The sequence below is a fragment of the Meriones unguiculatus genome, chromosome 9 (assembly GCF_030254825.1).
Source record: "Meriones unguiculatus strain TT.TT164.6M chromosome 9, Bangor_MerUng_6.1, whole genome shotgun sequence".
Lineage (NCBI taxonomy): Eukaryota > Metazoa > Chordata > Mammalia > Rodentia > Muridae > Meriones > Meriones unguiculatus.
The window spans coordinates 72,123,407-72,184,354 of NC_083357.1; the positions used below are offsets into that span (position 1 = coordinate 72,123,407).

Genomic DNA, 60,948 nt, shown 5'->3' on the forward strand with positions numbered 1-60,948 from the left:
GCTCGTAGTCACAGAGCTCAGCTTCCATCCCATCAAAATCTCGTGTCCAGGACAGCCTGAGGTAACCACTAGCTCGCACCGCCTTTGCTTTGCCTTGCACTGGAGGACAGCATTGTGCTTGCTCTGTTTTGCCATGGATGACGGTTGTTTAAAACTGCTCAGGGCTGGGCATGATGTAGCTCAGTGACAGGACGCTTGCCTAAACAAGTAACGACAAGGTCCTGGCTTCAACCTCAAGCACTGAAAAGACTGGAAGATTCTCAAACTGGCTCTCCTACCGAGACCGATCATGTGACGCTCACCACTCCAAATCCCTGTGTGTGTGGAGCACCAGAAGCCCTGAAATAAATAGGTACCACAGAAAGACTTTTTTTTTTTTTCCCAACAGCTCCCAGGGAGTTTTTAAAAGAATTCAGGAAAAACTGAGAAAGACTTTCCATCACCGTCACCCAGTAGTGCGGCAGCTTGGGATTATCCTCAGCAAACCTCATGTCTAGCCGGGGAGGTGACAAAGACTCTGGGAAAGCCGCCAAGCTGGCTACAGAGCAGGGACCTCCACGAGCCAGTGTCCAGAGAAAATGTTCTTAGGGTGACATTGATCTGCCCTGTTCAAGGGAAAACATCAGTTGACCCCAACGTGAGGATTTTGGCCAAGGCCCTGTCCCCATTAGCCTTAAAGTCCCTTTGCAAATAGAGATATATAACTTGTGTCATGACTACAAGGCAGTTGCTCTGCCAAAATTTTTCAGCACAAATAAAACACAGGAAGGAAAAAAAATTCATCTCATCCACCAGATGCAGCAGAATTAGATATGTTCTGTCACCAAAGAGGAAGATGTAACCCATATCTGTCTGTCCCTCTCTCCCCTCCGCTTGCTCCACAGAACATCTTCCTGGCTTCTTTTTCTATTCTTCAGTGGTTACTTTTTCCTCCACACCTTCAGATGTGCTCAAGGAGGCAAGTCAGCCCCAAACTGGCTTGATTATTCTTCTGCTCCTATAGTTCTGGGTCAGGAAAACATCTCTGGCCCCTACCACCCTACAGGACAATTCCTTATGCCAAATGAGGGTCCAGAACCCCAAGATATACAAGGAAGCCTTCCAAAGTCAAAGAAGTTCTTATACTTTTCTATTGAAGGGCCGCCAAGAGCAGAAGAAGCAGACATTCGGAATACAAGAAGGAAGAGAAAGCAGCTCAAGATGTCCCTTAACCCATCTCAGCCTTTGAAAGTCCTGAGATTCTATCATCAAAGCCAAACACCCTGGAAAGGAGAGTGGAGAAATCCAGAGGAGAATAAGAATCAAGAAGCAGTAGGGACTGGGAATATAGTGAACTCAGTGAGTGCTTATCTAGCAAGAGTGAGGACCAGGGCCAGGTCGCCAGAGCCCACATAAAAGGTACTGGAAGGGGTAGCACATGCTTGGTAATCGCAGTGCTTGGGAGGCAGAGATGGCTCCCTGGGGCTTGCTGACTAGGCAGTCTTGGTAAGCCCAAGGCCAGTGAACATTCCTCCCGAAAAATAACACCATAGGGTGTCCTCTGAACTCCTTGTGAGTATGTACACAAATACCTTTGTATGTAAATAAACATGGAGATAATAAATAAAATAGGCAGGGTACAAGGCACAAAGGCCAGTGAAAAGGAAGATGCTACTATGGGTTAAAGCCATGTCCCACACCCCCTTCCTTAAAGGAAGATGAAACTGAGGCCTGTGCAGGAAGAAAAAAAAAACACACACCTAGCAATTGCTAAGTGCTCCTTCAAAACCAGAGTCTCTGAAAGATGTTAAGACAGATTCCACGTGGGTCAATTTGCAGTCACTTGGAGCAAGATGTGGCAGAGAGGAAGTCACCAGCAAGGCTTTATGAAAGAGCGTTATCAAGTGGCAGGCAGGTGTGAGAAAACAATAGATTATATCACTACATCCTCCATTGGGCTCTGGGTTCTCCTATTGCCAACAGCAACCTAAGAAACCAGCCTTTGAATGAGAGACTTCTGTGATGGCTGGAGAAGACAGGAGGTCTGCTTTGGGAATCAAAAAAAAAAGCAGACGGGGGACAGACAACAGCAAGAGAAGTGAGGTCAAGCCCCAGGCTGTCCCAATCTGGTGGGGGTGGGAGGGTAGGAGGTGGGGGTGGGGAGTCAGCAGTGACCCAGGTTAGGTACCTGGGAATCTGAGACCATGCTTTCTGAAGTCACAGAGCGGGGCTGGGGCTGTAGCTGTGTTGGGAAAGTGCCTACCTAGAATAATTCAGTCCCCGCACTGTATGAATGGTGGAGCCCTCCTGTAGCCCTTGGGTGGTGGCATCAGGAAAATCAGGAGTTCAAGGTCATTCTGGGCTGTGCAGAGTTCAAGGGCAGCCTCTTTGGGAGACCCCGTCCAAAACAAACAGAAAACAAAAACAAAAATAACTGGGAATCCCAGAAATAACTCTCTTTGATATCTACTGCTATTCACAGCTCCTGCTCTTTGGGTTTGAAAATAGTTCCGACTGAAGCCAACGCTGAGAAGAAAACAAAATCAGTCTGCCTAACTCTTCCAGCACGGAGGCTGCCCCCAGCCCCAGCACCTCTGGAATTCATATTTCCTACAAGTGTTCTCCTGAAGCAGAAGTCTAACTGACGACTTTACAATTTCATTCTAAGTTCCTAAGTTTGATAAGATTTATTAACGGGGAAAGCTAACTATCCGTGTATTGAAGTGACTATGTTTTGTTTTGTTTTGTTCCATTTTATTTTATTTTTTTATTAATCACAGGTTATTTACTTTGTGTTTCAGCCATAGCCCCCTCTGTGACTATGTTTTTGCCCTTGGTGGTGCATGCTAGAGTGACTGTTTTTCTCAGTTTTCTGGAGAAGATACCAATGTGTGCCTGTTGTCTACAAACATTCATTTTTATCTTCCCTCTTTCTGACTCAAGGGTCCCCGTCTAGATGATGAATAGCACTTGCTCTATCTGTGGACCACACACAGAGCCTCCCCCTCCACCCAGTTTCCCCTCTCCTAATCACCTGCTGCCTTTTTTAGACCATTACACTGCCATCACACCACAGGCTATTAATAATTTATTCTTTGTGTCACACTTACTTCCAAGAGAGATTCAAGTGGTTTGGTGTGAAGCTAAGTGACAAACATTTACTGGAAGCTTAGAACTTTCCAGAAGCCAGCCAAGGTGAACAGGGCCTGAAATCCCAGCCCTCGGGAGGCTGAGGCAGGAGGATCTCAAGCTCAAGTAGCCTGAGCTATACATAAAAACCTGTCCCAAATAAATAAGTAGTTAACTTTAATATCACCTGAGCATATGCATGTGCACAAAGCCTGCCTTACAGACTTTTATTTGGAAAACTTGAATTTAATTCCCAGGACACACATGGCAGAAGGAGAGAAAACTTAGTTCCAAAAGTTGTCCCCTCACTTCCACAAGTGTGCTATAGTAGGTGAATATGAATATGAATATATTATCTCTCTCACACACATGCATACACAAATAACTAAAAAAGCCTAAAGGCAGTGAAAAATCATCAGGAAAGGATTACTGAATCTTAACACTAACTTTACCTTTGACCTTTTCGATAGTGAAACCAAAAATTATGCAATGTGTATATAACCTTTGGTCATGTTGCCTAAAGACCTGTAGCTTTGAAACAAAAGATGCCTTTTGTCTTTCTTGCGCTAGCCTCCAGAGAATTTAATTACAAACTCAGTAAATATACACTGAGTGCCTACTGAGTCCCAGGTATTATTCTACATGCCGGGATACAAAAGTGCAGACACACAAAAGTCCCTATCCTTGGACCTCGATTACTGGCTCACCAGTAAGGTGAGCCAGGCACAAATAAAATATAGACTATGTCATGCAGTGATGCACGCTATGAGCTCAGAGAGAGGCTGCAGTTTTAAGGTGGCATTTAAGGACACGTGTGAAGAGAAAGAGGGAGGAGCCATGAGGATATCTTAGAGAGAGTTTTCAGACAGAAACAAGCAGATTGGCACATAAGACCAGAGCGGTGCTGGCAGCATAGCTGTCAGTGAAGGACAAGTCAAGAATGGGCCAGAGAGGAAATCAAAGGGGCAGACAGGGGACAGACAACAGAAAGAGAAGTGACCCAACTTGGGTACCTGGGGATCCTAGGCCAAATGGAAGCCACGGAACAGGGCTGGGGTTGTGGCGGAGAAACGGGAATAGAGACCTTGAGTTTTCTATTTCCAAGAAGGAGAAGAAGAAAAGCTATGGGAAATATGACCAGACATGTTGCAAAGAACTACTCTCTTTGTTGGCTATAGATGGAGAGAACCAGAAGACCAATTAAGAGCCTTGTGCAATTTCCCAGAGGAACAGAAAGTGGTAAGAAATGGTCAGCTTCTGGATGTGTGTTTGGGTAGAGGAACTAGGAGTTAGAAGCACATTCTTCTGGGAGACGGAAGAGCAAGGTGCATCTAGGTGCTTGACCTGAGCAGTGCAACAGCTGTTTACCAAATGACAGACACTAGAGGAAGGACAGCTTGGGGAGAGGCCCCCACGGTCTGCCGCCCACACATACACCAGTCCGAGCCACATGGAATGGGATGTTCCTCTTGGACACCCAGGGAGAAAGGCCAAGTCAAGCTGATGGCCACATAAATGTGAATGACATCTCTGTGGAGGCTTATGGCAAACCCCTGAAAACCTTTGTTTCATCACCATTTTCCTATCAACCTACAATACAAGCAAAGCGTGTAGCCTTCCATGATAGCTGAGCAGAAGCAGCCATGACGGAGCTAGGGAAAAGGCTCAACGGTTAGGTGGGCTTGGCTACTTCCTAACACCTACATCAGGGAGCCGGTCACCCCAGTCCCGAAGGATTCCATACACTCTGCCCCCCCCCAAGCATCTGCAACCATGTAATATACATAAAACCATACAAAGACACACATGTACACAGAAATCTAAGAATAATAAGAATAAAAAAAAGAGCCGTGGAAACCTCAAATGACAGATGAATCCAAGCCGAATCCCCAACTGACAAGCTAGTGTTCAGCAATAACTCAGAATCACCCCAGTTAAGACTTGAGCATCAGGGACTTATCTGGGCAGATATCAGTTAATCCCTTCCTCCAGACATTAGTAAGAGTCTGACCGTGCCTACCAGTCTAGAGAATACAAGGAATAAACCATTGTCAGAAACATGGCAGAACTATCAAAAGAACATAGCAGCAACAAAAATGGGGAAGTACATTACTCTTCAGCTGTGTCCTAGGACTGAAAAAAATACAATCTTTTGAAATTACTTAAAACCCGGAATTTTTCTGTCTCACTCAATCTGCATTCCCAACACCCCCTGATACAGTATAGGCACATAGTAGGTGTTTAGAAAAATCTCCGCAGGGCCTGGGGACATGGCTCAGTAGTTAAGAGCACTGTCTGCTCTTCCAGAGGTCCTGAGTTTAGTTCCCCAGCAACCACACGGCGGCTCACAAGCATCTACACTGGAATCTGATGCCCTCTTCTGGCATGCAGGTGTACATGCAGCTAGAGCACTCATACACAGAAAATAAATAAATCTTTAGAGAGATAGAGAGAAAGAGAATCTCCGCAAAGAAATGGCCCCGTTTCTGAAAAACAAAACCTATGGGTACCGTGTTGTGGAAGACTTTGCTGTAACAATGTCCCAGATTCCAGACACCGGGCTGACAGGCAGTGAGTGAGCCCTCAGAACCCCTGAGATGAGGTAAAGGTATGGCTTGAAGAGACCAACCTGAACACTTTTCTTGGTGCACACACCAAGCACACTTTTTTCTGTTTGTTCGCAATGGGGATTACAGGGACCTGTAAGCATTCTCCCGGGCCAGCCCATGCAGCATGACTGACAAAGCAGCCCAATCAGTTCTCCACTCTCCTGCCCAGCAAAACCTGCACGAACCTAGCCTTGAGTCTTCCCGTGTGCTGCAGAGGCCCTTGAGAGACCACCCCAAGAACTCTTAGTACACAGAGTGAGTCCTCTGCCTCCTGGCTTCATCTCGGATCTCCAAACTGACATCCTGATTTATGTTTTCCTTCCGTCTTTTGCATGTCTTGGTACAAAGGGCCAGAAGGTGGTCACCTGACCACTTTCCATTTGCCGATTCTCATGTGGGTCTGTGTCCCTATTTCTCTCAGCAGAGTCTCCTTTTTCTTGTTCCCACGAATCTGGCCCAGGACACTAAGACACACTAAGAGCCAGGAACACATGATAAGCACACGGTCCTCACGATTCTTTAGCCTCCACAGAAATCTGCAGGTTATACATTGTGGTAGACTCAGAAAAGAAAGAAGAATTGCGATTACAAAGTTAGGTGAGAACACGATCGCCTTCTTAGAGGGGGGAAGCCACTGCAAATTATCACACTTCAAACATAACCAGCAATTCCTTCTTACGAAACTTCTGTGCAAACCAGAAATAAATCCCCCCCAACACACACATACCCATGCACGCACGAACGCACGCATGCACACAAATAGACCTCCTTGCTCATCCCAGCTCACCCTGCAAGGGCAGCCAGTCACAGAGTCACACCATGAATTTGGCCAGGGTCCCCTGTCCCCTGACTCCAGATCAGTCCCATGCACGTGTGCTTTGTTCCCTTGCGGCAACTCTGTCCCAGGAAACAGCACTCAGAGGGGCAGAGGGACAGAGGGGCAGAGGGGCAGAGAGGCAGAGGGGGCAGAGGTGACATCCGGGTGCTTAGAGATATTGAGATACAGATCCCTGGGAACCACCTCCTTCCAGCCAGGATGCCCTGGGAGGCACTCTTACTACCTTTTCACCTTAGCAGCCAGACTCCCCTGTCCCTTCCCTCCCCCTCCTTTGGCTGGGAATGAGAAGCTGGAGGTCCGACTTGTAGAATGCCTGAAACAACAGAGAAGAGATGCGTGTTCCGTCCCCGTGGAAACAGAGAGAAGCTTGAACTCCGAGACTGGAAGGGCGCAGCTGACTCGCGGTCAGGATCCAGACTTGGGTAAGCCTGCCTGAAGGCCCTAGAGCGCCGGAAGTAAGGGGGAGGAGAGTCTGGGGTGACTGACGAGTCCAAAGATACACCAAGTACCCCCCCCCCCCCCGCCCGACCCCTTTGTTGCTCTTTTTCTTTCTGGACCTGCTCTGCCTTGACCTTTCGGTTACCTGCCTTGACCCCACCCTCCCCTTGTGAAGGGTGATATTTACCGGTGTCATAGGAATAACGGAGGAGTGAGTCTGTCCCCTCCAGAGAACCCAGGCCCTGAAAAAAAAAAAAAAAATTCCTCAGTCTGAAACTTGTCTTGCCCAGGCCTAACCCTGCGACCCAAGGCAGGTCACTCGGTTTTCTTCCACCCCCCACTCCCACTCCAGCCCCGCCTCTCACCTCTGTCAGGTGGGAGGGAAACCTAGCCTGGGGGAGAGGGGATAAGAAGAGAGGGAGTGCCCAAACTTTGGCTTTTAACAAGTGTTCTGTGCCAATTTCAGTCTCAAAGTCACCCTCCTTGAAAGACGAAATTTCAATACATTTGAAATCCTACTTTAAAAAAAAAAAAAGCATAGAAAATATACTTTTAACAGGTTAACAGAGCACCGAGCTGTCTCTTCTAAACGTTACAGTGATTTGGTACACAAGGGTTCACTGGAACTCTGGGAATCTAGGGTTTGCCCCAGGCCGGTCTGACTGTGGATCCGGATCAGCTCCAGGTACAGATCACAAAACAAAGCCCGCCAGAGAGCTAAATAACAGGACTCATAAGCCAGAAGGGCAGCTGTAGGACTTCCTGGTTTTCTCAGAGAACGCTGTAGGACCCCCCCCCCCCAGTCCATTACAGAAGTGAGATTTCCTCCCATGCTCTGAACACCTGCTGCCAGAAGCCCAGTGATCCCCAAGGACCCTGCGGTCCCTTCATCTTGTCCTCCTCCTTTTGTCAGTGGTCTGAGTCCATCGCTTAGCTTTTTAGCTTTTCCCCACTGAGGAGGTTAAGTTGGATGAAACATCCAAACCGTTTGCAGTCGGCCCCCTGCATGCCCCTCTTCTGCAGCTCATCAGTTCAGTGCACAGACTTCTGTTGAGACCCTACAGTGAGCCAGGCGCTGTGGTGGAATAGCGTCCTGTGAGTGAGGCGGGTGTGCCAACAGACACGAGCCTTGCGGAAGGACAGTGAGGGAGCTGGGGAGTAGAGACACACTTGCTCCCGGGGAACTTGGGAGAGCAGTCCCTGATCAGGCAACCAAGCTCTTGCTCTCGTTCTAGAGTGGCAGGGTCATGTGATCCATGACCTGTCCGAATGCCTGGCCTCTTACTACTAAATAGTGGCCAGGCTGACTCTCAGTTGAATGCACTAATAACAGAGCCTGTGTTGTGGTTTCAATGATAAATGTCCCCGACAAGCTCATGTGTTTGAACACTTGGCTTTCAGCTGGTAGCACTGTTTTGGGAGCTTGGGGAACCTGTGGGACATAGAGTTACTAGAGGTTTTTGTTGCCTCTGGTCCCAGACTGGGTTCTCTGCTTCCTGCCCCAGGCTCTGTATGAAAGAGCCTGCCAAGCACTCCTAGTCCGGGGAGACTTTCTGTCATGCCTTCCTCATCATGATGGACTGATCCCTCTGAAACCAGGAGCCCAAACAAACCTTCCCTTAAGACACTCCTCTCAAGTATCTTGTCACGTCAATGAGAAAAGTGACTAAGTCATTGCCTTCTGGGCACATCAAGTCTAACAGGAAGGATGCAGGGAGAGTTTTTAATTAACTGGCTTGTTTGGTGTCCCCAGCTCGGTTGAAAGGGATCCCACAATTACCTACCCAAGCCAGAGCTGGGGCTGGCTGTCCACTGTCCCCCAGTGTCTTTTGTGGCAAACATATTACAGCTTCAATTTGTGGTAGAATTATTTTGTTCACTTGTTTTATAATTGCACTATGCTGTTTTAAATTATTATTATTATTATTATTATTATTATTATATTAATAAACACAGTAAGCCTCATAAGCAAAAGGCTTTCTTGGTAATCACCCACAAATGTGCCTGTGGTCATTATAGAGCCCCGGTACCCAACACTATGTCCAGCAGGTGAAACACCTACAAGGGAGCAGTGTTTGTAGTAAGAATGAGGAGCATGAAGGGGGAAGGGATGGGACAAAACCTGGCAGCTTAGCGTTTTCAGGAGCACATTGTGTAAGGTCTGATTAACGTACTGAGCAGAACACTCCCAACTCACAAATGTTGGAGTTGCTCAGGGCAGAGGAGACAAACCCAGCAGGCTGCCGTGTGAGACCGGTTTCTGTAAATTACCTCTGTTACAGATCAGAAGGCAAGCGTGAACGTAGGCCAGGAAAACCAAGGGAGCAGAAGAAGAAAATAAGCGCTGCTCCAAGTATCTGCGGCTGCAGTGCAGAGCGCACGTGCTGTGTGTGGCTGTGGCTTGGACCCAGGGTGGCTGACTGCAAGCCCCAGGGGACAGTTAGTGGTAGAAGGCCGTGTTGTTTGTTATTCGCTAAGTGCAGTGTCCGACACATAGATGGAGGCTGTGATCTTTTGCTGCCACTGTTATTTCCAGCATCGGGGTCATTATTGTCTCCTAGAACTACCCCATGAGGTACTGAGCCTCCTCTGGTCTCCGGAAAATGCAATGTTATCACCAGGGAGCCACCCATCCTGGGGTGTTGGTGAACTTGATTCTTGACCCCTGGCTTCTCTTCTTCTGGAACCCTGTGATCCTAGGAACAATGGCCCCGCATGTCCCTGTAGGTGAAAGGCGGGTACACAGTTGCTGGCTGAGCAAGATGCCTCTCCGCAAGCAGCTTGCACCACAGCGCGGGCTGCTGCGGGCCTCCTTCAAGCAGCCCCTTCCAAGCAGCTCTTTGATGTTGAAAAAGAAAATCGCTTTGTGTGAAAGCTCCTTTAATCTCATATAGATACAGACGCCTTGTATCTTTGGGGGTATGCCAAACCGTGCTTCATATTTTGGAATTAATCTTATTAAAGAAGGCTCTGTTTAATCCCCACTGCTGTTTCCCAGAGATGTTGAATAATTCCACACCTGTTCCTATCTCGGCTCCGCCGTGTGCCCTGCCCGGATTTGCTATTGAAAGGCGCATCAGCCAGCTGAATCTGGACAGCTGCAGTCTTGTTTTTGGTTTAATGCCATAGGTACAAAAGGTTCCGTTTTAAGTCTTTGTCTCGGTTTCTTTAAAATAAATAAGTAAGGAGTTGGGGGGGTGGAGAAAGGGCAAGAAGAGCTTGCCTGCTACAAAGACTAATAAGTAATAGAGTAAAGCTGTCTCAGTAGCAAGGCGATGTAATATAATTGCTTACGACAGAACCTCAACATCACTTAGGAACATGGGGTTCAAAATGATAACTAGTTGTTGTGGCTTTATATATATATATATATAGAGAGAGAGAGAGAGAGAGAGAGAGACCTTGTCCTTGACTAAATAACCTCCTATGTGTGTATAAGTGTGTGTGTGTTTGTGCGTGCGCACGTGCAAGCATGTGTGTGTGTGTGTGTGTGTGTGTGTATTGCTGAGTTGAAATCACTGGCTCTGAGTGAGCACATTCCTACCGTGCTCCAGGCCCTGCCGGAGTGGTGGCTAATAACAATGCCGAGCGAGAAAGCAAGGTTCTATCACTGACTGCACAGGCCCCCTAAGCGTAACACTCCCAAGGGTGATGTACGTCTCAAGGAAAATGAAACAGGATGAGATGCACAGGGACAAGGAGACGACACCGTTTCCGATCACCTGCCGACGGCAGGCCTCCTGGGAAGATGCATCTGGGTTGAAGCTTGAGGGAGAACCAAGCTTGTGTAGCTAAGCTCAGCTCAGCGGCTTTTCTAGACAGTGGAGGAAGGACAGAGACCTGAGGTGGAGACAGATTGCAGCAGGGGAGAAAGGGCTCTCAGGAGGGCAGGTTCCAAGGAGCACGGCAGACCCTGGCCAGCCTTGGAAGCGGAAGACACTGGAGAGATGTGAAGCAAGGGAATAGCTTGACCTAACTTCTGCTTGTAGAGTCCACTTGTGATTTGTGGAGCGCAGGAGCCGAAGCAGACACAGGTGTAGAAAAGTGTATTGGGATGTATGGGTGATCCTGTGCTGGTGGTAGTGGTGGTGGTGGTGAAGATGAAGGTGGTGGTGGTCATAAGAGTGGACCCTGGGTATTTTAGAGGAGGTAGGATAAGGAGGGCATACTGAGTGGTTTAGAAGAATGAAAGAGAATAATGCAAGGATTATTCGTTTTCCTGTCTGAGTCCAGGTGAATTGTAACAAAGATTCCATCTCAGTAAAATTTCCACAGCTGCCTGTCAGCAGAGGAAAGCTCTACAGGTTCTGTGTCTTATATAGTTATATCCAGCAGGCTGGCTCGGTTAGTGACGGGCTCGCAAGGCAAGTCCTAAGGCTTGAGTTCCACCCTCAGACCCACATTGAAAAACAAGAACAAAATACGGTCGTGACGGCATATGCTTATAATCCCAGGGCTGGGAGAAGCAGACACGGACAAGTTCATGGGGTTCCATGAACTTGGGAAGTTCCAGGCCAGTGAGAGACTCCAACTCAAAAACAAGGTGGACATACAGCACCCGAGTAATAGCACCTAAGATTATCCTCTGGCCTTCACATGCAGGTCACGTATGTGTACAAGCACCTGCATTTACACACACACACACACACACACACACACACACACACACACACAAATATGCATAAACACACAAGCATTTACACCCAAGGAATCTCATTTTGTGAGATCAGGCTGGGATCAAGCTCACAGAGACCCACCTGTCCCTGTCTCCCAAGTAATAGTATTAAAGTCTATAAAGTCATTCACCACTCCGGTCATCCTAGAATTTTTAAGGCTTATTTTTAGTTCTATTCATGTGTGCTTGTTGAGGGGTGCTTTCTGTGCATGTGCCCAAGAAGGCCAGCAAAAGGCACCAGATCCCCTGGAGCCAGAGTGGCAGAGAGCTCTGAGACACCAAATGTGGTACTGGGAACCAAACTTTTGTCCTCTGAAAGAGCAGTAAGTGTTCTCATCCACTGAGCCGTCCTTCCGGGCTTCCATACTGATTTTTGCATGATGCTTATTTTTTTTTTTAAATCTCAGAAACTGCCAAAACCCATTTTTGCAAAATATGTCATCACTGAAAAGAATGGCATTTATCTGACATCTCTAGTTTCCAAGATCTGACTGGCAAATGTTGAATATTCCGATTCCCTAAAACCTTAAATTATGCGGTGGCATTCTCATGAATTCTCTGTAGTGTCTGGGCATTGATTCTACCACTTGAAGCAAGAAATATTGACAACTGACGGGGATGGCTGTAAGAGCGAAATGTCTGAGTTTGCCTCGTTGGACATGCAAAGACAGCTGCTGACCAAGGGAATTGCCTTCATTACTTTTCTATTGATAAGACCCCATGGCCAAGGCGACTTACAGAAGAAAGTATCTGACTGGATTAGGGTCTCAGAGGGTGAGAGCCCATGATGGCAGAGTGAAGGCACTGTACTAGGAACAGCTGAGAGCTCCTATCTCTAACAGCGAACAGGAGGCAGAGAGAGCACGCTAGGTACGGCACAGTCTTTGAAAATCTCTAGGCCACCTCCAATGACAAACTTTCTCCAGCAAGGTCAGGCCTCCTCATCCAACCTAAACAGTTCCACCAACTGGAGACCAAGTATTAAAACATTTGAACCTATGCGGCTATTCTCATTCAAACCACCATGGAAATTTAGAGAAGTGATACGTACCATTAAAACGAACCCTGTCCAACAGCAGTACGCAAAAACCACCTACTGTCCAGTATTGCTAATGAGTACAGTGCTCTCTGCCCAGTTTCCTGGATAAGTAACCAGAAGGCTTGTTTTCTTTCAGCTGCCATTGCTACGACGTCTCCTGACTTGGATCCAGCGGTCCCCCCGGCATTGTAAGTACTGAGTGATCCTAATGCAGTGATCCTAAATGCCTTGACTGTCCCAGTGACCACAGACTGTACAGCGACAGTCCTGGATGATTCTCCCTGCCCTCTGTGTTAGCCACACTCTGTCCCAGAAACAGCAGTGTCCAAATGGTTCTCCATGAAGTGGATTTTCTTTCCCTACTGAGAAAACATTTAAAGGCATTCCCCATCAAGAACTTGGTGTCAGATACACGGTGGGTGTTGCCACCTGCGAAGCAGCCGAAGAAATTTCCTGTGGAATTAAAATCCTTCATCTACAAATTCTGACACCCACAAGGTTCTGAAAACTGGATCTTTTGGTGAACTGGCAGCAATTTGGCTCTGACCCACTGCAGCTCACCAACCTGAACCTACATGAGACCATGTAAAGTTCCTTTTTAAATCTTACCACTGTCTAAAAGGGAGATGTTTGGAACTGACTGGGCCACCTGTTGCAGCATAGTTAATAATCCCGCTTTGTTGCTGATACCATGGGATGTTAGAAAAGGTTAATTATAAGGCTCCCTCTAGGACTTTTGAAAACTAGTCTAGTAAACTAAAGGCGTGTTTTCATGTAAATGAGTCTCCTTTTCGCAAGTAGGAACTCTGTATACGTTATTTGTCTGTTCTTTTAAATAATTGCCATGAAAGCCTCTAGATATTTGAAGGAATCCCTGTTGTGTGACTTGCTGTAGTAATTTTTTAAAAGATGTTGGGAAATGTATTATTTTTTATTATTATTATTATTAGCCCGAAGATTATCGTGGTGGTATTATTTAACCCACTATCACAAATAATAAGACACAGACACCTGTTAGATTTATAATTGCTTTCTCCACCTTGGGCTGAACAGACATCTGGTCATTCCGGATAGGGCATTGAGATCAGGTCACAAAGACTACTCCACCCGAGTCTAGCTTAGTGAACCAATGAATTTATTGGGATTACTCACAGAAGCATGGATGAGGACTTATTGGCAGAAGCATGACAAATAAGTCAGCCCCGATACCAAAAGGACCACCCAGTGTGGGAGATGACTCATGAAAGCTTCATCCCACCTCATAGGTAGCCACTCCGAAGAGCCTTCTTCAGAAATTGTTCACTGCTTATATAGCCTTAGAGAGGACCCTCCCGAGTCCTGTAACTTTCTGAGCATCCTGAGACTTGAACTTTAGTGAACTTCCTGAGTCTTAAGAGCTTCCCTCCTCCCTAATCTTCAGTTCAGAGAACATAGCAACACTACTGTCCCTAAGAGCTTGAGCTGTTAGGTCTTACTCATCTACTCCTAAACTGAGTGCATTATCTATGATTAGACACAGCTAGAACAAAATCCCAAATGTGGTCGTTAGCACCTGTGACCTACGTGAGTCAGGCCAACTTCTGAAAGCCCTAGATGTTTTCTTCCTCTTTATCAGACGGATGTACATTTTTAAAAGGAAAACAACAAAGCAAATACTTTGTTCTGTTACAGGTACATAGTTTGTGTTCAATAAAAGACAGACAGTCCCCGCCTTCTCTGTTTTCACGCTCTTGCTGCGTTTTATCAAGGTGGGTGGTTCACCTTCTTGGACAGAAAACAGACAATCACAACTGAGTGAAGTCCTTAGTGAGTTATAAGATAAGATGTGCTGGGGGGGGGGGCGTTGCAGGGACCAGAACTGTGCAACAGGGCAGATAACAGTTGATAAGGAAGCTTCAATGAAAAGATGCTGTGAGGAGGTGAAAGCGTACCATGTAGATAGATATCAAGGGTACCAGCCCAGAGGACAGCAAGACTCCGGCCACAGTATTATGGTAACAAGGAACTGCCTCTTGGTGCCAAGACATCAGGGCCAAGGACCAAAAGAAATCCTCACACTGCTTCCCCAGAATACTCAGATCTGATGACCGGGAAGGCAGAGCAGAGGAGGTGTAGGAGTGGGACAGCGGCAGCGGCCAGGCCAGCATACCCTGTCCTTGTCCACCTCACTGTCCCTTTCAGCCCATGGCCATGTGAGTTGTGCAAAAGAAATCTGTTCACCCTGCTTTCTTACCCCTCTCCCGCCCGCAGGGCTTTGTTGCCACACAACTTCAAATAATTTTTGCCTTTATTTGGTTTCCAAAGCATAACGCATTTCAGTAAATAGCTTGAGCTGTGGCCCCAGTAAAAGATACAAAGGACAGCTCGGGGGCTGTGCGTCCCTCTGTTTGTGAAGAGACCACTAAGGGCCTTTAACCCACCAAAAAATAGAGCTCGAAGTCCTCTTAGATCGTTCCGCTGTGAAACAGGTTATCCTCCTCCTCAGCTCAGTATCGAACCAGTCATCCGTGGAGGGAATATTCACTTCTGTTTGTTTGCTTGTCTTAGCTACTTGGGTCTTCTTCATTTATTCCAACTAATAATGTTCACTTTAGGATAAAAAAACCGAGATCTAAAAATAAACCTTCCTGAGGAGAAATCCGTCATCCTCTCGTTTACCACACAACGTGGAACTTCTTGTGCCAGAGCAGTGACCTTGACAAAGCGTCACACAGTATTCGCACACAACCAGGAAGTTGTGTGCACATAGTACCCGACTAATACCCTCTGTTTTCATCCATTCATTCATTCAACAGATTCTGCTGAGTTCCTATTACCTATACAAAGCTGAGCTGTCATAAGTATCTGTGAAGGTTTTGCGCAGCAACATCCCCTAACACAAGACGTTCCATCTTAGATAAGGGAGCTCTTTACAGGATGTTCTAAGAGAAGGTGAGCATCCCACCCTGCGGGGAAGCTTCTTAAACTTCAGGATGTAAACAACTCAATAGCTTCGGGAAGTCTCCGAAACTGATCAGATTCACTAGGCCACTTCCTACCAAGCATGTTTTAGCGGTAAGGACCACTGCCGAGAGACGTTCTCAGGGCAGCCCAAACTTCCTGGAAGAGGCAGAGAGTGTCTGAGCTGCCTAGAGAGGCGGGTTCCGTCCTGTGGAGCTGCCTAGAAAGCAAACACTGAGCTCCAGCTTTTGGTGCACTTCGGTGATGCCGCTGTCACTGAGGCATTTTTGCTCCTTCAAGTCACCTCTCATCCGCAGTCCTGTAAGTGACCTCAGTGAAACTCATTGGTTCGCCAAGCTGGATTGTGGTGGTATCCATTCTTTGATCTGTCATTGATTCACTATTTGGGGTGAGTAGATGTTTGTTTTCATTTCTCCAGGGATAGTGTCACACAGCCTGGGGTATATGTTTATATGCACACATGCAGAGGCCGGACTAGGGTGTTCAGTGTGTAAGGCCCACTTCTCTACAGAGACCAGAACGCTAAAGCCGGTATGTGGGTATGTGAGCAGTCGGGACTCAGACCTCCTCGTACATCTTTTTTTTTTTTTTTCTTAGTGTGCAGAAATGTGAGAACAGGGGGCTGTTGCTGGGCACATGGCAGGACTCGAGAGATGCTCAGCCTTCCTGCTTACTGAATAAATGCAAGTAGCAGTAAGGACAGCGGGCTCCTACGTCCAAAATAAACCAAAACTCTCACCTTCTTGTCAGCTCTGAAACTGTAAATATTTGTTCCAACTTTCAGGAAACCACTATTTAAAATGAATGGGAACTGCCAGCTGGATTGGATGGAAGTTGGCATCTTGGGAAAGTTGGTCTAGCAATCAGTAAGCTGCAAACCACCCATTCTAAAACTGCTGGTCCTGTTGTAGCCACGGAAATCAACCTGCAGTCTGTCGGGCAAGCCGGAGTCACAAGTTGTCTCATAGAGCAAGCATCAGGCATCCGTTATGATTAAGTTCTGCTGTGGGGTTTTACTGCACATTTCTAAGATGATTAAAGTGAGGTGTTGAGAATGATTGCCTTCCTGGTCTTTGAAATGAGAATGCAGATGGATGGACCCCTTTTCCCTTCTTTCTTTCTTTCTTTCTTTCTTTCTTTCTTTTTTCCAAGGGTTAGGCGAGTTGGGGAGTGGAAAGAAAAGGCTTGTAACCCTGAGTGACAGCATGCTGTTGATAAACGTAATCTGGTCTGTCCAGGAGCCCAGCTGATTTTGATTTCTTAAGCAGCTAACAAGAAATCTGAAAGATGAGCATTTGATGAGCCTAAATCCACGTGTTCTTAACCCATCAGGCTGGACAGCCCCGCTGTCAAAAAACAAACCCACAACCTAGCAGGCACTGAAGCAGTAAAAACGGATTTTATGTAGAAAATTTGCAGGAAGAGTAAGGGACCTCCTTGTAGACCTGGGCTCAATTACAAATACAACAAAGGGTGGTGGAAACCCACTGCCGTGGACCAGGGTAGGACAGTGCGCGGAACATCAGGGTGGCATAAGGATGGATGGAAAATTAAATATCAGGTATGAGGGGGATTGTAGTGAAACTGATGTGACAGGTTTCTTGCTGGAGATCAGATACAGCTCGGGGAATGATGGAGGATGAGGACCCCAGTCTGATATTAGTGATGATATCTCCAGAATGGAGACGCTTGCAGAGTTCTTGCTACAGTCAAATTTTACAAGAGCCTGAGCATGCATGGATGAACCTAAAAGACGGTCAAGGAGCCAACTAAAGTTTGGCTGAATAAGAATTATTTTATTTCTAATTGTTCTCAAAATCCACAGCTCTGGCTGGAGGTTTGAGGAGCAAGTGAGTGGAACCTTCCCTTTCCTCCCTCCAAACTCTCCCAAACAGCTGCCTTTGCTCTCTTCCAAACTCACAGCATCCTTTTTTTCACTAATTGTTAGTACATAAATATGTGTGTGTGAATGTTCTTAGTTGTCAGGCCTCTCATGTTGAGCATGTGTTCTAAGTGATTCTGGTAAACACCCCTAAATGGGTCCCTGAAACAGACCTTCAGAGTCGGGAGACCAGAAGTGGGCTAAGGGGTCTCTCCTGAGCCAGAGCACACAAAGGTCTCCCTGGGCTGGCTGTGCTCCCCCAGCCCCTGCTGCCACCCACTGAGCACTCTCATCAGCGTACCCCACTACTTAAACGGAAGGTATTTTAAAAAAAACTTTGGGATGTGCTCCTTCTTAGCTGTCTCTTTATGGCCCTCCCTTCTGTCACTGTCCACAGAGTTACTGGGTATCTGTTACAGACCAGGCTCCAGGCTTTTACTGCAAATAGGATGGGAACACGCCATGGGAGGTCACCATCACTGAGACACTGATTCCTCGTCAGTGTCTCAAGAGAATGACTGCACAAGCAAACTCAGAAGCAGGCACATAATTAGACAAAGTGGTTAAGAGCTAGGCTACTGGAGGGGAGGAGGAGTGACCAGGAATTACAGCCAGAGAACCGGAACCTAGAGGACCTGGAATACATTAGACTCACAATGTGCTCTAAATGCAAGGAGCCACTTTGGGTGGGGCAGCTCAGCCATGGGGGTCCTGATCTGACTTGTTTAACATGGCAAGGGCATGGCAGAGGTCCTGCGGAGAGCAGCAGCCCATACTGAAGGAGGTCATGTCCACTGTGCAGAGTCACTCTGGAGAATGGGTGGCAGCAAGAAATCTGAAATACACTCTATAAAAAGAATCAGCTCTGGAGCTAGAGAGGTGGCTCAGAGGTTAAGAGTACTGGCTGTTCTTCCAAAGGTCCTGAGTTCAATTCCTAGCAACCATATTGGTGGCTCACAACCATCTGTAATGAGATCTGGTGCTGGCAGAGTATGTATAAATAATAAATAAATCTTTTTTGTTTTTTTAAAGAATCAACTCTATCTAGCTTTAAAGAAGTTCACAATGGTGCTCGCTTCAGCAGCACATATACTAAAATTGGACCGGTACAGAGAAGATTAGCATGGCCCCTGCACAAGGATGACACGCAAATTCGTGAAGCGTTCCATATTTTTACATAATCTGATTGGCCTGCTCTTTGATCACCTCCCCCTGAGGGGGGAGCAGCCTTACCAGGCCACAGTAGAGGACAATGCAGCCACTTTTGATGTGAACTAATAGACTAAGATCAGAAAGGAGAGGAGAACCTCCCCTATCAGTAGACTTGGGGAGTGGCATGCATGCAGAAAGGGGAGGGAGGGTGGGATCAGGAGGGGAGGAGAGAGGGGCTTATGGGGGGGATACAAAATGAATAAAGTGTAATTAATAAAATAAAATAAAAAATAAAAAAGAGGTTCACAATGTTGGAAGGTCAGACATGAAAGCTAACTAATAGAGCAAATGGTCAGCAGAATACAGGCTAGATCTTTTTTTTAATTAATTTATTATTTATATAGTATTCTGCCTGCATGTATGCCTGCATACCAGAAGAGGGGTGTGCCAGATCTCATTATAGACCGTTGTGAACCATCATGTGGTTGCTGAGAATTGAACTCAGGACCTTTGGAAGAACAGCCAGTGCTCTTAACCTCTGAGCCATGACTCCAGCCCCATGCTAGATATAACAAGGCTTCCTGAGGAAGTCAAGATGCTCAGGATGCCATGCCAGTTGGGACTAAAGCATAAGGAGCTGTCTCACAAACTAGCAGGAGGTGGTGGTTTGTACAGCTGTTATTCATGAGAATGTATCTCAGGACCTCAACCACAGGGGCCCTAACTTACCGGAGATGCCAATCTTTGCATCTGTTCTTCCTGTGTAGACCTCATGTATCATGCATGTCACTGTGTAGACATCAATTTTCCCAGTTCTTTTTCCTCTCCAGATTTCAAAATCCTAAACAAACAAACAAACAAACAAACAAGCCCTCTCTTGTTTAATGTGGCAGTAAGTATTTCTCAACAAATAAATACAAGCGTTCTCCAGTGGTTACATCACTGATCCCTGGTCATGCCTTCACTATCCAGCCTGTTTATTTCCTGTTGTTCTGTGTGTATTCTCTACCAGCTCCTGAGTGTGAAGCCTCTGGTCCTTCTATTTGGGGCAGAGGTGGGCCTTCATGCTACCATGTACTGATCTGTACTTGCAAAGGGCCTCCCGAGGCTATTAAAGGAAATGAGTGGACAAGACCAGTGTCCATCATATTTGTGGGCTTGTAGTTACTAATGGGGTTTTATTCCTTTCTTGACTACCAGGATGGTAAAGTAACACCACGTGCTACTGAAAGGACCCATCTGTCCAGGCTTCTCCATCATGTCTGAAAAGAAGCTATCATTAGGACCCTCACATCCTGGCCCTCCCAGGGCTTCCAAACACCCCACACGGATAACTTTCTTGGAGGAGAAGAAGGAGGAGGAGGAGGAGGAAGAGGAGGAAGAGGAGGAGGAGGAGGAGATAGAGGAGGAAGAGATGGAGGAGGAAGAGTTGGAGGAGGAAGAGATGAAGGAGGAGGGGAACGAGGAGAGGAAGGAGAAGGGGAAGGAGGAAGAAGAGGAGGAGGAAGAAGAGGAAGAGGAGGAAGAGGAGGAAGAAGAGGAGGAGGAAGAAGAGGAGGAAGAGGAGGAAGAAGAGGAAGAGGAGGAAGAAGAGGAGAAGGTGGAAGAAGAAGAGGAGAATGAGGAGGAGAATGAAGAGGAGAATGAGGAGGAGAATGAGGAGGAGAACGAGGAGGAGAATGAGGAGGAGAAAGAGGAGGAGAAGCCTGAGGAGAAGAAGGAAGAAAAGGAGGAGAAGGAGGAGGAAAAGAAGGAGAAGGAGGAGGAAAAAGAGGAGAAGGAGGAGGAAAAGGAGGAGAAGGAGGAGGAAAAGGAAGAGAAGGAGGAGGAAAAGGAGGAGAAAGAGAAGGAAAAGGAGGAGAAAGAGGAGGAAAAGGAGAAGGAGGAGGAAAAAGAGGAGAAGGAGGAGGAAAAAGAAGAGAAGGAGGAAAAGGAGGAGAAGAAGGAGGAAAAAGATGAGAGTTCATGGGGCGAATCTCTGTCTGATACAGAGGATGGGTTTTGGGACCTTCTAGATGATACAGAGTCTATGGAGGATGATGACTTTTTTTGGGATGAGTACCTGGATGAGGATGAGGAAGAGAAAACACTTTTGCAAATGTATCCATTTAAAGATTCATTTGTGGAAGAGAAAGTGTATCTAAAAGAAAAGGAGTTTCAGAAGCATCTGGAAAAGGGTGAGTATCAGCAGGGAAAGGCTGTCTAGAGGACTGTCTGGAAGTGGGTGAGTGTCTGTAGAGAGAGGGTGTCTAGAGAAGCATCTGGAAGGGAGAGAGGGGGTTTGTGACACAGCATCTGCCAGTGTGTGAGGTGGAAGGAGCTCTGCCTCCCTAAGTACTCAAGCAGAAAGGGCAAAGGTGAGAGGAAGCAACTCCCAGCGGTCACTGCCCTGTCCATGGTGCCGACAGACAGGCTACCCTTAAGCTCAAACTGCTCAGATTGGCTACAGCGGGCACCCTGCAGAGAGAGCAGCCAGGGAGACTCCCAGAGCGTGAGGGGAGGCGCCTGCTTGGTTTGTTTTTCCATCCATTCTTTTGCCCGTTTGTTTGTTGAGACAAGGTTTCATTTATCCCCCAAGTGGCCTCATATTCCCTCAGCAAGCCAGGATGACCTTGAACATCTGATGCTCCTGCCTCTACCTCTCAAGTGCTGGGGTTACCTGCACTGCCATGTTCTAAAAGCCACCCTGCCAGCTGAGCGACATCCCATCCTGATCTGTTTTCTGTAACAACAACATTTTCTTTTTTGGGGCCAGGAATGAAGTTTTATTATGGCTGTTGTAGAAACTATATACAGGATAGGGAAAAAAAAGAAGGACGTTCATAGGATGATACTCAAGACTGTCCTTCAGGCTCCACCCATGCGTGTATACAGGCACGCACATGTGTACAGCAGTAAAAAAAAAAAAAAAAAGAAAGCAAAAAATTACCACCAAAGATGATGACCGTTTTCATACATCAGGTTTATCCTTCTCAGACTTGTACACACACACATATGTGCACATACAATATACAGACTAATTGTACACACATAATTTACTAGTAGGATTTTGGTCCTGTGTTGGTACCAGATCGATAAATATCACCTTTGGAAAAAGATCATGCTTTCTCTAGTGCTTGCACCTTGCTTTTGAGGTATACTTACTTTGAGGTATATATTCTCACTTTGTGATTGCATACAAACATTGTTTCATGGAGGTAATTTTATATTTTATAAATAGAATGTGCTAATTTTCCTTTTAAATACTGTTGTTCTGGACTGACATACCAGGGGTACACATTAGTGACTGTGGTGTTACAGTGCTGAGTCAGTATGTAGTGATCACATGAAGGAGCTGAGAAATCTGTCCTTCATACATGTGTCTCTTCCTGACAGTGGGAGCACACCAAATCCTCTGTTAGCTATCTTGAGATGCTCGGCTAATTGCTATCCACTATAGTTATCCTACTTCCCTATAGAATATTCAAAGTCTTTCCTCTCATCCGCTTGTGTCAGTTAACCATCCTCTCCTGATAGCCCCCATCACCTAAGCACACTTATCCCAGGCTAAACCTCAATACTGCTCTTCAGTCCCCATTATTGATCGATCATTGTTTCCAATTTTAGCACTACCTTTTTGTCTCATCTTTTGCTTTGTTGTGTTTTGTTGACAGGGTCTGCCTATGTAGCCTTGGTGAGATGTGATATTCTTATGAAACCCAGGCTGACCTCAACTTGGTGGCATCCCGCTGCTTAGGCCTTCGGAGTGCTGGGGTTACATTATGCCCGCCTTCCTTTGTTTATCGCTATTCTTACAAGTAGTCCTTTGAGATTGGGAAGTAGCTCATTTGTCAGAGGGCTTTTTGAGTAACCATGAGGCCCTAGGGTTGATCCCATACACCACATAAACTGGACATGGTGGCACATGCCTGTAATCCCAGCACTCGGGAAGTAGGGCGGGACAAGCAGAAATTCAAGGTCATCCCAAAGTACATAACAAGTGTACATACAACCTGACCCTAGGCCACCAGGCTCTGCTTCCCAGGGTCCCTATTCATCCCCCTAGAAAGAATATTATTCCTATACTTCTGCTGTGTGGTGGCTCCCAGCCAACGGCTGACGTTTTTCTACAGCACTGTTCCTGAGATGGGCAGGAGCATCCTCAGTTGTGTTCTCTTCTGGCAGCAGCAGCCACTGTGCTATTTGCTAGCTTTAGCTAATGTGTCCTACTGTACATGGAGACCCATGTGACACCGTCCCATGATACCCTGACTGCATGATCATACCCAATCAGATACAGAAATTTAAAACCTCAAGTAGTCTGCACCATCTTAACTAAACTGTTTTTCTAGGTCCAGTTTTGTTACTCTCAGTGTTTATCTTTACGTTCTTCTACATCTCTTCAGATATAACATCATCGATTCCTACTGCCCTTGTGGAAGTTGAGCTGCCGCGTTGCAGAAACACCGCTCTGTGGCCAGAAAATTCTTTTTTGTGTGCCTCTGCCATCAGACTCCCTCTTGGGATTCAAATGTCCCTGCTGTCCAAATACCCAGTGTAATGTTAATACTGAAAAATAGCAACTCGTGCTTTTCTTCTGCACAGTATGGATCAAGCATTCTTAACATGTCCCCTCTGTGCGCTGGATCTCTGTAAATATATTACCCACTAGAGAAGGACAAATACAATGCTGCCAAGCGAATGGAACTGTGTATAAAGCACAGGCTTTGAAAATAAACGACCTGCTAGCAAAAATTGAAAAAGCACTGAAAAGCCCTGCAGGGGAATGTTAAAACAATCTTAAAGGCACAGGGAAGAGCTCCTTGGGCTAGGCAAACCCCAACACCACCTAAAGTATGCAAAACAGGTTATGGGGGTTGACAAGAGAATTCTTAGGTTCTTGTTTTAAGGAATTTACATCAAGGTTTTTAATGTAGAATATTCCCCAAATATCTTTAAGACATAACAAGTGTGAGACGTGGTATTGAACAAGAAAGCCTTCCTGACCCATAGCAGATATGAGGTAAATTGAATCAACTGATCAGATTTACTTTATAAAGGCACATGCAGACATGCACACACACACTTATCTTTAATGAATTAATTGGCATTTATAAATAGAACCTTAGGAAGGCTCTATGAGTTACCATCTTTCATTCTAATAGGTTAATTTCCAGGAGTTAAAGGCAGGTCACTATCTTGAGGAGGATTGGAGGCCCTATCTAGGTCCAGCAGGAAAGAGCGCTGTTATCGGCTAGTGCTGTCTGCCACAAAATCAAGTGATGAAGATGAAGCATGACGGCCCCTTGTTTATCAGTAGCAGACAGGAGTCTGCCAGAAAGAAGGTCTTTCTTAGTGGCTTGACTTCTTAGGTCTGAATGCCATCTCTCTCCCACTTATGAGTTACATGAACTTGTTTGTTTGTTTAAAACAGGATTTCTCTGTGTAGAGCCCTGTCTTGGAACCCACTTTGTAGGCCAGGCTGGCCTCAAACTCATAGAGCTCCACCTGCCTCTGCCTCCTGGGATTAGAGGTGTACGCCACCAATGCTGAAATTACATAAACTTGGACATGCCCCTTAATCTCCTGTCTTCGCATCATCTCTTAATCTCCATTACTGGATATAGTAGACACATAGTATTTTGAGCCAATGAGAAGGTTAGCTCTAGTCATATTATATATTATTCTCCTACCGCTGAGTGACCAGTCTTCCCTGGCCACATTTTCCTACTTCATGAAATGGACATGACCCAAAGATAAGAGATTATGAAGCAGTGAAGAAGGGAAACATCTACTCAAGAGCAAGCCAACATCAGAGGTACCTCTGGATGTCATGCCAGGGTCCAGTAATTCTTATCACCTGAGTTGATGACAACTGTTCTTGAAGCTCTTGACATCATATCATTAAAGACAATCAAACGGATAAATGACCTAAATGATTAAAAGTCTAGTGTATGCCTTGAAACCCAGCACTCCAGAGGCAGAGTCAGGCTGATCTCTGTGAGCTCGAGGCCAGCCTGAACTACATAGTGAGTTCCAGGACATCCAGGGTTATATAGAGAAACCCTGAATCAAACAAAACAAAACAAAAAATGAAAAAAAATCCTCCTAGTCATAAACATTCATACCCCCTGCTCTGTCTGGCACCTTTGGTGAGCACCTAAGACTAGCAGGGCAAACCTAGATACTTATTTGCCTCAGTTCTCTCCAGTTGAAACTCCTGATGGTTTAAAGAAAACCATTAAGGGAGAAGAACGAGGCAGTAAGGCAGAAGTAGAAATTTTCTCTAACCCAGGCCCTCTCATTCTCACCATCAGGGACTTAACGAGATATTTTTAATGCAAAGAAAAATGCTCTGCGGGGATCAATAATGCCTTTCTTTTCTCTTCCCCCAACAGAACTCAAGGCAGTTGCCACATCAACAGGCCAGCTCAGCATTAGCTCAAGGTAAGACTCGTCGGAGAAAAGCCGGGTAGAAACTCACATTTTCAGAGGGGTGGAGGGGTGGAGGGGGTCTTAGCGAGCAAGTCCCTGAGGAAGGGTATTGAATAGGGAGCTCCTGAAAGTCACCAGAGGGCCCTCTTGTGTCTTGCTCTCACTCACAGGGGAGGGTTCAAAAGTCAGGTGTCTGGGTATGCAGGACATCCAGCTGTGAAAGGGCAAGGCCTTCTGAGTTTGGGTCAAGGTCTAGGTCAGGGGCAGGTGGTAACACAGGCAGCCAGCAAAGGGCTAATAGGCAGTGCTCTCCATGGACAGAGAGTAGGTAGCCAAAAGGAAGCTGCGAGCTACACAGGGAAAGAATAAGCTTGAGCATATTCCCAAGGCTTACAGTGCATAACGACTTAAATACTGCAACAGGGATGGATTGAAACGCCCTAGATGATGGAAATAAAGGTATCTACACAATAAGTACATCCTTCTATGTACCCAGCTCTAAAGAAACCAGTGGAGAGGCACCCAGGTTTCCTGGAGTGCTGTCTTGTCTTGTGTCATATAACCTATAATCCCCCCCACAAGTAAGGGTCCAGACGATGGTCACCCCTTTCTACTGATGATGTCAATGGACATGTGATCTAGAAAACTCACAAGACAAGTTTGGTGGTGGTGAGAAGTAGGGTGAGAAGCGGGTGAGAAGCCCCCGCTTTACTGAAGTTATAGAACAGAGCAGTGGGCTGCTCCTGGCAAGGCAGCCTCCAGGTTCTGCTCTGCCCTGGCTCTTTGCTCTATATTCCATACCTGTAGAGGCCAGACATGGTGGATTTGATAGGTCTCTCTCTCTCTCTGTCTCTCTGTCTCTCTCTCTCTCACACACACACACACATATACACACAGACACACATACCACACACCACAGGCCATTCATAGACAAGGGAGTGGTGTGTGGGATGTGTCAAAGGCACTTTCTCTTCAGTTACTTCTTAAGTAGCTTAGGGCATTGGCTGCAAAGGGGACTGACAGCCAGCCTGCCAAGTCCAACCCACTCCAGCTAGCCAGCCAGGAACTGCTGCTTTGTTTCCTGGAAGCTGGGTCTTTACCTGGGAGAAAGCATTTCCACCACCCAGATGTAAAGAGAAGATGAGTAGAGAATTAGCCCAGGAGAAGTGCTACACACACACACACAGCAGATTCAGAGCAAGTATGAAGGGTCTTAGCCTTCATGCTCCTTGTGGGCCACTAGGTAGACACTCTGCAGTCGTAGAACGTGAGTCGTGACCTCTGGTCATTAAATTTGGAGAGCATGCACCCATCCTGTCTTCATTCATATTCCATTGAGGACATGTTCAATTCTCCGGGCCCTACAGAGAACTCTGAGGATCAGAGGCCTGGAGGAGAGGGTACTTAGAATCCCTCAGAAAAGTACCCTACATTTTTTTTGCCAGACATAGTCACCACCCCAATATCTGTTGAACATTTCTCTTTGGGCCTGTCTCTGCCAAGTAGGCCAATGGGTATTAAAATAATTTCAGGTTGAACACTCCCTTTCAGTCCTTTGAATGGTAGTCTAGACCCAGTTTAAAATCCAGAGATTCCTGAGAAAGGGCATGGTACTTGAAATTATCCTTCGGACCCTATGCTGCAGTGAGTCCCCTCACCCCTAACAGCCCACCATCTATAGTCCTTCAGAACACAGTGTGGCAGTATCGGGCCACCTCCAAGTTTGATTGTAAACCTAAGACATGCCTCCATGCTTGATTATAAACTACTGTGACACGGACTTCTATGGTTTTCACACTCCCGAAGCCACTGGGAGGCCGGAGGAGCCTGTGAGACAATGAGCCACGCTCTGAACCAGGACAGGTGACGAATGTTCTAGAATAGTATGCCGTTGGTGAAGGCATCTACAGATCCTCTCAGATTTTAGCGAAAACAGCAGCTGGCAACATGGAGGGTCACACCAGGCCCTTCTCTGTGACCCACAAGCTGGTTCCCCCTTGTCTTCTGGCCTCTGCCAACTAGGGCGGGTAGAAGTCTACAGGAGCGGAGCAGCCACCTTCTTCCCATTCCCACGGTACCATATACCTGGGATCCTAACCTGACTTCCATGCAGAAGCTAACCGATCCTTTTGCCTCTCTTTGACAGGAGCCCGGTTCCCAGCACCTCTTACGTGGGGGTGCCTCTCTTGACTGTCACTGACCACGACCAGAGTTTTACTACATCTAGGTACCCGAGTTGGTCAAGACTCCAAATCTTCCTCAGAGATCAGAGCAGTCAGACAGAATGGCCCTACAAGAGCAAGTTGGGTAAGGGAGACTACCCTGGCCAGGCTCTCATGTCTGAGGTGGGAGAAGCTTGCATGAGTGCGCGCGTGTATGAGTTTGTGGTACTGAGGCTTGAGTACAGCCTCGGGAAGACACAGTCCTGGCTGATACCGAGTCAAACTTACTTGGTTTGAACCCCACCCCACCCCACCCTGGGCAGCCCTGTCACCCACCGTCTCCTATCCCAGAGCCTCCCAGATGTATGTGCAGAGAGCTGATGCAGGTTCTTGTCTTCTCTGCCCCCGGTTGGTCTTCCCATCCTTTGCTGTATGAGCAGAAGCGGCGTCTCCCTCAGGGATAAAGGCACCCCCTCCACAGGTGGTGCACTGGTTCTATGAGGAAAGAGACCGTGTCCAGATGACTGTGCAGACAATAGTCAATAGACTCGGGTCACCTCAGACTGTGTCTTGGCATGCCAACGAAGCTACTTCCATCTGAAATCTGGGCAAAACCACCATACAATAAAATGCACAGGAGAGATTTTTTGAGGGATAGAGGCAGGGGTCTCCTCTCGATTAAGACCAAAGGCCCTGCCCTCTGGGTCCTAGGAAGCTGAATAGCATTTCTTACCATCATTAATCATTAGAGTCCAGCCTTGGTGGGATGGACTCGTGGATCATTCACAGTATCAGTTTCCATCAGTAATCATGACAGCAGTAAATTGGATTCCCTGTTATTCCACCTCCCTGCCCCGACCTGTGCCTGCTAAATATTGTGGCTTCAAAGTTGGCTAAACGAAAGTAGAAGCCATAAACCCTTCAAAGGAGGGTGAAAAAAATAGAGGACAGGCCCACACAAGCCAGTGCATGATGGGGGTGGGGGCTTCCAAGCTTAAGGGGCTCATTTGATCCACACAATGGTTCCTGAGAACTGGAACCATTGCAGTCAGTGACATCTGCAGGGAAAGCTGAGCTTTTATCTAGATATTCATAAGCCAGACTCTAAACAGACTTACTGCCTAGGAAGTACCAACACTAAACCAGAAAGAATGTGGGAGAGAAGGGAATAAAGAGTTGGGTGTGCAAAAGAGAGGCCCAAGGCCTGACCATACCACGGTGGACACACACCAGAAAGACCCTGCTAAGATCATTGTGTGTTACACTCTCCATGCTTGAGAAATACAGCCCCTGCATCCAGGCCTAGGTTATAAGCATTGCGCATCTCCAGTCTCTGTGGACCTATTTTGCCAGCTATGCATCTTCCCAAGACTGAAGTCTTTAAAGCCACCCAATACTGCGTAAACATTTGTGAAGAGTCTAGCATTCCGTAGCCAATGTCTCCTGATCAAATACTTGGACATCAGCAGCCTGGGCCACAGGTGAGGGCTGTGTTGCAGCCTCCAACCCACGCTCCATAACAACACGCCCAGATTCTTACAGTTACTTGGGGAGACAGTCCTCAAAGAGTCCAGGGGCTGTAGACACACATACGGTGGCCTGGTTTGAAATCAAAAGATCCTAGTGGCAACAAGGACTGAAAAGGTTCTATACTCACCATAGAATAAATTAATGTCCTCTCATACTTCCTCTGCGTTCTCAGTTACTAAACTCATGCTGCAGGGAAAGGGACGACAAGCTGTCCAGAGGCCCGAATGAAATTCTGTTACATGCTCTCGTCTTCCATTTTGGTCCCACTCAGCATTCCAAACAGAATCACTTGCTATTCTTTCTCTGCGCTGCACATGCTGTGTATTATAGAGCATATGACCATATGACCATAAGGGCAGGGAATGGAGCAAGTAGGACAAGGGGTGGAGAGATTTAGCATCCCTCAGGGGCTGGGGTCACTGCCACATACCAGAAGCACACTAAGTCCTAAAAAGCTACGGGGGCTGAAGATGGTTCTCCTTTCCAGGAGCAGCCTCTTAGGTCAGCAAAGCAGAATCGTGTGACCAGGCTGAGAGATGGAGGCAGCTTCCAGAGGCAAGCCCTTTGTGCCTCCTGCCACAGCACCCTGGGAGATGATTTCAAATTACTTCCCGTTCTTAGCTTCACTGTAGTGTGCGCACAGACTGAATTCCCAAATGACACCAGTGGCACCACAGGCTGGAAAGGTGAAAGAGCTTGTGACTTCTTGAAAGGGGATGTGCGAGGGATACTCGTAAGGAACCAGAAGCGCATACCCAGGATGGTGGGGAAGCTCAAAGTCCAGTCACGGGGTGGGAGGGAGAGGGACATGGAAAGACTCTCTGTAGGGAGAGAAAAGCTCCTAATCCTGTGGCTCGCGTTACTGAAGAGTCCTACACAGGACAGGGATGAATAAGGATCTGCTTTGTAGGGAGAAAACTTGCAAGAACATGGCAGCTGGCAGAATATGACCACAGGACTAAGAGCTCAGAACTGTAGGCTGAAGGGAGGGTGGAGGTGAGAGCAGGCATGGCCCAGCCAAGACGCTGATGTCCAGCCTTTATCGCATCCTTGCCTGAGATGACCTGGCGTCTCCGTTCTTAACACAGTCCCTGGAAGACTTAGCAACACGAACAGGGGAGACCTGGAGATTTTTATTTAGCTCAGGATGAATCTCTTCGCCCTTGTGGCTTTTGTGTCTGAGGAGCTCTTCGTTGTGAGATTGTTTGGAAGCCACGGGTAAGAAATAGTGTCTTGTATGGTACAGATTTCACTCATGAAACTACCAAGATAAATCCTTGAAACTTATTCTCGCAGAGGGTGGCAGGTCTGACACGGAAAGCATATTAAGGAGCAGGAAATGACTCATGGTCCAGAGGGAAGGACCAGAAAGACTATTTACAGCCCCGAAAGACAGTCTATCTAGACATATGGCATGTAATAAACAAAGGGGACCCGAAATCCTAACACTGAGCCTTACGTCTGTGCTCAGAGAAATCAAGACTTAGTGCCTGACAGGCACGTGGCTGGCAACTATATGTATTTGTTAAATGCTTTGGATGTTGTGATTGAAGCCCCCTCCTGATTCAAGATTAGATTGTGTTGGTAAAAAAGAGCACCATCTACTCGAAAAAAAGAAAGAAACCAGATAGAAATATATATATATATATATATATATATATATAATAGAGAGAGAGATATATAATATTATATAGATATATAGGAATATATATTATATATATATAAATATATTTATTTCTATATTGCTGCACCTGATATGGGTGCTGCAAACCAAATTGAGGTCCTCTGCAAGAACCACTGAGCCATCCCTTCAGCCCCATGGGCCCTGTTAAAATGTAACTAGAGCACAAAGAAGGCTATGGCAGACCTGGCTACACTCCACAGTGCTCCTGAATGGCAGAGTCAAGTTCCGCATCCGCTGTTTGATTTTTACCTCACTGAGAAAGAAAGTAATCTTCGGAAAAAGCACAACAAATTTAATAAGAGGTACCCAGAAATCAAAGTTGTTGAAAAAGTCAGAAGACAATGGTAACCGCTGCCTTCTGACCCAGAAAAAAAATAGCCTCCAAACACAGATAAGAGTAAGAATGGCCCAACCATTTTTCTGGGATCTGAGGAGTTATAAGAAATCTGGGGAATGAGCTTGTGGCCACTCCAGAACGTTGAGAGTAAAATGGGCCCAACAAACCAGTATACAGCCAGCAAAGACAACCATTTAATGTTGGCTCCCTTTTTAACAAGATGGCCACAGGCAAGTATAATAATCCTACATAGCCAAATCCCATCAGACTTTTAATACCCAAAGGCTTCTCAGTGTTTTGGGACAAGACACAGCAATATGAGATGAGATGACGAAGCGGTAACAGAACAGTCCCCCAGGGGACTGTTGAGGAGCTCAGATTTAACTTGATCTCCAGTGGAATAACCACAGGGCTCTTCCACAGGCAACTTTTGCAAATGTGGGAGGGATAGTTCAATTTGTAGATGACCTGAATCTGATAACACAATCAGATCCCTGATCTTGTAGGCAGAAACCACAGGCCAGGATTGAGTTAGGAGAAAGAAAAGAAAAAGAAAAGAAAAGAAAAGAAAAACATACTGGCAATTCATATCAGATCCCTGCTGGGGAAGAGCAGCATGAAGGAATACTGTCCAGCTTCTCGGTCAACAAGTAAATGGGACAGGAAAAGTTAACCAAGTGTAACCAGAGGGCTAAAGATGGTTTAGACCTCTGCCCTGTGCTGTGGGATGGTATGGTCGCTTTGGGGGAATACTACATTGTACTTGGTTGGATGGGGTTCAGAGGGAAGCTGGGGTGAGGTGAACCCAGAGACGCCGTAATGCAGAGAACTGTTGAAGTAAATCAGGGCGTTCAGTCTGGAAGATGGTGGTTGCTGACAAACATTTGGTGGTGCGCTACACAGAGCTGCAAGCTGCCAGCTCGCTGCCTGCCCTGGAGAGCGGGGACACACCTGCTCAAGGCAGAGGGAAGATAGCTCCTGCCAGTCAAGACAATTCCGCAGTAGGATGCTGTGCTGGCTGCTTTTATGTCAAGTTGACACAGGCTAGAGGCATTTGAGAAATAGGAATCTCAGTTAAGAAAATGTCTCCCTAAGATAGGGCTATAGACATGCCTGTCAGGCATTTTCTTAATTAGTGATTGATGATGGAGGCCCCAGCCCATTGCCAGTGGTGCCCTCCCTTTGCTGGTGGTCCTGGGTTCTATAAGAAAGCAGGCTGAGCAAGCCATGTAAGAGAGCCATAAGCAGTACCCCTCATGGTCTCTGCATCAGCTCCGGCCTCCTGGTTCCTGTCCTGTTTGGGTTCCTGTCCTGGCTTCCTTTGATGATGGACTACAATGCTGAAGTATAAGCCAAACAAACCCTTTCCCCTCCAAGATGTTTTAGTCATTGTGTTTCATCACAGCAATGTTAATCCTAACCAAGACAGACGTGTTTCTGAGCTTAGCGTCCTTTGCTGATGGGATGGCAGGGGCTCACGCTGCAAAAAACAGAAGGTGGTAACAGTGTACGTGTCTGAGGTCTCTCATCCAGGAGCTGAGAGCCTAACGCAGTTTGCTTTTCTGTCCTCATGGGCCCGATCCTCTTTCACTACCAAGAATGGAATGCAGGGTCTGAGTGTATGTGTGCATGTGTGCGTGTGTGTGTGTGTGTGTGTGTGTGTGTGTGTGTGTGAGAGAGAGAGAGAGAGAGAGAGAGAGAGAGAGAGGGAAGGAGGGAGGAAGAGAAAGGAAGGGAGTGTATGTGTGTATCAGAAAAAGAATGTGAGAGTTATAGGCACATGTGTAAGAGTGTGTATGTGTATGAGAGAGTGTGTGCTATGTGTATGTGTGAGAGCGTATGTGTAAGAGGGTGTATGTGTGTATATGTGTGTGTACGTGTGTGTAGGAGAGTGTGTGTAAGCGTTCGTGTGTAAGAGCGAATGTTTGTGTATGTGCATGTAAGAAAGAGAGTGAAGTGGTGTGTGTGTGAGAGAGAGAGAGAGAGAGAGAGAGAGCATGCATGCGTGTGCTTGGATGCACACCCGTTTAGAAATAGGAAAGAAGAGCTAGTAACACAAAACCCAAAAAGGAACAGAAATGGAAAAGTTTCAGCGGACATCAACCAGAGTAGCACATGCAGAAGGCCTAGTGAAAAAACACAGCTGGGAAGGCAAGCTCAGCTCATCTGCCCATTCTCTGTGGCTGTCGGCCAGCCAGCCAGTGCACATTTTGTGTCTCCTGGGGAGTTCTTGGCAGAAGAGCAGAAGGGCTTCCTTGCCTTGATGACAAAAGGGCCCCACTATGTATCCTCGCAGCCTCAGAGCCACCTGGCCCTCTGGTTCCAACAGCAGGAGTTAAACCTCTGGGGCCTCCCGGACCTCCAGCCAGGCAGACCACTGATTCGCTGTAGCCTTACAACGTTGTTATAAACAAAGAAAAATCCCAGTCACTTGATTTTACCAATGAAGACTCTGGAGCCAGATATTGGGGTGAAAACCTACTAACTCAGAGAGGCAGAGAAGGCACCCAGCTGATCTTACAACTCAGCTCATGTCACAGAGGAAAAAGCCTTTCTTGCTCAGCTCTCATCCCAGATGGAAAAATGAAAAAGCCAAAAGCCAAAAGCTCCTCCTCCTTCGACACGCTGTCTTAAATACTCTTTCTCAATATCCCTCCTTTTTGTTTAATCCCTGTCAGTTGGTTTCTTGCTCTGCCTCTTGGCCTAGAGTTGACTTTACTAGCCCTTGAATTCAAGGTGTGTATAGACGTGAGGACTGAGCCAAAACTACAAGTATGTGTTTACAGTAAACAGAAAGCTCTTGGGTTAAAGGTGTATGCTAAGGCTGTGCCACTCCATGACTAGAAACAGATTTTCATGGTTCACAATCTTGGGGTTCATAGTGGGATCAAATATCCTGCTTATGTGCTTATCACAATAAGTCACCAACAAAGAGAAAAGGGGGCATCCAAATCAAAGCAGCCATATTCTGCAGCCTCCACCCTTCCCCTCCCTAGATCAGCCCTTGGGTACCAGGGACCTCAGGCCCTGTATGGAAAACGGCCACTCTCTTTCCTCTTTTCACAGGAACACCCAAGAAATCAAAATTAAAAGTAGACGGTGAAGAACGTTCCTCTGACATATCGGCTAGCAAAGCAAGTTTGAAAGGTAATGATTGTGGTGATTTTAATTGACGGTAGAAGTTACTACAGCCACAAGAAGGTAAGACGTGCGAGCTTAGCTTGACCTCTGCCGAGGAGAGCCCTCCTTCAGCCAGGCAACCTTAGCTAAGGTCCACGGCCAAGGCATCATCCTGGGGAACAGAGTACCAAGGAGAGACACTGAATCAGAGGCAGGGGCATAGATGTTTAGAAAGGAAAAGAAACAGTGAGGAGATAATGGTTGTCGTACATAACTCATCCAAAGACATTTTTTGAGCGCTGAGCGGGATTTTGAAATAGACAAAACCTCCAAATTCTAATAAGAAAGAAGAAATTGGAAACAAGGGGAGGAGACTGACGCTAAATGGGTGTATGTACAGTTACAGGCTCCATACTGCCGTGGACTTCCCCGAAAGTGTGATCTCACCCTCCGTCACCTCCTCCTACCCCTCAGCTACTTAGAAGGTGATCTTAAAATCAATTCCCCCTGGAGATTAAAAGTCCACACACACAGGGCAGTCATAATTAATCCTATTCTTTTCAGCATTTGATGCTGATGAAACAGAGAAAGATTATAATAAGAGTCCAACTCAAACCTACTATCTAGAGATTCTCGCAGAGGATTGTGGGCTAGGAAGGTGCCCCCCGTAGTCACTTCCTTGCTAGTCCCTCTTATTCCAAGTCTGGGAACATGCTGACGCACAGCCCCCACACCTCCTGAAAAAGGAGGTTAAAACAGAAAGGGAGGGTCTCCAGAAAGAGACAGAATGAGCCACCTAGGACAGAGCCGGAAGTCTGGCTCCGTACTCAAAAGCTTTGCTACGGGGAAGGAACTGCCACATTTAAATTGGGTCCAGTCTGTGGCTGAGTTCCTGAGGTAAGGGAGTCAGCTTTCCTGAAACTTGACATGTCACATCAGTAACTAATTCAGTGTCACCTTGGTAGAAAAAAAAAAAAAAAAAAACCTTGGCACACCTACCCATGAGCCCAGCGCCACTTTATTAAGTGTTTATTAATGAGGGCTAAGATGATTCCCATGAGAGACAAAGATAGGAGAAAATCTTTGGGATGGAGCATCCCAGCCCACACAGCACGCCTTCATCACAAAACATGAGCAATGACGCAGAGCCATGCTCCCCAGAAAACAACGTGGGGACTGAAATGAAGGGCTGGGTTTGAGCTCTTCTAATCTTAGGAATATGTACATGTATCCTATTTGGTACCCACCCATCCCCAGCAGGTTGTTCCACAAACTCTTTCAAACTCTGCATCTCCCTCCACCTCTCTGCAACTCCAGACAGCTCCCTGTGAAATACGGTTTTCTCCATCAGAATCCCTTGCCGCAGCTGTTTTGGAGAAATGCCGTTCAAATGTCAATGTGCAACACAGTTGCGTTGCAAAATACACCTCAGTGGAAGAATCCTTCCCTGGTAACAGGAATCCTGTTTGAATGCAGATTCCCAATGGCTAGGTCTGGAAAATACTGGCTTTCTAACGGGCTCTCGGCTGCTTCTGATGATCCGAGGATCATAGTCTGGGTAGCCGGGCTCTAGGACAGCTTGTGGATTTGCATCACAGCAGTCAATCCAATTTAGCTCTGCCTCACGGGAGCAGAGGAGTTAAGACTGATCTAAGTTGTTGTCTGGTTGTTTGTTAATCTCTGGGGTACGGCTGCCAGTCGCTCAGAGCTGGGCCTGGACTTGTCGCTGAGTTTCTCCTCCTCTCTTGTGACTTCAGTGACACAGCCACACAAGCCTTACTGAGGACCAATGCAGTAGAATAGGGAACGCAGTAAGGACCTTGGCAATGGGGTTTTGTAATGAGATTGAGAGACTGGGACTCAGTCTTGAGACTGAGATGGGGCCTTGACAAATGGGATTCACATCCAAAGAGCAGGCAAAGGTGAGTGGCTGGAAAGGACTGTGAGGAGGTGTGAGGGGAAAGGGGTTCTCACTGAAGGCAAGCTAGAGTAATCAGACACCTGGCTTGATAGATTGTGAAGAACGAGGCCCAGGTCTCGGGGTGTGGTGCTCCCACTAATCGGACTCAGCAAGGCACTTGCTATAACTAGGTTTCAGAAAGAAGTGAACAGATGGGTCAAGGAGCCCACTCAGGAGGCGAGGACACTTTGGCCAAGCAAAGGTTTCTGTCTTTGGAATATGGGGATCATTGTCTAGACTCTGGGTAGAAAATGTACATGGCTTAAACATTTGTCACAACTTCAAGTATGCAGTTCTATCGAGAAGAGCCATAGAAGACGATGCGCCAAAATAAGATGGAATCAGGATGGAAAGGATGTGCTTTGGGGAACATCCCAATAGAGAATGTTTATTGGGCTTTGGGCTGTGTTCAGCCCTGGCCCCTGAGCCACCACAAAGATGAGCTTCATGGCACGGGTGAAGAAGGGCTATGGTGTGAGCCGGAAGAGTGACAGTACAAGCGACAGGTCCAGTTCTTGCTCCTGGCCTGGTACACACTTGTCCCCATGCTCCAGAGGACAGATAATTATCTCATCAGAACAGAAGCAGGGGCCACAGGAAACCCCCAAAGGAACCATTAACCAGAAATAAAGCTCTTGTTACCCAGCCCAGTAACAGCTCTGGCCACTGCTTGTGGACAACGCTCTACCTGGCGTGTACATGAAGCCCCCAGGGACGTTAAGAAGCTTAACAAGCCCAGCACGCTGAACCCAGTGTTCCAAGGATGCCAAGCTCACCTCCTTCTTGCAGTAAACACTCGCTTTCTCCTTCAGTTAACTCCGGATTATTCAGTAAAGCCTATTGACGTAAGGAGTCACTGGTGATGAGGTTTTGCCGAGCTGTCTGGCCCCAGCCAGGCTCAGACTCCATCTCTGGCAGCCACAGAAGCCAGTGACATCACCACTTGGAGCATCTTACCCTCGCCACTTGCCTTTGCCTTGTGGTCCCTTGGGATCCTGTTGCCCATCAACTCACGTTTCCTCTCTGATGCTAGCCACAAGGAACTCCCAAGTGCTTGCTTTGAACACCCTCGGGTTCTTGCTGGGTGTTCCTAAGTGGCTTTTCAAAACTACTGTCACTACTGTCGGAACACACCCTGTGGTTTTAGAATCACACTACAAGCACCAGTGGCCTTGCGGCATCAAGTGTCTCAGTGGTGATAGAGGCATATGTGCCCCTGTAAGAAGTAATGGGGGAAACGGCCACGTGTCAATTCTCAGCTGACACAAGAGGAGTCAGTCACCCTGTCAGGAGCATACAAGAGTTGGGGCTTTTTCTATTGAACCCAAAATTAACAGGTGGGCACCTAGCTCTGCACCAAAAATGCATAATGAGGTCACAGAAGTAAATGAACCAAGCGAGCCCTGTGCCTCCCTGTGGGATTTCCCAGGCTCTCTGGGTCTCCAAGCTTGAAGGATCTGTGGCACCCTGAAGCCGAGGCAACAAGCCGCTGTCATTTCCCTGGGGACCCAATTATCTAGCTAGAGCCGCTTCCTCCAAGCCCACCTCAGGAGCCACACCTTCCCAGGAGGTGTGGGTTAGAGAGGCCAGAGTTATAATTACCAGTGCCACAACTCAATTTGCACCCACATCACCCCGGAGGCCCCAAAACCCTTCTCCTTTTCCTGAGCCACCAGGCTAGGGCTGACTCTAAATGCAAATGTTTGTACTGTTCCTGCTGGATGCTCTTAGCTGCTTGGACTAGGGAATCCTCTCCTGTCTTGACTAGGTGATGGTGAGCCACAGGCAAATGTAGAAATCAGCAAATTTTCAAGGACTAGTGGGAGACAGAGATGGTCCTTAGAATTTCTGATGTAAAGTCACATTCAGACTAACTCTCCCTTGAGAATTCGGAGCCCTTCTGCCAATCGACAAAGATCTCTGACAGCAAGCCCCTGCCCTCCACCTCCCCTCTTAGCTCCCCCAATCACCTTCTTCATGCTCCACACCAGGTATCCAGTGCTTTTGCAGTTTTTCAAGTGTATCTCTCCAGTCCCACCATGTATGTGTGGTGGGGAGCAGGGGAGAGGAGGAGTACTACCCATTCCCTTTGTCAAGGTGACATTCACCAGACACCTGGAGCACAGCAGCTCCCTTAAATCAGCCACTGAAAGCATAGTTCATGCCTGTTTTATTATTACCCCATGTTGGCTCTTACATAATTTGATGGATTTGCTTCATTGGTGACACCTGCGGTTTTGTTTTGTTTTTGTTTTCTTTGGGGGGCTGTTTTGTTTTTGTGAAATGATGAGGGGGAGGTCATAAATCTTTCTTTTCACTCTTCTTTTTTTTTTCTCTTTTCTCTCTCGTTTGTTTTTCCCTCCAAATATGATTCCTTTCGGTGTTCCTTCCCAAATTGAAAGGCTCGGAAAGCTTCATTAACGGGACCATTTTGAGCACCTTAATGAATGAGACTTTTGACAAGAACCAAGAGGAAACCCTTGAAGTAAGTGGGTGAGGAGCCAGAGTCCCCTACCTCAAAGGAGACATGGCTTTTATGTAGCTGATGGAGGATCTGGGATGGCAGGCCACATTTTTACTCCTTCCAGAGCATTCCTGGGGAAAAATGGACTCAGCAGGGACCTCCTGTCACAATCTCCTCACCATCCAGGGCTTCGCCACCAGAAGACATGAAACACAACCAGACTTACTATTTATTTGTTGCCTTAGTAGTCTGATTCAAGCTAGATTTTGAACCTATCTTGTACACGTGATTTTTAAATAGTGAAACTGTAAAAAGGTTTTAAGTAAATGTTTCAACACTCCTCCTTCCCTACCAGAAATAGGTATTATATGGTGCACTTTATAGACACATCTGGAATTTTTAATACACCTTAAATATACTTATTACAATAGCACAACTAGTTGCCATAAAACCAGAATATACATTCTATTTCCCAGTTTTCCCTTGATAATAAATTTTGGAAATCTGTGGTATTTTTCCAATATTATACAGTATATAATACACACACACACACACACACACACAAGAGAGAGTGAAAGAACAAGAGAGAGTGCATCCCCATCCTCGACTCAAAAGATAATGACAGCCGTATGTAGCAGCCCACACCTGTGATCCTAGCACTGGGGAGGCTCAAGCAAGAGGACTGGTGAGTTTGAGTCAGCCTGGGCTACCCTGTGGAGCCTTGTGATTAAAGCAAACAGAAAACGAAAACAAGAACAGGCAAACAAACAAACCTGAGGTAGGTTTCCACCCAAGTAAGCTGCGCCTGTTTTCCTTTTTCCAAGAGACTGAGAATGCCCCTCCGTGAGGGTCCTTACCAGGACCCATCTGGCAGGGTAGAAATAGGGATGTGTCGCCTTTTGCGCTCCAACTGCATGACAATGGGCGCTTCTCCAGCTCATGGGCCTTCACTTGTGACCGCTGTGAGCACCCGGTGTCTTTCTGCCGCTGTGCTGCTTGCGTCTTTCCTTCCTGGTTTGCCGGAACTTCTCTTTAAATGTTATTTATTTTATGTGTGTGGGTGTTTCGTATGCATGGATGTCTATGCACTATGGGCATGCCTGGAGCCTACAGTGGCCAGAAGAGCTGGAGTTACAGATGGTTGTGAGCCACTATGTGAGTGCTGGGAACTGAACTTGGGTCCTCTGGAAGAACAGCCAGTGCTCGTAGACACTGAGCCGTCTCTCCAGCCTTGTAAGCACTTGAATGTATAGAAGAACCTAGTCCTTTTCCTGACACCTGTGTTGTGAAGATCTTTATAGTCTGTATTAAAGTCTTCCATGGTCCTCCCCACACCATGGTCATTTTTCATTTTTATGTAGTCTCATTGAGCAATATTTTCTCTTATCGCTACTAGCTATTGTCTTGTGTTTATTAAAAGGTTTTTTTCATGCTCAAAAAGTATTTCATAAGTCACTTGGGTTTTTTCCTACTTCTGAAGGAAACTTTTAAGGGTATAATTAAGGTCTATTTGAAATATGTATTGTTTACACATATACATATGTGTGTAAATATGTATATATGTATATACCTATATATGTACACATATGTATGTACATATATGTGCGTGTATACACATACATACATATATATAATTTAAGAAAACCAGCCAGAGTACCCTGAAATATTGAGAATCAATCTTACATTTTTAAAAGCCACTCTGCTAGTAGATGGTGTGTGGCAATGGAGAAACTCAGAACAGGGAGAAAAACAACTTCACAGTATCAGTACGGATGAACAATAATGATGGCTGGTTGCTTAAGGATATGACATAGGATGCAGTGACACCCAGTAGACTGGAAAATTAAAGAGGGAAAAAGGTATGCTTTCAGGTTAGAGTCAGAAACTTCCACTTGGTACACACTGAGTGCCAAGTGCCTCTAAGACACTTAAAGTCCAGCTAAAAGTCAAACATAAGCCAGGCAGTGGTGGCACACACCTTTAATCCCAGCACTCAGGAGGCAGAGGCAGGTGGATCTCCTTGAGTTCGATGCCAGCCTGTTCTACAGAGTTCCAGGATAGCCAGGGCTACACAGAGAAACCCTGTCTCAAGAGAAAAAGTAAAAAAGCCAAAACTAGTCCATCTTGAGCCTAGGAGAAAGATCTTGGTTGGGGAGATGGTTATGAAATTTTTATTAGTTTATTAGAGTTCTGAAACAAAGCACCAAGGAGTGATTGGCTAAAGCAGCAGAAGTATGTTGACTTTTGGGTCTGAAGGCTAGAAGCCCAAAGTCTAGGTGTTGGCAGCCTCTGAGGAAAAGCTCCGCCCCAGGCCTCTCTCTTAGGCTTGCAGACGGTTTCTTCCCCATTTTCACATCATCTTCTCTCTGTGTCTTTTCCTTAGTGACCAATTTCCACTTTTATAAGAATCTAAGTCATGTTGGAGGAAGGTTGTGGTAGTTAACATTGACTGTCAGCTTGACAGGAGTTAGCATGACCTAGGAGACAAACCTCTGTGAGGGTGAGGGACTCCCTCCCTAACAGTGAGTGGCCCTGCTCCATGTTTGGGGATCCGAGGCTGAAATAAAAGGAGGAAGGGAGCTGGGCAACACTGTAATGAGTTCCTCTGCTGCTCGAGGCCTGGATGCCTGTGACTCTGAGGCAGCACCAGGGCCACAGACACCGGACTCCCATGACAGGCAGGCTGTTCAACAGCTCTGTGTCACTGTAACAAAATACCCGACACAGCTACTCACTAAGGGAAGTTTATTTTAGCCTACTGTCCTGGAGGTCCATATCCAATATTGGGTAGCCCCAGCCATTTCAGGCCACTGCCGTATCCTGAACCAGAAGAATCAAAGGGTAAAGGGAGACGAAGGTCACCCTTTAGGTGGCATGCCTCCAGCAGCCTAAGGACTTCTCACTAAGTCCTCTGTCTTAAAGGTTCCATTAGTACCGTGGAACACACAGCCTTAACATGTGGACCCTTCCTCACACATTCAACTTCTGGCTCTCAACCCTATACCTGGCAACATAGCGCTTCTCCAGGTAACCTGGTAGAAAGCATGTGTGGGCAAGTTTACATGGTACAGGCAGCTGCTAATACTTCTGAGGAACCTTTTAAGGTGATTCCAGAAGCCACTGGGCACAACTAAACACAGCATTGAGCCCCCCTGTGGTACCCTGACACCTCAGCCCACCTGTTACTCCTAATTACCATTACTTATTTTTACTTCTAAGATACATACATGCACCACAATTGCATGTACGTTTGCTGTGCAAACCTTCCCCCCCCCCCAACAACCAGAGATTTATCTAGGAGGGTCTCTGGGCACAGGAGACATCACCTCACCTCCAGGGCACCAAATAAACTTAACCACCACAGAGAGATAAATGTCTTCACCCAGTAGGCTGAACAAGCAAACGGAATGACCCCATGTGCCGTCACATGCTGGCTAAATAGAGTGGAGCAGCAGCCTAGACAGGACAGGAATCTTTAGTGAACCCATTCACTTGGGTCTGCTGCCTGGGGGATTACAACAGACACTATTTTCTGGTGACCAGAACATAGACTGTAAAGTGTAGTGGGTCCATTCCATTCCCAGGGACATAAAGGCAGGAACACCAGTATCAAAGGCCTTAACCTCAACCTTCCCTGAAGCAATGGTGTGAGTATGGGGGAAAGAAGTTTTCAGAGATGAAGACCTAAGCTGTCCCTTTAACCTAGAAATACCACCAACCACAAAGCTATATCCCTGTAACTGCCCCCATGTCAGATATAACTTTGAATGGTTAAGGTTAGATGTTCACTTCCTGAAGGAGGTTAACCAGTTAATGCTACACAACCCATTATCATATATTAAACAACAACCTCAACTCAACTCGGAGATGAGCTAGGAACAGGCAGGATCAGTCCCTTGCTCTCTTCCAGGAAGTCAATCTTCATCTTCTACCAAAAGATGTCAAAAAGAAATACCATGAGGACTCACCTGTGGATCAGTCATATCCAGCAGCATGGCCCTGGGCAGAATGGTCTTATTTATGAACACATAGACAGCTAGTATTATCACAGCTACACTAGGTGTTACAAAGCCTTGACCCTGAGAAAGCCAGCCATCCCTGGGAACTCAGTTATTTGTAGAATGCAGAAAGCCTGCTGCCCACCTTAAATGTGAAAGGCTGTTTATAGTCTATAACCATCTCCACAGTCAAATGATTTCTTAGCATACAGATACTTCACATGATTGTACCGGGAACAGGGTGTAGGCCAGAGGAGGGTCTGATTGTAATGGGAGATGTCTTCATCTTTTTTATCCTTTTGTATTTTTATGTATGTATGTATGTGTGTGTGTGTGCAGCCATTCATGCCACAACATGTATGCAGAAGTCCAGGTCTCAGGAGCTAGTTCTTGCCTTCCCCTTATTAAAGAAGTCTCTCTTGCTTTTTCTGTTGCCCCTCTGCACACTCCATGCTTGCTGTCTCAAGCCTCTGGGTAAGTCTCCTGTCTTGCCATATGAATTCTGGGATTACAGATGCTACCACGTCTGGCTTTTTACGTAGGTTTCTGGAGTCTAACTAGGGTCATCAGGCACTGTGGGGGAGAGGGAACCATCACCCTTGCCCTGGAAGATTTCTTTAAGGGAATTCCCCCCCGCAGCCCTCCTGCAGCCTCATACACAGCTGATATTTCTCAGAAACATATTAAAATGACAACTTCCGGCCATTTCATTTTTGTGTCCTTTTGTAGTCTATTTCCAACAGCTATGACTCCATGTTTATGGAGATACTCAGTGAGCTGGCAGTCCACCACAAACTGGAAGAGGACTTGGACATGCCCCCGAGTAAGGTCATGATGGGCAACAGTAAGAGGAAGCTGGGAATCTTGTAAGTAACTGATGAGGGCGTCTGGTCAGTGGGTTCCGGGAAGCCAGATGTGGCAACTGGGCGAGTACAAATTGCACAACTGGGGGAGGAGGACTGAGCTAGAGTCAGGCTGGGGTCCTGAGTCACGAAGCAATCCCAGGCCAGGAGCAAAGGACACAGGCAACCCCAGAGTCAGATGCACACAGGACCCAGTGGCCAGAGCCAAAGTTCACAAGGAAGGAAGGTTGCAAGGCACAAAGCAGAAGCGAAGGCAAGCGATGCTTTTGCCTTGTATATTGACATGTGTATAGGTAAAAGGCCCTGAGCCCTGGGGAAGGCAGTGTTTGGGCCGTCCTTAAAGATAAATCACACTGCCTACATGTGCTTGAAAGTCCCCCACCAGGACTGCTTGGCTGTCTGCCTCCCACGGATATTGGTATCATTTCTATTTGGTTGGATCTAGTGATCTGAAAGATTGCATTGATTGTTATGAGTTTCAAAGGGTTTCAAATAGTCCTGGCCAGTTTGTGGGCAGTGCTAACTTTCCATGCTATGTCCAGATGTGAGGCCCAGGCGATTCAGGTAGGCCATAGAAAGTATGGCTGCAGGAACTTAACTCATACAGCTACCTGGCTGCTGGACCTCCCTGTCTGCCTTTGGCCCTAAGATGACCTCACTGGATTCATTTAGAAAGATTTGGGGTCAATTCAAGTACCCACACTGATCAGTTACTGGCTGTGTGGGAAGCCCTGAGCCGGTGCTTACTTGTCAGCCCTTAATTCTTCTGAGCACCAGCCAGAAAGGAGTCTGGGTCAAACAGCAGAGCCCTCTATCCAGCTTTCCCCAACGTAAGACTCTACAGCCCTAAGCCCGTCATGCCATGTATTGTGGTACACAAGCATGAATTAAACTTAACTTTTGAAGATTATTTACATTCCTTTCAGGTTGAAAAAAAGTTTTGAAAAATACAGACAAACACTTTTATGGATTGTGAAAAAACGTAGAGGTAAGCACCAACCTACCAGTCTCCACCTAGGTCTGGCCTTGGCTTGCTAGGTTTCTCCTCTCTAGTAATATTCAGGACCCTTACCCAACTCCACTGCCACCTAGGGGATGGCGCCACCCACAATGCCCTGTGCCTTCCTACATCACTTATCAGGACAATTTCCACAATCGAGACTGACCCACAGACATGCCTCATCAACCCATGTGACCCTCGGCTGTGTCAAGCTGACAGTTAAAACAGACCGATAGGACTTCTAAACTGAAAGTGAAATAATACAAGGCTTGGCTCACCATAATGCACCACCGTCGTGCCTGCCTGTCTCTCCGGACACCTGAGGCCTAAAATATTTGAGCGTTCTATACGAAAAGCAATGGCTTTATTTGGAGAGGGGTTTTCCCTTCATGGCCCTGGGGTAGCCAGTTCCAAGGAAACCTGTAGGCACCTTTGAGAGGCTTCCACTGTCTGACCTATTGTCCCATTTCCCTGACCTGCCTCCCCACATCTCTGAACAAGCTAATTTCCAAGCTCAGGTTGCATTAACATGCCATCATACAGCGAGCTGCCTTGGGAGCGGCTCTGTGCTCGTTTTGAAGCCCTGCTGGCATTGTCTTGAAATTCTTAGTAATTTCATGACAAGGGTCTTTGTTTTTATATGCAAATCATTAAATGAGCTAGCATCTCCTATCCAGAACCATCTATTCCAATGAAAAGACTACAAGAAGTGATGGTGGTAGAGCACACCTTTAATCCCAGCACTGGGGAGGCAGAGGCAGGAGGATCTCTGTGAGTCCGAGACCAGTCTGGACTAATAGAGTGAATACCAGCACAGGCAGAGCTACACAGAGAAACTCTGGAGGAGGAAGAGGAGGAGGAGGAGGAAGAGCAGGAGGAGATGCACAAGAAACATGACAGAGCTTACATTATAAGCCATCAGAGTGCAAAGCTCTTGGTTTTCTTGTGGTACTGGGGCTTAACCAGTTTTAACTGGGTCTTGTGCATCCGCCCCTGAGCCGCACACCCAGCCACTCTGCAGAGCTGACCTTCTGCTGCATGGCACCATGCTTCATAGCAGTTCGTGGTTGTCACAGTCAGGGGTGCAGACTTTCCATTTTAAGGGATCTGGGACCCCGGCACCTTCCACCTCTCCTTGAGATTCAATTCTCCCTGCCTCCTGCCTCCATCTCTCAGTCCTTTCTTCACATGGTTTCCACATATAATTTTAAAACCCTTCCCTGGACCCTCCTTGGTTTCCAAGAAGATACCTACATTCTTCAAATAGTTGACAAGGCTCTCGGCTTTGCCTCTCTGGCCACACTGGCTTTTTGCTCTGCCATTGCCTGAGCCAAGGACCCCCTGCTGTGGAGCCTCGGTACTTTCTTTTTTTTATTTTTAAGTTAAAAAAATTTTTTTATTAATTACACATTATTTACTTTGTATCCCCCCTGTAGTTCCCTCCTCCCCTCCCAATCCCTCCCTCCCTCCCTCCTCCACGCATGCCCCTCCCCAAGTCCACTCCCCAAGTTCCTTCCTTCTGATCCTCCCTGAGACTGATAGTCCAACCAAGTAGCATTCATGGAGATAAGCCAGAACCCCTGCACAGATGTAGCCCATGACAGTTCAGTCTCCTAGTGGGTTCCATAGTAATGGGAACAGGGACTGTCTCTGACATGAACTGATGGCCTCCTCTTTGATCACCTCCCCCTGAGGGGGGAGCAGCCTTACCAGGCAACAGAGGAAGACAGTGCAGCCAGACCTGATGAGACCTAACAGACTAGGATCAGAAGGTACTTTCTATTGCTTCTGCCTGAAACAGTCTTCTCTCCAACCTCCTGTGGCTCGCTCCCTCCCTCCCACCAGGACTCCACTTAAATGTTACCTTCTCAGGTAACATTTGGCTACTCTTTATAAAGCCGTGTGTGCACATACCACTAGGCATTCTTCCTCTGCGTAGTAGCTCTTTATACTTGTAACCATTGGCTTATCACATGAGACAGGGGAGACTATAGTCCCCTACATGCTTAGAAAGGTTCTTTGTCCTCCGGTTGTTTATTGAGAGCACAAGCAAACTAATGGTCCAGCTGTGCCTGCCTCTACCAAATCACCTGTCTCTACTAACCCATTTCTACACGAACCTTCAGCCACCCGTAGGACTCCCTCACGCATTGTACATTATAGACATGCCTTCCTGAAGAAGTCACTTGCACTTAAAAGCCTGGATTACCTTCTCCTGTGAGCTCTCCTGTATTGGCCCCAAATGGTGAACACCCAGGGCTCGCTGAAGTGACCTCCCGTGACCACGTACACCCCTCAAGAGCATCATAAGGGGAGTCCACAGACACAGGTCCTCACCATGGCCCCCAGTGCCATGTTCAGCTCATCCAAGAGGCACGAGAGAGAGCTCGCCTCCTGCCCCAACTCCCGGGTTATAAAAATGGGCAAAAAGATTAATATAGAAATGTGTTTCCATGAAAACTAAACTAAATGTTCTTTTAGGTGCTCAATAAGAAAATAACATTTAAGAATCTGCTTTCAGTTCACTGTGAATCAAGCATGCAAAAGATTTGGAGACTGTTGGCTATTTTTAAAGATTATATGATTCTGCACCCAACCTATTTAGGAAACTGCCAAAACTGAATAGTGCAAAATAAACCATGGGGCTGGGGCTGGGGCTCAGTTAACAGAGTGCTTGCCTTACATGTACTAGGTCCTAAGTTCAAACCCCTACATCAATAAGGAGCTGAGGCATGTGCCTGTAATTTTAGCGCTCCAGAGATAGAGCCAGGGAGATCAGGAGATCAAAGCCCATCTGAGCTCCATGAGGTTCCATCTCAAGAAATGAATAAATAATTTAAACTATGAATGCAATTCAAGTAAAAATGATCCCAGAGCCCCAGCCATCAGGCCTCAAAAGAAAGGCTTTTTCTTACATCTTAAATAACACATTAACACTTATATTTCACATTACAATAACATATCCAAGGTACATTTCCTTTTATTGAAAAGTCAGCTCTCGAGTTAGCCTGTGTTTTCATTTAGCAGCCATGTGGAGCAGAGAGAGCTGTGATGGTAGCTCTCCAGAGCATGCACTGCCATCTCTGCATCCCCGAGGCTCTGTCGCCCAGCACCGGGCTGGCACAGGTCGGCTCCATAATGACACCTGTTGAGTGGATAAGTAGAGAAACGGGCAGCTGGGATTTCAGCTCCCTCCTGCCCATTTTCAAGGGCCTTGCTCTCCCTGTTGCCCCAGCATGCCCGGCTTACCTGGGGAGTGGTGGGGGCCCTTAGAACACCGTAGCACCTTGACAGAGTGTAGCTTGACTCCCCACCAATGGTGTAACGGATGCTGCCACCCTACTAAAAGCAGTCTCCACCACGTTCTGAATGACAGGTCAGATGCTACCAGGAAGCACCACCACTACATTCATGATATCGGATATACTGGCGACTGAGAAAGCTGAGGCAGAAAGACTCTTAGAGCTCTCTTCTGTCCAGAGGAGATTAGTACCAGACAAAGAATGGATACAGACAGAGCTGAAGGTAAAAAAAATAGCAATGTGTTGGTGTGTTCACTGTGGTCAGGCTTTTTTTTGTTTTGGGGTCAGGTGAGGCACACACATCATCACAGAACTGTCGAAGCCAATATATGAAGTGGACACAAACAAAAAAATAGTTTTCAATATGTCAAGACACAAGCTGCCTGTGTAGGCTGTTGAAACATTGACTAGGGTTTTAGTAGGCCTGGGTGAGAGTCTTCTCCCCATAGGACTTGTGTTAAGCAATTGGATGTGGGGGGAGCGGAAAAAAGAAACTGCACGGTGGGGCTGAAAAGATGGTTAAGAGAATGGACGGCTCTTCCAGGGGACCTGAGTTCAATTCCCAACACCCGTATCAGGCAACTCATAACTGCCCATAACTCCTGCTCTGGTATCTGATCTGGGTATCTGACACCTCTGGCCTTGTCAGGCAACCACACATGTGGTATTCACAAACATACTCACTCACACACACAAGTTAAAATAAATAAGCAATCTTTAATCTTTAAGATTAATCTTTAATTAATCTTTAATAAGCTACATGTTATTAATGGGTAGTTTCTTGGTAATACATTAAAATCGATATTTTAAAAAGTCAGTTACACAAGTGAATAGCTACATAAACTGTGGTACAAGCATAGAGTGGATCTGGAAGGGTGAGGCAGGACGATCAAGAGTAAGAACTCAGGAGCAATGGGAGGAAAAGAGGGAGGGAGAGACGGAAGGAATGAAAGAAGGAAGGAGAGATGGAGGAAGTGAGGAGGAAGGGACGGAAAGAAAAGGAAAATAGAGGGAAAAAAAGAAGAGTGAGTTATCCAGCTGTGAAGAGACATGAAGGAAGCTTGAGCTTGCTTACGGAGCGGGAGAAGCCAGCGTGGAAGGACAGCAGGCTGTGTGGTCCTGCTCTCTCACATTCTGGGAACAGGACAGACGATAGAGAGCATACATGGTGGGTAGCAGCAGGGGCCGTGCAGAAGAAGGAACAGGCAGAGCAGAGGATTTTTCAGGGCCTCGAAGCCGTCCTCTAAGGACACCACAGTGACGGACACATGCCATTTTACCGATGTCTAAAACCCCGAGAATGCGCAGCCCCCAAATTGACCCTATGGGGGTGAGGTGGCCATGGTGTGTCAGCCTAGGTAGGCTCATTTATTGTAACAAGCACACCATTCCAGGAGAGGAACTGATCGCAAGGCCACGGGGCTTGGAAAAGGCAGGATATGGGAGTCTCCACATTTCCATTCAGCTTCGCTTTGGTGTTGACGGGACATCTTACTCAGGACTGATACGTCAAGCCATGAGTGGAAACCATGCTTGGAGCTTCAGTCACTGAGCACGAGCACAGAAGCCCAAAAAATGGGATCCGAAAGATGAGGCGATCTTTATGCCTTCGGTGAAAGCGCGCACAGAGCATGCAGGCACCCCCTGCTGCTGGAGCTACTGTGGTGAGCCTGAATGCCACAGTGGAAAGGGCGGGGCTAAGCAAAGCTCCTCCTACACAGGAAGCACAAAAGCCAAGGCAAGGGCCAGGATCTTGACCTCCAAAACAGGTCATGAGCCCATGAAGTACTTCTTCCAACTAAGCCCTTCCAGTACCAGTAGTGTCCTCCGCTGGGGACCGCTCCTTCACTGTGTATGCTTTTCAGGGAGTGAGGCCCAAACTACAGCATCCACTCCCTCCAAGACCCTAAGGCATGGTAGCCATCTGCAGAAAGTAAGTGCCTTCACAGAGACCCCCATTTCTTCCTCATGTTACATCCATTTACTTTAATATCAAAGCTCCTTTGAGTGGTTTTCCTATGAGGCGGGTGTCCAAGCTCTAGGCTTTTCCTTCTATCGGAGGTCTTTATCACCCCAAAGTTCTAGTGACGTGGAAGATAACTAGGAAAGCAGCAGGGTCCACCACCGTGGCTCTTCCAGCCTCCATCCATGCTCGGGGCCCTCCACCTCTCAGTTCTGAGTGTAGAAGAGAATTCAAGGCAACTCGGAGTAGCCGCCAAACCCCTGCAGACAGAAGGAAGGGCTCTCCAGGTCACATAGGCCATGGTAATGGTTAGAAACCTCACTAGATCTTAGCTCCCTCACCCCAACCAGCCTCACTTCCAATAAATTAAAGGAAACTGTTCTCAGCCTAATCAGCTCCACCAGTGACACAAAGCCTTTCTAGAAACCTGTGGGACATCTGCAGTGAAGGGGCGCGCAGTAGCCCACTAAACAGGCCTCAGCAAACATCACTTAAGCCACGTCCTCCCAATGCATTTTAATTCATAACAACAATGGCATCACTGAAGGTACCATACCCATTGCCACATATAAGCACACTTGTATTACTCTGACATCAAGAGGAGAGATCATATTGGTCCTTGACGATATTAAGAATGGAATAAAGATGAAAATGAGATGGATTCACTCCTGGGAAACAGCTAAAGCCATATCCAGAATTCACTGTTTTAACTGCTCATAAAATGCAGGGAGGGGGGGAGAGTGAAAAAGAAAAAATCCACATAATTAGCATCAGAGTTGGAAAGAAACTTAAAAGACAAAAATAAATAAATAAATAAATAAGAAATAGAATAAATAAAATATAAACCAATATAGTAAAGCAAGCAGGCTTCCTGGCAATATCGAGCCAGAGGGGGAAAAAAACCTTTTAAAGTATAAATATGAAGAATTAAGACATAAGGACAGAGGACATTGAAATATTTTTAACAGCACATGCAAGCTTGTACAGCAATAGATGCAAAGGTTTACATAAAATGATAATTTCCTAGAAAAATATAATTTACTAAAACTAATTCAAGGACAAGTTTTTTTTTTTAAAAACAAACAAACAAACAAAAAACCCTAAATTTACCAGTGCTATGCGTTGAGAATTGTTCTCTTAAAAGAACATTAAAGGTCTTACCCTCCCACGTCATAGTGTGGCCTCATCTGGAAAGAGCATCCCTAAGGATGTAATTAGTCAAAGATGAAGGCAAACAGGAGGAGGGAATGATAAGCTAGGACCCTACCCACTTACAAGCCTTGAAAGGACACCAATTAGCACATGGAAACAGAGGCAGAGTCTGGGGAGGTGTGTGCCAGCAACGGAGGCCAATCACCAGGCGCTCGGGGGAAACCAGGAGGAACGGTCTTCGCAGGCTTGAAAGACCTAACACGGCCCACACCTTCAACTCACATATGTTGCCTCTGCAACGGTGAAAATATATTCCTTTTTAAGATTTCTTTATATATGTGAGTGGTGCACCTATGGGCGCCATGTGAGTGTGCCCGTGGAGGTTAAAAGAGGGCACTAGATCCCCTGGAACCAGAGTTACAAATAGTTGTGAGCCATCATGTGGGTGCTGGGAATGAACCTGGGCCTTCTGCAGGAGCAACGAGTGCTCTTGACTGCTAAGGCACCTCTCCAGCCCTGAGAACACAGTTCTCCGAGAACTAGATGGCCTAGGTAATTAAAAGGCTAGTTTTTATCTACCTGTGCATGCCCCAGCCACTCACACACATACCACTGCAGCTGAGCCTCCTCATATGGGCGAGTAAACTGTGACCCTGGGTGCTCCCAGCGAGCGGGTAGGAGCCAGGGGCAAGGCAGTATATGGTGCTCAGAGCAAGGAGATGCAGGGACTGAGCATTCTGTGACTCCCCCTTTCTTTGAAGGACAGCCGTCACCTACCTGCTTTCCTTGTCTCCTCTTCCCAGGAACATGAAGGTGACGGACAATCAATTCCCTACCATAGTGGAATACCCTTCAACCTATTTTTTCCTGATGGCACAGGTCAAATATAGTATCCACTGAGGAAAATGGACAATCATGTTGACACCTAAGATGTTTGTGATTCTGACCTAGGGTGTGGGTTTTGACTGAGGACTGTGTCCTCTTCGGGGGCCTAACCTTTTTTAGGGGGAGAGGGGCTGTCCCAAGGAACTGCTTGTGCCTTAACCGACCTACAGCTATCCGTCAGGGAACCTGGCTCTTCTCATCTCCTACAGTTCAGTCACAAAGGTGACGTATATTGTTCTGGAAGACTGTGTAGAAACAAAGATCTGTGGCTTTGCCAACAGTTCTGGCCATGTCACCTTCAACGACGAGACAGGAAAGCTATGGTAAGTTTGAGTCTTCACACCCTAATACGTGGGCCATGTGGAAGTGGTATGGCGGATGTTTGGTCCCTGTCTCCTAATCTGTGTATGTTGGAAACACAGGAAGGGGTACTATGAAGGACGAGAAGGTGCCATAGTGTCCCCCAGAGGGAAAGAGCAATCACAGCCTCTACAATCACAAGTTTAGAGGCTTCACCTAAAGTCCAATCTTATAAGAACTGCCCCCAGAAGGCCCCGGGTCCCATTATTCTGGGAGCCTGGGAGCAGGGCCTTAGAGACACACACATCATATACAGAATCCAGAGTGAAAAGGTACATTCTAAATATTTCATTAAAATCAAACTTTTTTCTTAAGTCTTTAGTTCTGGTAGTGGTGAAAGCATTCAGGGTTACTAGGTCCCCTGAAACCATCCCTTAGCCTTTCTTAGCTGCTCAGTTCTTCCTGTTCCAGCTGACATGATTACAGTATAGGAGAAACATGTTCTCTTGGGTTAACTTATTTTCATCAAAGTCAAATTCACTTTTAGCTCTAAATTAATTCTCTCATCTGCCTAGCCTTGGCTTTCAGACACCATTTCTGGGTTGGATTCCTTACTCTGAGTACTGTCCGCTCTCCCCTGAAAGTCATGCATGTAGAACACGATGTCTGTAAAGTCAGATCCTGAAAACAGGAAACACAGTGCCTTGAGGCAAGACATGCAGTTAATGATCACAAATCTTGCCTGGGGTCTCTTTTCTCTGAAGTTTTAAAGCCAGAGGAGAAACCCAGAGAAATCTAGAACCTGGCCACTATAGGTAAAGAAGCATGGACTCAAAAGGTGACAGTCACTCACCCAGAGTTGTGTATAAAATTAGAGGTACAAGTTCTTAAGGCATTTACTTGCCCTGATGGAAAGTTAGTCTGGAAACCATTACATAGCAGCTATGATCCCAGGGTCTGTCAACACTCAGAGGTCAGGGAGAAGGTCAGAGCAGGGGTGAGAGCTGACTCCATCCTCAAGACCCTGCCCTTTGGGTCTGGGATCCAGAGGGTAGAGAAGAGCACAGCAAAGCTCTGAAAGGAGTGCAGGAGAGAATGCTGTGCTGCCACCTGAGACTAAGAGGGGGCATGACAGAGCCTGGGCTTGGGTGGACATTCCTTGTTGGAAGCTCTCTATCCTACTGTCTTCAGTAGGGTTTCTATTGCTGTGGTGAACCAGCATGACCAAAGAAAGCCAGTTGGGGAGGAAAGGGTTTATTCAGTTTACACTTCCACATCACTGTTCATCATTGAAAGAAATCAGGACAGGAATTCAAGCAAGGCAGGAACCTGGAGGCAGGAGCTGATACAGAGACCATGGAGGGGTACTGCTCACTGTCTTGCTCCTCATGGCTTGCTCAGCCTGTTTTCTTATAGAACCCAGGACCTCCAGCCCAGGGATGGCACCATCCACATGGGTTGGGACCTCCTACATCAATCATTAAGAAAATGTCCTAGAGTTGAATCTTACGGAGGCATCTTCTTGAGGTCTCCTACTCTTAAATGACTTTAGCTTGTGTCAAGTTGACCTAAAACTATCCAGCACTCTCACCCAAACTCAGTAGTCCCAGGAGGAAAAAGGAAAGTGGGAGGGTCAGAGGGGATCAGGAGGGCCATACCCCGGCCCCAGCACAGTAATGTCTGACACATCTCCTTCCCACAGGTTGAGCCTGAGCAAAATCCTAGGCTACTACTTCCCTAAAAACAAGCCCCATAAGGCCTGGAACTGGTGGAACCTGAGCTTGCATGTTCATGCGCCCCCTGTGGTATGCATCACTCTGGAACTCAACAAGTACATCCACATAGAAGTAAAGAGCCAGGACACGGTCATGTTCTACTTCTGCAGCCCCAAACAGAAGCGGATTTGTTTTAACATGGGCTCCAGGTTCAAGGTAAAGTCTTCACTCCCCTGACCAGAAATCAAAGAAAAGGGATTAGAAGAAGGGGGGGTGAGGAAAAGATAGGTGCAAGGACTCGCCCTATGTGACCTCCTTCCTCCAGCGAGGCTGCACCTCCTGCTTTCCATGAACCCCAATAATAACGCCATCATATTCAGAATCCATCAAGGGAATCCACATCTGAAACATCACCGCACACAGAAGTGTGCTTTGGTAAGCTCCAAGATGATTCTCACCCCAGTCAAGATTGACAGTTGTCCTAGTTAGGGTTTCTGTTGCTGGAAATTCTGTGACCGAGTTGGAGAGGAAAAGGCTTATTTAACTTATGTTTCCATATCACTATTGGTCATCAAAGGAACTCAAACAGGGCAGGAACCTGGGGGCAAGAGCAGATGCAGAGGCCATACTGGCTTGCTTCCTCTGGCCACCAGCCCTGGGATGACACCACCCACAATGGACTGCTCTCTTCCCCCATCAACCACTAATTAAGAAAATGTCCTACAGGGTTGCCTACAGCCCAATCTATGGAAGCATTTTTCTCAGTTGAGGTTCTCTCCTCTCAGATGACTTTAAGGCTGTGTTAAAGTCTAAACATTACCCAGTTCAACACTCAAGGTTAACCATTGTCTCAGTCAGGGTTCCTATTGCTCTGAAGAGACACCAATACCATGGCAACTCTTATAAAGAAAAACATTTAATCGGGGCTGGCTTACAGTTCAGAGGTTTAGTCCATTGTCATCATGGCAGGAAGCATTGCATTACACAGGCAGACATGGTGATGGAAAAGGAGCCGAGAGTTCTACATCTGGATCAGCAGGCAGCAGGAAGAGATACCCAGCTTGAGCATCTGAAACCTCAAAGTCCACCTCCAGTGACACACTTCCTCCAACAGAGCCACACACCCCAATAGTGCCACTTCCTATGAGCCTATGGGGGCCATTTTTATTCAAACAACCACAACCATATTGCCTTCCTTTCCTTACACGCACTTGCATAACATGCCAGCACCTTAGGCTTGCACACCAGTGAAACCAATGCCCCAAAGAGCTTCACTTGTTCACAGCAGCAGTGTCAGAAGTCAAGGCCAAATGCAGGGTCCTCCACAAATGCACTGTTCTCACATTCATATCCCAAAATGGCGCAGAACAGCAGACATCAGGGCTGGCTCACCTCTAGTTTTGCTGGAAAGCAGTGTCAACCTGCATCAGAGGTCATGTGACCCTAGGAGGAGGCCAGGTGGACATTTGGGACACAGCAATAAAAGCTGTGGGTAGCAGAGCTGGTGAGTCAGATCTGCCCTGGGAGTTCTAGAGACATTCATCATGGCCACAGCGGGGTTAGATCCCGGGTGGGTACAGCATCTGAGTAGCAATAATCCTGACCCAGCCATCTATGTACCCCACAGTCAGTAAGACCGAAACTACTTCAAGCCATGAAGAAGAAGTCAGTCCTGGAGACAGACCCCCACCCAATGTCATGGAAGATCCAAGCCCTTCTGGGAAAAATAAGTAGGCAGCTGAGTCTCTCCACCCTGTCTGAGTTGGAAGACTTCATAGCAGTCACCCAGGTGGCACTCGAGGACCTCAATGCAAACAAATCAAGACTCTGGTCCTAGGGCAGCGACTAAATTGTCTCGGGCCTCCACTACCTGTCTTGGAAAAGGAGAGACCTTGGGAGCTGTAGGGAACCCACAAAGACCTTTTTATGTCTTTGAGAGTCCACCTGTAGTTCAGGTCTTGTAGCAACTTTGTTGGGTGGGTTAAAAAATAGAGTTTGGGGGAGTTAAACTTAACTCAGAGAAGACTTAGTGGAGACACATTATCATCTTAGTAAGTAACACTGGCCACCATCTGTCCCCTTGCTCCTGTCGCTGAGGTACAGAAATTCTTCCATGACTGTCAGTACTTGGCTTTCACTCGACATAGACCACCAAGCTTTCTTTCATTATCTGTCTGTCTCTGGGTGAGCCGCTTTATGTCTCAGTTTCTCATCTGTAAAATGGGCCTAGAAATCCTCCCTGCTATGACAGAGTCGAGAATATTGAATTCACTTGTGTAGGCAGTATCTTTGAACTGAACCCACACAGTGAGCATCCCTGCAGTGCTTGTAGCTCAACCCCTCCACAAATGTCAAAGTTCAGGTGTCTGCATTCACCTTGGTTTACGGCATCAGCCCGCACTCTGTCCATGGTCTTTTCAGTCATCATTCTGACTACCATTTACCATGCCTGGGCCATGAGCTAGTTTGGCCGTGTGTTAAGTGCTGTTCAGGCTCTGTGACACAGATAGCATTTTTTTTTTTCTTGAGGCCGCGAGAGGCACAGTGACCTCCTTTACATCCTATAAGCTACCTGTCTGCTTAGGGACATCACTCTTGTAACTACACAGTTATTTGTTTGATTTGCCACCTTAGTGTACCTCCAAACCTCAAGGTCCCCCCCCACAAACACACCTGCCCTTCATCCACTTTTGTCACAGGATCCACATCTATCCCAGTCTATCCCGAGGCCCTCTGGAAGACTGTCCTGGTCAATAAGATGCTGTTGGCATTGCCCAAGTCACACCCTTCTCTAGTCCCTAATACTAGAGTACTAGTACTCAAGCCCATGCCTCCTCTTCTTTGGCACACTTGAAGAATGGTGCAGAATGCTGCCGCTCATGCCAGGCTAAGAATGCAACAGAAAATCCTCACTCTTGGACCCCACTATTTCTACACTGCCTTCAAGGCTGTCACTAACACTGACCCTGTCACACAGATGGCCAACTGTCTAATCAGCTCCATCACAGCAAAAGGAAACCCAGACAGAAACCCAACAGCAGTCTGTACTCAGTTCCCTAAACTAGAAGCTGAACCAAAGCCCAATTGACTCCTCAGATATCTGGGACTCTTTGGGTCACTGGTAACGATCAGCTCAGTAGCTGGACCAAAGCAGAAAATCCGTAGTCACCTACCTGAAACACTCCTCCAAAGAAGTGGCAATGACCTCTGCATCAGAGCCCAGAAGGCCCAGTCCTGGGACACCCACCTTGTCCTAGAGAGTTGGTCTGTACATCTGTTCATAGGTGTCTGTCTCCTGAGGATTCTTGAAGACCCTAGAGGTCTCTGATTCACCCTCCTTTCATTAGACACCCTGGGTCTAATCCAGTGTGGCAAAGGCTTTGTTTACTGCAAAGCTCCATGATATCCTACCATGGGGTAGAGTAGTTGGTAAAAAAGGAAGAGTTGGCACCCAGCCCCCAGCAAAGTGCCTTTTATATAGACACAGGGTACCCATTCTTTCCAGGATAACCTTAACCCCAGCCTAAACCAAGAAAACCAAACACTTCTCAGCCAAGGCTGGCAGTTAGCCATTCTCTAGCATGAACAATCATACCCAAGTGCCGTCACGTAACCTACCTGCCTATGACTCACCACTGGCTGCCACATACTTTCAACAAACGTCACCACCCCCAACCATTACCTGAGCAGCTGAAATGGAGCCAGAGGAAGAAGGCTTCAGAGGTGCCACTTTGGTGGGACTGTCACTTTTTTGTGTGGGACATTGTCACTTTTCTGGGACTGACATCCCTTATCGGTGAGTGGCAGAAACAGAACACTGTTGCAAGGTGCTGTGACAAATGTGGCACTTTGTTGGCATCCCTCTGCACACCAACACCAATGTTTTAATGACCTCTTGGCACATCCTCCATGCCCGACGTACATAGAATCCCTTTTCCTTACAGCTGTGCTTTGGATCTTAAATGTCTCTCCTGTCCCATCCCCACCTCTATCAAAGGCTTGCTCCCCAGCCTGATGCACTATTGAAAGGTAGAGGAACTTTTCAGAAGTAGGGTCCGGTGTAAGAAAGTTGGATAACTGGTAAAGAGATATTGGGCCCCTGGGCCCCTCTCTCCTTGCTTCCTTGGTGCATAAAATAAGCAGTTTTGCTCTATCATTCATTTCCCACCATAACACTCAGCCCACCAAAGGCCCAAAGAGACAGGCCCAAACAAGCATGGACTGAAGCCATGAACCAAAATAATTCCTTCTTTCACATTGTCTCAGGACCCCATGCACTTGGGAGGACAACCTAAAGCTATTCAGGCATTGCTTCTGTCCCTGATGAAAATAATGGGCATGAAGCCATTACCACTGCTCAGGCTACTGCTACAGAGCACCCTGGCAACTTGTGTTGTTGGAGAAGGGGGTACTGTTTTGCTTGTTACAGCCAAGTGCTTGTCCGCCTTGACATTTTATGGATTTAGGAAGACTGTATATACTGTAACTTTAGAGTATCTCATTTACTAATGGGAAAACTCAGGCTTTGGTTCATTATATAAGAGAGCCTGCTTAAAACAAAATCAAGAGAAAGAAAGGAGAGCTAGTCATCAAAAAAGTTAAGGAGAGGCACCCAGATCTCCAGCACGCGAATAAATGCTGCACAGACTCCAGGGCCCAACCATAGTCCCAGCACTCAGGAGGCAGGGAGGGAATTCCTGAGGCAAGCTGGATAGCTAGATTTCCCAAATCCGGGAGCACTGGGTTCAGGTAGGAGACCCTACCTCAGTATATATAAGAGGAAGATTGATAAAGACTTTGGGTATCAAGTTTGGGCCTACACACACGCATGCACAGTACACACACGCATGCACACGAGGAGAGGAAGGGACTGAAGAGAGGTTGACAACCAAGTCAAATGTATAAATACAGACTTTGAAAAGCTGTAAGGCAGTAGAGGCATAGTAAGTAAGTTGCCATATAGACTACATCTTAGATACTGGATTTGTTTTTTAGATGTGTTAATACTGGGACTTGAAAAAAGAGTATTATTCTTTAAGAGACTGATGCTGAATATTTAGGAGCAAAATGTTTCACGTACAACTTGAAAACACTTCAGCCAATGAATGTGTGGTTTTTACTAATTAATTAGTAATTTAATTTTACTAATTAAAACTCAACTAAATGTGTAACAGAGCCCAATTTGGTAAGAAAAATTGTCTTAAGATATACATAGGAAAGTCTGGAAGCTGTATGCCAAACACTTAATGGTTGGCTTTGGGAAGGAGAGCCCATTTATTAGACCTTCATGTTTTGTATCAGAATTCAAATACTACAGCTGACTGGCAGTGGGCGTATCTGTATAACTGGAAAATCTTTCCCCTCGTATTTTAACGGAGGAAATAGACATTTGTCAGGCGACTGTATAAACAGACGCCACTATGCTGCTTTCCACCAGCCCCACCCTTTCCAGAAGGGTTTCCACTGTAAGACCACCTCTGCATGAGCTGAGACAGGGTGACTGCTGAGTGGGAGGCCAGGCAACGCAGCGAAACGCTGTCTCCACCAAAGACAAAAGACAAACTGGAAAAGAGAAAGCACCCCAAGGGGGGGATGTCAAATCCCTGTCCTGCACTGGGGCTACCACCAACACCGCCAGGTTCCTTTAACCCAGTGGGTCTCAGCCTTTCTAGTCTGCAAACCTCATTACATTTCCCTGTGCTGTGGTGACCCCAACCACAAAATGATTTCCGTTGCTACTTAATAATTGTAATTTGCTGCTGTTATGAATTGTAATGTAGATATTTTTTGGAGACAGAGGTTTGCCAAAGAGGTCATGCCTCACAGGTTGAGAACCACTGCTTTAACACACAGCCCCCTTTAAAAGACTGACTGTATGTCCTATTTATAAGGTGCCAGCAGGGGAGAATTAAAAGATCTGGGATTGTTAAACCAAGGGGAAAATACAATTGTGTTTGTATTATTATTACAACACTACTTAATTTCAATGAAACCATCTGTGCTGACAGTACTCCGGAAATTGGCAGTCTCACAAATATCTTTAAAAAAAAAAAAAAAAAACACTTTCTCTCACTCTAGTTTGGCTCTGGAATGTCTCCCAAACTTCCATGTGTTTTTTTGTTTTCCAGCCCATGGTGCTACTCAAAGATAGTGCAATTGTTTACAGGGGAGGCCTTCTGGTCAGAGGTGGGTTCTTGAACTGGTTACTGGTACCCGCACACCCTTGTGCTTTGCTGATTCCCAGCCGTGCAAGGGGTGGCTATGCTGTACCATGCTCCCGCGCCCACGCCATGCGGCTTTGCCACAGGCCCCAAAGCGATGGGAGTATAAAATGGTAAACTGTCATGTGCTGTACGAGATGTCCCTCAGAGTTGTGTTTATGTCAAGAGTGCCCCAAGGCCCTCTCCCAGCTCAGGCTGGCCCAGTCAGGTAGACCCCTCTGGCTCTGCAACAAGGGACAGGGAGAAACAGCAAGAAAGTGAACCATTTCCAGCAGAGGTTACTATTGTTTGTCCCATGTATAAAAATGTCTACCTGGGAAGGGGAAGCTGAAAGCTCATCCATGAAGAGAAAGCTCAGAATTAGCATCCCTACTTGATTCTGCTGGATGTGGGAAGCCCAATTTGATGTTCTCTTTGTTTGCTCTAAATCAGGCTGTTTCAATGTGTGCTGGATACTATGAGTACCTCATTTGATACTACTTTGTTATTATCAGAGGCTTTAACTGCTACTTGCTATTTATTCTAATTGTGTTTGCTATATAATTAATAAACTCACTCACTCAAAACCAAGAATGGCTATGGTAGATTATTCTCCACACTACAAAACAGGCCCAGTCCCTAATAAATCATGTTGAGAGCCAAAACAAGCTTTTTGTGTTTGTAAAGTGATTTATCTCAGGTATTTGTTACACTAACAGAAAATTAATACCCTTTTAACTAGTGAAGCATCAAGATATGTCAAAAGCCAAGGGTGGTTGCACACACCTCCCAGCACTTGGGAGGCTGAGGCTGGCAAACCTGAATTCAAGGTCAGCCTGATCTACAAAGGAAGGGAAGGGAAGGGAAGGGAAGGGGGAAGGGAAGGGGGAAGGGAAGGGGGAAGGGAAGGGGGAAGGGAAGGGGGAAGGGAAGGGGGAAGGGAAAAGAAAAGAAAAAGAAAAGAAAAGAAAAGAAAAGAAAAGAAAAGAAAAAAGAGGGAAGAAGAGAGGGAGGAGGGAGGAAGAGAAAGAGAGGAAGGAAGGAAGGAAGGAAGGAAGGAAGGAAGGAAGGAAGGAAGGAAGGAAGGAAGGAAGGAAGGAAGGAAGGAAGGAAGGAGGAAGGAAAGAAAGAAAGAAAGAAAGAAAGAAAGAAAGAAAGAAAGAAAGAAAGAAAGAAAGAAAGAAAGAAGGGAAAAAA

At 46.7% G+C, this 60,948-nt stretch overlaps 1 protein-coding gene and 1 non-coding gene across 2 annotated transcripts; both read left to right on the forward strand.

Moving 5' to 3' along the window:
- The first annotated feature begins 11,051 nt into the window (after nucleotides 1-11,051).
- Nucleotides 11,052-55,388, forward strand: Erich6b (glutamate rich 6B). The gene is made up of 12 exons (XM_060390656.1): nucleotides 11,052-11,142; nucleotides 20,694-20,879; nucleotides 25,080-25,128; nucleotides 27,263-27,423; nucleotides 38,312-38,394; nucleotides 43,101-43,237; nucleotides 44,161-44,222; nucleotides 49,402-49,469; nucleotides 51,455-51,540; nucleotides 51,707-51,859; nucleotides 53,539-53,767; nucleotides 55,179-55,388. Exons 1-12 carry the CDS (start codon nucleotides 11,052-11,054, stop codon nucleotides 55,386-55,388), a joined length of 1,515 nt encoding a protein of 504 aa, XP_060246639.1.
- Nucleotides 18,619-18,725, forward strand: LOC132656746 (U6 spliceosomal RNA). Its single transcript, XR_009594438.1, has one exon. It is a non-coding gene; the product is annotated as a U6 spliceosomal RNA (small nuclear RNA).
- Nucleotides 55,389-60,948: the final 5,560 nt, after the last annotated feature.

Bases quoted from the DNA above. Each gene is read 5' to 3' on its own strand.
- Erich6b (XM_060390656.1), top strand. From the start codon at position 11,052: ATGGGTGATCCTGTGCTGGTGGTAGTGGTGGTGGTGGTGAAGATGAAG. The intron at 25,129-27,262 runs GTAAGACTCGTC...TCTCTTTGACAG, and splicing joins CAGCTCAGCATTAGCTCAAG to GAGCCCGGTTCCCAGCACCT. The intron at 51,860-53,538 runs GTAAGTTTGAGT...TCCTTCCCACAG, and splicing joins GACGAGACAGGAAAGCTATG to GTTGAGCCTGAGCAAAATCC.